General features: G+C 39.3%; 1 non-coding gene across 1 annotated transcript; it reads left to right on the forward strand.

Annotated features, from left to right (window-relative positions):
* The first annotated feature begins 37202 nt into the window (after nt 1-37202).
* LOC112745158 (small nucleolar RNA R71) lies at nt 37203-37309 on the forward strand. Its single transcript, XR_003173100.1, has one exon. It is a non-coding gene; the product is annotated as a small nucleolar RNA R71 (small nucleolar RNA).
* The last annotated feature ends 34780 nt before the right edge of the window (nt 37310-72089 follow it).

A 72089-nucleotide genomic window follows, 5' to 3' on the forward strand; every position in this document is an offset into this window, starting at 1 on the left:
CAAATAAAAGCCTTGACTGGGAGAAGATTAATTGGAAGTTCTATCCTTGTTGGATTTTTCCAAGTGTAATATTAAAAGGTTGTTGTTCTACTTAGTCATCCCTTACTGAATAAAGAAAAGTCAAGTAACTAACTGACCAACTATATCTCAAGTCCTAATCCTCTCCCAAAGAAGGATTAGAGTCAGATACTAGAGAGTCAGCCAACAACTTCCAATTAAAATTAACACTTGAGTATTACAACTCAACGGTCTCCTTTTAATCAACTCCCAAGTCAAGTTGGGAGTTTACTCCAGTGACATGAATATTACTTGCACAGAATTAAAAAGGGAATAAAAGGAAGACATGATAAACAATAACTAAAAATTAATTAAAAGTAAAAATAGTTCTTTGCATTAATAAATCCCAAAATGCAACATATGTATCTGAACAGGGTTAATAAGTAATCAAAAGTGTAAAGGAATAAGAAAGCAAACTAGAATAATAGAAACTTCAACGGAGGTAATGACTCTTCTCAATATCCCAAGCAAAAGCATAAAAGTAGAAATCTATGAATGTAAAGGAAACCTAGAGGAAATGTGACGATCGTGATTTTCTGCCAGTAAAGAATGTCATAAAAACAGTCTCGTTGTAGATATAGTCTCTAAACCGACAAAAATCCCTTTCATACAAACATTTTGGGTGTCACAAGTAATAAACCCCTTAAAAATTGTTAACCGAGTATTCAAACCTCGGGTCGTCTTCTCAAGGAACTGCGAGGAAGTATGTTCTTATTATCGGTTATAAAGGTTGTAATCGGGGTTTAGAAGGTGAGAAGCAAGTAATTTAAATGACGAGTGAATTAAATGGCAATTAAAAATAAATAATAACTGTAAAACAACTTTTGGCAAGATAAGGGAAATTAGAAGTCCAACTTAGTTATCCCTCTCAACAATAACGAAAGTTGTATCTTAATTCCACTTAGTTAACCTATGAAGCAAAGGTAAGTCAAGGGACTAATTAGTTTGACCTTCGAATACTATTTATTTCCTAGGAAAAAGTTGGGATTATTGAAGTTCAGATCAATTAGCAAGATAACGATTATCAATTATGCTAAGTTCGATAATGTTGAGTCACTGATTTCTTAACCAAGACCAAAAGGGGAAAAAGTAAATTGCTGGAATAATAAAAGTGTCCTTAGATGGGAAGCAATGGCAACTTAAATCAAAGAGAAGAATCATAAACTGAAAAATACCTTAAATATCATTAATTCAAATAGAAATCTGTAACATGGAATAATTCATAATTTAAATTATAATAATCAATTCAAATATTGGAATCAAATAAATAAAAGTAAAATTGAAATAAAAGAACATTAAAACCTGGATCCAGAGTTACTCCCAAAACAAGAAGAAGTCCTAATTCCTAAGAGAGAGAGAGAGAATCTCTCTCTAAACTAAATCTAAATCATGAAAACTAGAAATTGGCGAGCTCCCTCTGAATGGATGCATTCTTCCACTTTATAACCTCTAATCTATGCTTTCTGTACTTGGATCTGGGCCAAAAAGGGCTTTAAAAGTTGCTGGGGGCGTATTCTGTAAATTCTGATACGTGGCCTCTGTCACGCGTCCGCGTGGGTCACGCAGTCGCGTCATCTGGAGCTTTTCCTTTCCACGCGGTCGCGTCAGTCACGCGTCCACGTCGTGGGTGTTCTACTCAAGGCGCGCAGTTGTGTCAGTCATGCGGCCGCGTCGCTGCTTCTTTGCTTCTGGCACGCGATCGCGTTGTCCATGCGATCGCGTGGATACCAGTTTCCTTAAAGCTCCGTTTTGCCTTCACCTTCCATTTTTGTATGTTTCCTTTTTTCATCCTTTAAGTTATTCAGCCTTAGGAAACCTGAAGCTACTCAACACACTAATCATGGCATCGAATGGAAATAAAGGTAATTAAAATAATTAATTTTTTTAAAGCTTAGGAAACATGTTTTTCACAATATGACATAATAAGGAAGGGAAAGTAAAACGATGCAATTAATGTGAATAAGTAGGTGAAGAGTTGAATAAATCACTCTAATTAAGCACAAAAGAACTCATGAAATATGGGTTTATCAAAATGTAATTTCTCTCTCCGATTCAAAACTAAAACTAAAACTATGCGTATGAGAATGTGTGTCGAGTCTCTGCTTGTCCCCTGGCTCTAGTCTGTGTTTCTGGGCCAAAAATTGGGTCCAAATTCAGCCCAAAATCGCCCCAGCGCTTTTTGCGATTTCTGCAGGTAGCGCATGTCACGCGTACGCGTCAGTCACGCGTACGCGTCCGGCATGCGCACGCATCGCCGTGCAAAACTACGATTCACGCGCACGCGTCCGCCATGCGTGCACGTCGATGTCGCTGGTTATCTCCTTTATTTCTTATGCTTCTCCCCTTTATGCAAGCTTCCTTTCCATCCTCTAAGCCATTCCTGCCCTATAAAGCCTGAAAGCACTTAACACACAGATCACGGCATCGGATGGTAGAAAGGAGAATTAAAATACTCAATTTAAAGGTCTAGGAAGCAAGTTTTCAATCATAGAACAAAATCTGGGAAGAAATAGTAAAATCATGAAAATCATATGAATAAGTGTGCAAAGACTTGATAAAAACCACTCAATTGAGTTCAAGATAAACCATAAAATAGTGGTTTATCAGTACTGCTGGGGGATCCCTCAACTAAACTTTTCTATTAAATTTTGCACGACTTAGCCTAAACTTATGACCCCTTTCTAAGAAACGGCGATGCCCCAAAAAACACCATTTTCCACCATGCTTTAATCTATATGAATCAGTGTTGAAGTTACATGTAGGACAAGCATATTTACTGTGTACGTTCCACACAGATAAGTTACCAAGGCCTGAAAAATCACTAATTGTCCACATTAATGCTGCTCGCAATGTAAACATTTCATTCTTGAACCTATCAAATGTTTGTACACCATCATGCCACAACTCTTTTAACTCTTTAATAAGAAGTTGTATGTATACTGATGACAAGTCATCTTATGCTAGTTTCACAAGCATTCTTCATTTGTTTCATTAGGTTTTATGCACTTTCTTGCACAATAAGTAAGTAATTGGAGTCGAATTTCATGTTTATTTTGATTCAATCAAACATCATTTATTTTATACAAAATCATGAGATTGATGCAAGAATTAGGTGATTATTATGAATGATGTAAATTCTTATGATTTTGGTGAGTCTTTGATGGCGTGTTTGATTGATAACAGGAGAAAAGATGATGAAAAGAAGAGAGGTCCAGGTAAACGCCTATTTCATTTGATGAACGCTATGATCACCAGTGACGCGCACGCGTACAAGGCGCTTACGCGCAGGATGACACTTTTGGAGACCCACGCGTACGCATGCACGGCGCGCATGCGTGAAAGGAGGATCAGCGTTCACTAGAAATGAACGCTACGTTCACTTTCAATGAACACCTGCGATACTCTCAGAATTGGAATTTGAATTTGGTCATCGATGCGCACGCGTTCTTGACGCGCACGCGTCGATGTGACAAAAGTGGTAATTGGCGCAAATGCGTACATGATGCTGGGGCGTAGAAGTGGTGATTTACCATCCACGCGCACGCGCAAAGGACCCGTACGCGTGAGGAGCGTTCTTGGCGCGAACGTAGCGTTCAGTTAATGAACACTGCCAAGGGACGCGCACGCGTGAAGGTGGCGCGCAGGCATGGCTGAGGCTAAAGACAATGATGACGCACACGCATATGCGACACGTACGCGTTGATGTGCAAAATTACAAGAGGCACAGGGGCGCGAAGCACACGTACACGTGGGTGAATGAACGCTGCGCTCAATTTGAAAACGCTCCGTTCTCCTGGAAGCTGCAACCAAGTACCATTCTAATCCACTTCATAAAAGGCCAAAAAGCCCACTCCAAGTACGGGATGACAGAATTGGAAAGTGTATAAATAGAGAAGAATTTGATTTCATGGGGGGCTCTCTTGGATTTTTATTCCTTTTTAGAATTTTAGAATTGGAGATTGGATCTAAGCTTTCTTTTTCTTTTTTTGTCTTCCTTCCTCTGCAATTTTTCTTTCCTGTTTTTCCTCTCTGCAATTTTTCTTTTTTTTAGTTGAGAGTCCTAGATCTGAGCTGAATTTGCTTTCTATTTTTCTTCTTCTGCAATTTTTCCTTTATGTTTTAGAATTTCAGATTTGATTTGAGTTTTCTTTCTGTTTATCTTTCTTCTGCAATCTTTCATTTCTGTTTTGGTACTAGAATCCTGATTGATCAATTTTTCTGAATTTTTTCATCTTATGAGTTTTCTAATTTACTGCAATCTACATTTTCTAGTTCTGATTCCCAGTACCCAAACCCTTTTATCATTCATGCAATTTAAGTTTCCTAGCAATTTAGATTCTACAATTTAAATTTATTGCACTTTAAGTTTCAGTTATTTACCTTTCTTGCAATTTAAGTTTCAGCTCTTTTAATTTCTTGCACTTTTAGTTTTTACAATTTACTCCTTCGGCACTTTAAGATTCTGCCAATTTTCATTCCGCACTCTAGTTTACTTGCAATTTTACTTCCTGTTAATCAAATTTCACTCAATTCATCAAATATTCACTTAACTAAATTCATCACCATACTAAAGTTGCTTAATCCATCAATCCTTGTGGGATCGACCTCACTTCTGTGAGTTTTACTACTTAAGGCGACCCGGTACACTTGCCGCTGAGTTTGTGTGGAATCATTTTTTCCTCATCATGTTTTTGGCGCCGTTGCTAGGGATTGATATAGATTGACAATGATTAAGTAGGTGATAATCTAGATTAAGCATTTTTCTTTGTTTTTGTTTAGCATACTAACTGTTTGAGATTTTGTTTAAACTAACCTTAACCTCATTCTAGCAGTAGAGTGCTTTATTTTTAGTTTCTGGTTTTATTTGTGTTGTATGCCAGGAGGAAGAAGAGGTGAGTCCACCTCCTTTGATTCTGAGCCAGAGAGAACATTTTTGAGATTGAGAAGAGAAACAAGAGGGAAGGGAGTTATTGGAGAAGAAGAATCAGAAAAGGAAGACCAAGAGATGGAGGAAAATCCCCCTAATCCACCAGAGGAAGTGGCCAACAACAATGGGCCACCTCAAAGGAGAGTTCTAGCTTCTCACACCTTCCCCAATCTAAGAAACTGTGGGAGCAGTATACTCACTCCCAATGTTCATGCAAATAACTTTGAGTTGAAGCCTTAACTTATTATTCTGGTGCAGAAAATTTATTCCTATGGAGGAGGTCCGCTTGAAGATCCAAGCCAACACTTATCCATCTTCCTGAGGATTTGTGAAACTATCAAAACAAATGGTGTGCATCCAGACATCTATAAGCTACTGCTGTTTTCATTCTCTTTGAGGGATAAGACTTCTCAATGGCTAGAGACATTTCCAAAGAAAGCATCAACAATTGGGAAGATCTAGTGAGCAAATTCCTAGCTAAATTCTACCCACCTCAGAGGATCATTAGATTGAAGACAGAAGTGCAAACATTCACTTAAATGGATGGAGAGTCACTTTATGATGCTTGGGAGAGATACAAGGCCACTAGCTTTAGTGACATTAAAATCAAGTAGCAATTTTTGATTGTCAATCAACAAAAGATTTTGACAATTCAAGTGTCTCCAATTGCCCAACCCCCAAGCCAAGATTGAAAATCTACTCCATAACTATAGTTGACAATTCCTCAAACACTTGGTAAGCAATATTGGAAGACATTGTAAAATTGAGAAGAAAATTCAAATCAAGGTTATCTACTACAAACAATTAACCACAATCAAGCAATTAACAATAATTAACATGAAATTTCTCAATGCATTAATGGAAACCAAAGTAACCAAGATCCAAATCCAAGATTTACAATACTAGGGTAACAAGAGCACTAAATGAGAGTAGAAAAATGAGATCTACAAATTAAAGCAACATAAAATTGAATTCAAAACTGATCTAAACAAAGGATCCAAGTGAATTTGAAATTGAGAAAGCTAGAACCTAGAAAGAAGTGAGAGTTTCTCTCTCTAGAAACATGAACTCAAAAACTAGCTAAAAAAGTGTCTAATGTGTGAATCCCCCTTTCCTATTTGGTTCCTTGGGTCTTTTCCCTCTAGAATTTAGCTCAAATTGGGCCTGGAGCTCCTTAGAAATCGCCAGCCATGATTTCACTAATGAAGTCACGTGCCGAGCGTCACGCGTGCGCGTGGGTCACGCGTACGCGTCGATGAGACATGCGTACGCGTCAGGCATGCATATGCGTCAATGAGGTTTTTGCTCAGCCATGCGAATGCGTCCATTTTAGCGTGCCAATCCCAGAACCACGCTCCCACGCATGCGCGTCGGCCACGCGTGCGCGTCGGCCACGCGTGCGCGTCGATGCCAATGCTCCAAAGCTCTATTTCTCATGTTCCTTCCATTTGTGCATGCTTCCTTTTTCTCTTCTAGTCCATTCTTGCCCTATAAACTTTAAAATCACTCAACAAAACTATAGAAGAAGATTAAAATATAGCATATTTAAGGCCTAAAAGGCATGTTTTCAATCATTAAGCAAAATTAGGAAGGAGACACAAAACTATGCATTTTATATAGATAAGTGTGATAGAATGTGGATAAAACCCCCTAAATTCTACCCAAGATATATCCTAAAATTGGAGACTTATGTGTTGATGTTGATCAAGCCTATTTGACTTCCTTCAAACATAGAAGTAGACTTGATGGGTTGGTTCCACGTAATTTTCAATATATGGTTTGTAGACAAGGATGGTGATCTCAATTTCCATGCCTTAGCAAGAGTTCTTTTCCTTTCCTTTATTAGTTAGTTGTCATTTACTTTCTTGTTATTTACTTTTCTTATCAATTGCTAAATCAAACCCCCTTGTTTCTTCATAGCCAATAATAGAGCACTTCATTGCAATTCCTTGTGAGACGACCTGAGGTTTAAATACTCTTGGTTTATTTTTATTGGGGTTTGTCCTTGTGACAAACAAATTAAAACCTTGATGGAGAGTTATTTGTTGGTTTGGAACTATGCTTATAATGAAGTTCTTTTTTATTGTGAAATTTTAGACCAATGATAATTCTGACATCAGCCCTCCTCCAAAGTGTCCTCCATAATCGGAGCCATGGCAATGCCATAGGATTCTCTATGTGATAAATCCTGATTTTGTGGTTTATCTTGTGCTTAATTTGGGTGATTTTATCAAATTTTCTCACATTTATTCAATGAAATAGCATGGTTTTGTAATTCTTCCTTAAATTATGCTTAGGTGTGAAAACATGCTTTTTAGGCCTTAAAATAGCTAAATTTAACTCACTTTAATTCCATTCGATGCCTTGATAGGTTTGTTAAGTGATTTCAGGTTCATAAGGCAAGTATTGGATGGAAGAAGTGAGGAGAAAAGCATGCAAAGTGGGAGAACTCACGAAGAAATGAAGGAACTGTAAAGCTGCCAAGCCTGACCTCTTCGCACTCAATCGACCTTAACTTGAGCTACAGAGGTCCGAATGAGGCGGTTTTAGTTGCGTTGGAAAGATAACATCCGGGGCTTCAAAATGATATAAAATTTGCTATAGTTTCCTGACGTATAGGGGTGCGTACGCGCACTGTACGCGTGCACGTCGATAGAGCACGTGGTTCACTAAAGTGAAATCGTTGCCAGCGATTTGTAGCTCATTTTGGGCCCAATCCAACTCATTTCTACTGCTATTTCATGCAGAATTCAAGCTTGGGCAAGGGGGGAGCACTTGTTTGTAGTAAAGCATCATGTAGGTTAGTTTCTAAAGAGAGAAGCTCCCTCTTCTCTCTAGAATTAGGGTTCTTAGGTTAATCTCTCTTAGATCTAGGTTTAATTACATATTTTAATCTTGTTTCTTTTATGATTTCTTACTTTTACACTTTCATTCTCTTAGTTTTCATGTTAATTTCCCCTTTTTGCTCTCTTTTATCTTCATGGATGCTCATGTTGGATTTGGGTTCTTCTTTTAATGAGATTTGATAGTTGATGTTTCTTTATTAATGATTTGAGTTGTTGATTTACTTTTCTTGCCATTGGTAGTTGGTAGATTTATAATTCATGCACATTTACCATGCTTTCCTTTATTACCCACCAAGTGTTTGACAAAATGCTTGATTGGGCTTTAGAGTAGATTTTGAGCATTCTTGGCTTGGGAAGAGTAATTGGGCAATCTTGAGTCATTAATACCCAACCTATGTTGGTGATCTAGAGTTGTTAGTTAATATCACTTTCAATGACTCTAATCTCTTGCTAATTCAATTAGTCAGTTGATTAGGATTTTTGACTTGAGATTAACTAGTCTTGTTTGACTTTCTCTAATGGAAGATAAATTACACCTTCTTCCAACATTGGGGATGACGAAATAAGATAAATTCTTGTTAAGTATTGTTATGATTAATAACTAGGATAGAAAGCCTATGATCTCAAACCTTACCATGAATGTCTCTCTTTATTGATTGCTTTCTTTAATTGCATGATTTACTCTTGTTGTCATTTATTTTATTACCCTTTTTATCAACCAAACCCCCTTGTTCTTCATAGCTAATAATTGACCACTTCATTGCAATTCCTTGTGAGATGACCCGGAGTTCAAATACTCCGGTTAATTTTTATTTGGGGTTTGTTACTTGTGACAACTCAAATTTTTTATGTGGGAATTGTTTGTTGGTTTGGAGCCATGGTTACAACGAAGTTCTTATTTCTATAAGAGAAATTATAGACCATCAAGCAAATCTCATCTATCACTATGCCTCTTCTTTAAACACACAGCGGCAAATTATCCCATTCAAACATCTCTTAAAGAGATATGGTTCATCCCACAAGTAGTATCTGGCATCATGAATGAGCTTTCGGGCCTGCTGCCTACTATATTCCTTGGGGATAAATCTTATAGCCTTGTAGTTCGCAATGTCTGCAAACCAAGGTGTCGTCCAGATGGCAAAGAGTTGCTCATCCGGGAACGTTTCAGACACCTCAGTAGAGGGAGGGGATGTCCCTTCTTTTGGTTCAATCCGAGACAAGTGGTCAGCCACTTGATTTTCTGACCCTTTTCTGTCTCTGATTTCTATATCAAACTCTTGCAAGAGTAATACCCATCTTATCAGCCTGGGTTTAGAATCTTGCTTGGTGATTAGATATTTTAAAGCAGCATGGTCAGTGTAGATAATGACCTTAGATCCTATTAGATAGGACCTAAACTTGTCAATGGCATAGACCACAGCAATTAATTCCTTCTTTGTGGTAGTATAGTTCTTCTGCGTGTCATTTAGAACACGGCTGGCATAATAAATGACATGCAGAAGCTTGTCATGCCTTGACACGAAAATTGTTGTCGGTCTAGAATTTCTCTTGTAGAAATTAGAACTTTGTTGTAAGCATAGCTCCAAACCAACAAAGAACTCTCACATCAAATTAAATTTTTGGTTTTGTCACAAGTACAAACCCCAAAAAGAATTAACCGAAGTATTTAAACTCCGGGTCGTCTCACAAGAAATTGCAATGAAATGCTCAATTATTGGCTATAAAAATGCAATGGGGGTTTGATCTTATATTTTTGCAAGAAAAATAAATGACAAGAAGGTAAAAGGGGCAAGAATTTAAACGACAAGAAGAATAAATCAAGCAAGTAACTAAAGAAAGAAAGTAATAAAGAGAGATATTCATGGCAAGGAATTGAGAATATAGGCTTTCTATCTTAGTCATTAATGATAACAATAATTAACAAGAATTTATCTTATTTCGTCATCCCCAATGTTGGAAGAAGGTGTGAGTTATCTTCCATTAGAGAAAATCAAACAAGACTAGTTAATCTCAAGTCGAAAATCCTAATCAACTCACTAATTGAATTAGCAAGAGATTAGAGTCATTGAAAATGATATTAGCTAACAACTCTAGATCACCAATTTAAATTGGGTATTAATGACTCAAGATTGCCCAATTACTTTTTCCAAGCCAAGAATGCTCAAAATCTACTCTAAAGCCCAACCAAGCATTTTGTCAAACACTTGGTGTGTAATAAAGGAAAGCATAATAAATGTGAAAGAATAATAAATCTACCAACTACCAATTGCAAGAAAAATAAATCAACAACTCAAATCATCAATAAAAGAAACATCAACATCAAATTGCATAAAAAAATATCTAAATCCGACATGAGCATCCATGAACATAAAAGAGAGCATAAAAGGAAAATTAACACTACAAACCATGAGAATCAAAGAGTAGAAGCAAGAATTCACAAAGGAGATGAGATGAAATCATGAAATTGGACCTAGATCAAAGATGAAAATATTCTAAGAACCCTAATTCTAGAGAGAAGAGGGAGATTCTTGATAAAACCCAATTTTGTGGTTTATATTGTGTAGAATTTAGGGGATTTTGTCAATATTTCTCACACTTATTCACAAGAAATGCATGGTTTTGTGTTCACTTCCTAATATTGCTCCATGATGAAAAACATGCTTATTTTGCCTTAAAATTGCCATATTTTAATCCTCTTATATTTCCATTCGATGCCGTGATGTATTTGTTGAGTGATTTCAGGAATTATAGGGTAGGAATGGCCTAGAAGAGAGGAAGAAAGCATGTACAAAAGGGAGGAACATGAAGAATTGAAATTTTGGAAAAAGCAGCATCGGCGCGCCCGCGCACTCTACATGCATGCGTGGATGAGGTTGGCTGGATGCGGCGCGCAAGGAAGGACGTATTCGCGCGGATCAGAAGATTCTTATCAACGCGCACGTGCACTTGGCGTGCACGCGTGGATCTCAAAAGCAATCGACGCACACGCACGCATGGCGCGCACGCGTGGGAAGCTGCACGTGACCTCATTAAAGGAAATCGTGCCTGGCAATTTCTGAGGCTCATGAGGCCCAATTTCAAGCTATTTCTGCATGGAAAAGACCCAAGGATGCTAGGGGGAAAGGGGGGATCATTCATTTTACACTAAGACACAATTTTAGCTAGTTTTTGGTTCTTTGTTCTTCTAGAGAGAGAAACCCTTGTTCCTCTCTAGATCTAGTTTTAATTTGATCTTCCCTTGTTAAATTGTGAATTGGATCTTGTTAATTACTAGTTTTAATTGTTCAATTTGAATTCCTTAGTATAATTTTGCTTATATTTTGTGATAGTTTTATGAATTCTTGTTAATTGTCATTTTATACCCATTTCATGAATGTTGTTAATCTTGACTTGTTGATGTTACATTGATGATTTCTATGTTTAATTGTGTTGTTTGGATGATTGAATGTTGATAATTGTTAGTGGGTACTTGTTGATTTCAATTTAATTGCTATTTTGAACATGTCTTTTGTTAATGCTTACCATGTGTTCGATGAATTGTTTACTTTGATTATGAAGTAGTTCTCTTCACTCTTGGCCTAGGCCACGGGAATTGGGTAAACTTGAGTCATTGGGTCTAATGGATTTGATGATTTGGGAGCCCTTAGTGGTCAATTCGATAACCATTGACGCTAACTTTCTATTAAGTTAATTAATAGTGAGGTTAGAACTTATGGGTTGATGTTGACCAAACCATTTGACGTACTTCAAGTATAGAAGTAGACTTAATGAGTTTGGTTCCTCATAATTGTCAAGATATAGTTATTAGACAAGGATGGTGACCCCAATTCCCATGCCTAGCCAAGAGTTGCTTTTGTGATTCATATTTGAAAACCAAAATTCTCAATTATTTGTCTTAGTTATAGTTACTTGTTTGGTTTAGAATAGAATTATGCGGAATGTTACTTGTTCATTGGAATTGCTCATGTTTTGCTTAGTCAATTGAATTAGTTTCTTGTAATTTAAGATTACTTGCTTGTTAAGATTCCCATTTATTTTTCTTGCTCATAACTCACAACCCCGGATTTCTAACCAATGTTGAAGCACATGTTTGCCCATTCTTTGTGAGACGACCCGAGGTTTGAATACTTCAGTTATTTCTATTGGGGTTGAACTTGTGACAACCAAATCCCTCTTCTAAATTTGATACCCGAGGATTGTTGTTGGTAGAGCTATACTTGCAACGTAATTTTATTGAAGAAAATCTTTACCAATACACCCTTGGAGCTTCCATGAAATTTTTGGCGCCGTTGCCGGGGAATGGTTGCAACATATGCCTTGATATTGGTTATGTGAATATGTGAATATTGTAGATAGTTTAATTGCTTTCAATACTTAGCTATAGTTTAGATTTCTTTTACATTTCTGCTATGACTCTCAAGTTTGATGACTCGGTCTCAACCAAATTCAAGCTTAGCCGATTTTGATCCCAAGATTGAAAGAACTTTGTTACATACTCGGCAAGCTAGACAGCGGTTGGATTATACGGCTAGTACTTCGGCCTCTCTTGAGGAACATACCGAATCACTGGGCGGTACCAAGAGTGACTTGGAGTCCACTACTTCCTATTCTTTTGTTGGCACTAATAATACATCTTTACATCCTACAGGTGAGTCACACATGGCGGAGCGACGCCGGATCACTTTGCATGAGCAAGGAGCTCCGGACATCATACTTCAACCATTGCAAGCAAGGTATCTGATAAACCCATATTTTATGATGTATTTTGTGCTCAATTTAAGTGATTTATTCAATCCTTCACCCACTTATTCATGTAAATTGCATGGTTTTACTTTTCCTTCCTTATTATGTGATGTATGTGAAAAGCATGTTTCTTATGCTTTAAAAACATTAATTTTAATTACCCTTTATTACCATTCGATGCCGTGATTTGTGCGTTAAGTATTTTCAGATCTCCTAAGGTAGGAATGGCTTAGAGGACAAAAAGAAAACATACAAAAATGGAAGGAAAGCACAAAAAGCGAGTTTTGAAGAAAAGGACAGCGACGCGAATGCATGGACAATGCGGCCACGTGCCCAGTTCAAAAATGCAACGACGCGTACGCGTGACTAACGCGGACGCGTGCCTTGAGCAGAACGCAAATGACGCGTACACGTGACCGAAGCGAACATGTGACAAGGAAAACTCCCAGATAACGTGACCGCGTGACCCAAGCGGACGCGTGACAGACGCCATGTCCAGAAACTGCAGAAAACGCCCCCAGCGATTTCTGAAACCCTTTTTGGCCCAGATCCAAGTCCAGAAAACACAGAATAGAGGTTATAAAGTGGGGGGAATGCATCCATTCATAAGATGGTCTTCCATTATTCACTTTTGATAATTTAGATGTAGTTTTTAGAGAGAGAGGTTCTCTCCTCTCTCTTAGGTTTTATGATTAGGATTCCTCTTAAAGGATTTAGGATTTCAACTTCCTCTCAGGTTCAATATTCCTTTTACTTTATATTTCTCTTCTGCTTTCAGATACTTTAATGCTTTCGTTTGTTGATTACTTATGTTGCCAAATTGGCTTATGAATCCTTCATGTTAGGATTTTCTACTTAATATAATTTGAGGTATTTCAGAATTATGATTGCTTTCCTTTATTTATATAAATAATTTAGATTTTTCCCTTTTGGCTTTGGTTGATTAATTGGTAACTCTTGAGTTATCAAACTCATCGTGATTGATAATTGTTATTTTTGCTAATTTAATTGAATTCTACTAACTCTAGTATTTCCTTAAGAGTTGGCTAGGACTTGAGGATCTAACTAATTAGTCCACTTGACTTTCCCTTGCTTTAGTAAAGGTTAACTAAGTGGGATTAAAACTCAATTCTCATCACCATTGATAAGGATAACTAGGATATGAATTCCAAATTTTCATACCTTGCCAAGAGTTTTATTAGATATTAATTTATTAACTCCTGTAGTTTATTTTCCTTGTTCGAACCTTTTAAAACCCAAAATTCTACCTTTTCCATAGCTAATAATAAGTCATACCTCCCTGCAATTCCTTGAGAAGACGTCCCGAGGTTTAAATACTCGGTTATCAATTTTATTTGGGTTTGTTACTTGTGACAACCAAAATGTTTGTACGAAAAGGAATTCTTGTCGGTCTATAAGCTATGCTTACAACGCGCTTATATTTTTGAAAATTCTTCACCAACTGATGCACGGAAAACTTGTCTCTCAACAAATCTCCCTTCGGAAAGTGTATCGAATTTGTCGTCAAGTAAAAACTCACAATAGAGTGAGGTCGAATCCCACAGGGATTGATTGATCAAGCAACTTTAATTAGAAAAATGTTCTAGTTGAGCGAATCCATAATTTGGGTTGAGAGTTGCAGAAAATAAAATGGCAAAAATGTAAATAACAGAAAAGTAAATGCTAGAATTAAAGGACTGGAAGTAAATGACTGAAAATAAATTGCAGAATTGTAAATGGGAATGGGGGATTTGCTCATAAAAGTAAATGGCAGAAATTAAAGAGAATGGGTAAGATCAGAGATGGGGAGTTCATTGGGCTTAGGAGATGTTGCAATTCTCCAGATCAAGTTCATTTTCATCTCTTCCTCAATCAATGCACTCATTGATCTCCTTGGCAATCTTAAGTGATTGAATTACAATTTCTTGCAATTCAATCTCTCAAATCTTGATCAATAGCCAATTCCTTGGTCAATTGCTCATGAGAAGAGATGAAGTATGGTCATTGATTACACCACATGTATTTCCCAAATCAAGTATTGAGAGGGTTATAGTCACATACCCATCCAAACCCAATTTGGTCCAGCATGAGAAAGCATTTCTAGCTTGATCTCTTCGAGAACGTTAGTGACACTCAACATTGTCACTAACGTTCCAGTGTGCCCCTTCTTGCTTCACGTTAAAGCCCACGTTAACTAGGTTAACGTGGTTTCTAACATGGCCCTTGCCATCCTTTGAGAACGTTAGAGACATCTAACATTGTAACTAACGTTCCAATGTGCCCCTAGGTCTCACGTTAGAGTCCACGTTAACTAGGTTAACGTGGCTTCTAACGTGGCCATCTTTAGCCATCCCAACGTTAGTGACAATGTTGAGTGTCACTAACGTTGGCTCATTCTTCATTCCTCATCGTTAGCTTCCACATTAACCAAGTTAACGTGGAAGTTAACGTGACTCTTGGGGGTTGTGTGGTTGCTAAAACGTTAGTGACAATGTTGAGTGTCACTAACGTTGTCGACAACTCTTCGTCCTTTACGTTAGTTCCCACGTTAACCAAGTTAACGTGGGAGTTAACGTGGTACTTTGCACCATAGGCCAACGTTAGTGACAATGTTGAGTGTCACTAACGTTGGCTTCTCTTCCCCCCTTAACGTTAGAGGCCACGTTAACTAGGTTAACGTGGCTTCTAACGTGGCCACTTATGTGTAATTGCCAACGTTAGTAACAATGTTAAGTGTCACTAACGTTGGCTCAACTTCTCTTCTCCACGTTAGAGTTCACGTTAACTTAGTTAACGTGACTCTCTAACGTGGGCATTGATGGATTTTTGAGAGTGTTATTGGCAATCACTTTTCTCATTATCTTTCCAAGTTACCTTCCATTTTCTTGCTTCCTTTTGGTCCAGAAATCTAGCAATAAAGTGCATCAAAGCTCTAGTCCAAGTCATGAGTAATGCAACATAATATTTGTCACTAAACTTATGCAAAATCCTCATGAAATTATGTAAAATGCACAATGTATGCTTGAATCATGGCATAAGTGAATATCTATCCAAAACTAGCTTATTTCCTAAAGAAATGCATGAAACTAACCTAAAAACAGTAAAGAAAAGGTCAGTGAAACTGGCCAAGATGCCCTGGCATCACAACACCAAACTTAAAGCTTGCTTGTCCCTAAACAAGTACTGGAACAAGAGAATGATGAATGGAATATCCAGAGGAGTGAGTCATTCTTGTGGAAGTCATGTTACTGATTTTATGGTGGTTTCATGCATAGCAACTTAGGTTCATTCCATTACTGGCTTTCAGACCTTTATCATGTCCCTAAACACTTACTTTGTTTATATCCCATGAAACTTTTATTCATTGATCCTTTTATTGTTATTTCAAGGGTTATTTGTGCTATTTAGGCTAAGTGCTCTGTAAGGGGGCAACTCTTTAAGATAAGCTTTCAGCCAACACTCCTGAACCAGTTGGTTCAAGGTGCTAGGTGTTGAGACACCCCTAAGGACTTACTTGCTCAAGTCTCTCCCCCATACATACACACTACAGGCATTTAGTTTATTATTTTCTTTTCTTGAGACCTTGGTGTCCAGCACCTCTTTGGGTTACTAAGTGTTCTGTAATGAAGGTTACTCTTGATAGTGGACTTTCAGCTGATAATCCCGAGTTAGTTAACCCAAGTTACCAAGTGATAAGGCACCCCTAAGAGCTTATTCATCCAAGTAGATCCCTCACACAGGAGCACCACAGACACTTGCCTCAAGATTAAAACCATTGATGCCTAGCCTTATTGCTTACTCTTTTTCTTTTGTTTTTCACTTCCATTGTTCTTTCCCTTTTCTCTTCTTAGGATCTTGTTATTAACTTAGTCTCATGAGTGTATTCAAAGCAAAGTATTCAGGCCAGATAATTGTCATCCTAGCCTTGTGGTTGAACCAACTTAGCTAACTTATGACTACCCCAAAGATTCATGAATGCACTTCCACAATATGAACTCTACTCTGGTCTTTTAAAAACATAATCATTCTCTTCTTCAATTTGATTTAAAATGGACAAGCTTACAAGTAAATAAGGGAATGATGCAGTGACATTTAAACCAGGAATCATGGACCTATTCAGAAAGAAAACTTAAAAGACAGAATTTTAAAAAGGGTTCAACTACGAGTAACTACAAATCAAAAGTGCATTCGGACTTCCAACTTTCAACAATTCTAAGTACAATGGAATTAGGTAACAATACAACCTTCGGGTGATGATCTCTGGTCCCCCTCTCTCTTTGCTGCCTCGCTTCTTTGGGTGAAGGTGCACCATTCGTTATAAGATTCCTGCAAGGTTACTGGAAGTTGCTTGTTCCCAAAGCACTTGAGACATAGTTAGCTTACATGTATGCTTGTGCCTCTCGAACTCAATTCGGTGTGTGAACACCAAACTTAGTTCTTTGCCCAGTACAAAACATTGCATATATGCAGAGACCCTCATATCTTGTTATCAACAAAGCAATGATCACCTATAGTCTAACTACATCTAAGTGGTTTCTCTTGATTGGATGGAGCTAGCAATGTTCTTTTGGAGTGGAGTGTAATTCTAACCAATGTCCTTTGGTGGAACACCAAGCTCCGAATTACACCATCACTCTTGGATTGTTCTGGTGTGGAACACCAAACTTAGCTCCTTACAATACAGGGGAAACGACTTGTGATGTTTATTGAAATAAAGATGAAAGTGAAACTACCTGAGGTTGGGTTGCCTCCCAACAGAGCGCTCTTTTATCGTCGCTAGCTCGACGAGTCCTTAGTTACTTGAGATGGTACTTTACTCTGGGGCTTTTCCCCATGTTGCCCATATAATGCTTGAGTCTTTGTCCATTCACTGTAAAAGTCCTCTCTGAACCTTCATCCGTGATTTCGATGTGGCCATATGGTGATACCTTCGTAACCATGAAAGGTCCGGACCACCTTGACTTGAGTTTTCCTGGAAACAGCCTTAGAATTGTAAAGGAGTACTCGCTGCCCCTTTTCGAAACTCCTTGGCGCAAGATGCATGTCATGTTTTCTCTTTGCCTTCTCTTTATACATCTTAGTGTTTTCATATGCTTGTGACCTGAATTCCTCCATCTCTTCAGCACTAACTACACGTTTTTCTTTTGCCTCCCTCCTTAGTCTAAGGAAGGTTCTCTCAGGTTCAGAATCAAAGGAAGTTGAAGCCTCGCTTCTTCTTCCTGTCATACAACCAACAAGTACAAGCAAAGAAAATAGGTGCAGACAGTATTTGTGTCAGAATTGCTATTAGTTGTGGGTGATGCAATATATCAAACAGTTAGTGGGTTAGCAAATAGAATTGAAAATAACAAAGAAAAACAAAAGAGTAGAGGGGAAAGGGAAGAAGTTTAACTAAAACAAAAAGTAAATCACTCAAACAGAAAATGAAATTCACAAAATAAAAATGCTCAATCTAGTGATCTTCCAATTTAATCATTGTTGATGCACAATCAATCCCCGGCAACGGCGCCATAAACTTGATGCACGGAAAATTTGTCTCTCAACAAATCTCCCTTCGGCAAGTGTACCGAATTTTTCGTCAAGTAAAAACTCACAATAGAGTGAGGTCGAATCCCACAGGGATTGATTGATCAAGTAACTTTAATTAGAAAAATATTCTAGTTGAGCGAATCCAGAATTTGGGTTGAGAGTTGCAGAAAATAAAATGGCGGGAATGTAAATAACAGAAAAGTAAATGCTAGAATTAAAGGACTGGAAGTAAATGACTGAAAATAAATTGCAGAATTGTAAATGGGAATGGGGGATTTGCTCATAAAAGTAAATGGCAGAAATTAAAGAGAATGGGTAAGATCAGAGATGGAGAGTTCATTGGGCTTAGGAGATGTTGCAATTCTCCGGATCAAGTTCATTTTCATCTCTTCCTCAATCAATGCACTCATTGATCTCCTTGGCAATCTTAAGTGATTGAATTACAATTTCTTGCAATTCAATCTCTCAAATCTTGATCAATAGCCAATTCCTTGGTCAATTGCTCATGAGAAGAGATGAAGTATGGTCACTGATTATACCACATGCATTTCCCAAATCAAGTATTGAGAGGGTTATAGTCACATACCCATCCAAACCCAATTTGGTCCAGCATGAGAAAGCATTTCTAGCTTGATCTCTTCATTCCTCTTTCAAGGTTCAAAAGAGATCCAAGTTTGAATAGCTTCTCTTCCAAGATAACTACTCAATTGGATGAAGATCGAAAGCTTTCAAGTAAAATCAAGAGGAAAGATAGAAGAAGAATAATGAAAATTAGTATTGATCCATCAAATTACAACAAAGCTCCCTAACCCAATGAAAGGGGTTTAGTTGTTCATAGCTCTTGAAAATGAAAACAAAGATGGAGAATACATCATAAAACTAGAAATTGCAAAGAAAGTAAAATACAGAGAGTAGTTCCCCTTTTCCCAGCTTCCAGAACTCCTTTTACAATTTAAAGCTACTCCTATATATACTACTCTTCTCAGCTTCTAGTTTGCTCTTCAAGTCTTGGGCCTTTGGATCTTGAGCTTAAAGGAGTTCTTTTCTTCATTTGGGCTTGGCTTTACTTGCAGAGAGAAGTGTTAAGTGGGCAGAGACTTTAGCTTAGGGCGTAGGGGGTCTTAATCATTTAGTGAAAGTATAAGTTCGGGAACGTTAGTGACACTTAACATTTTCACTAACGTTCCAATGTACCCCTTTGCCTCACGTTAGAGCCCACGTTAACTAGGTTAACATGGCTTCTAACGTGGCCTTGCCAACCTTCGAGAACGTTAGTGACACTCAACATTGTCATTAACGTTCCAGTGTGCCCCTTCTTGCTTCACGTTAAAGCCCACGTTAACTAGGTTAACGTGGTTTCTAACGTGGCCCTTGCCATCCTTCGAGAACGTTAGTGACATCTAACATTGTCACTAACGTTCTAATGTGCCCTTAGGTCTCACGTTAGAGTCCACGTTAACTAGGTTAACGTGGCTTCTAACGTGGCCATCTTTAGCCATCCCAACGTTAGTGACAATGTTGAGTGTCACTAACGTTGGCTCATTCTTCATTCCTCATCGTTAGCTTCCACATTAACCAAGTTAACGTGGAAGTTAACGTGACTCTTGGGGGTTGTGTGGTTACTTCAACGTTAGTGACAATGTTGAGTGTCACTAACGTTGTCGACAACTCTTCATCCTTTACGTTAGTTCCCACGTTAACCAAGTTAACGTGGGAGTTAACGTGGTACTTTGCACCATAGGCCAACGTTAGTGACAATGTTGAGTGTCACTAACGTTGGCTTCTCTTCCCCCCTTAACGTTAGAGGCCACGTTAACTAGGTTAACGTGGCTTCTAACGTGGCTACTTATGAGTAATTGCCAACGTTAGTGACAATGTTAAGTGTCACTAACGTTGGCTCAACTTCTCTTCTCCACGTTAGAGTTCACGTTAACTTAGTTAACGTGACTCTCTAACGTGGGCATTGATGGCTTTTTGAGAGTGTTATTGGCAATCACTTTTCTCATTATCTTTGCAAGTTACCTCCCATTTTCTTGCTTCCTTTTGGTCCTGAAATCAAGCAATAAAGTGCATCAAAGCTCTAGTCCAAGTCATGAGTAATGCAACATAATATTTGTCACTAAACTTATGCAAAATCCTCATGAAATTATGTAAAATGCACAATGTATGCTTGAATCAAGGCATAAGTGAATATCTACCCAAAACTAGGTTATTTCCTAAAGAAATGCATGAAACTAACCTAAAAACAGTAAAGAAAAGGTCAGTGAAACTGGCCAAGATGCCCTGGAATCACCAACAGGAACTCCCGTTCATCAAAATGGCGCTGTTTCCAAGGAATTGCAAACGTGTGCCTTATTATTAGTTATTGTAAATATTTTTCTTCTGCTATTTATTTGTTTCTGTTTTCATTTTTTTTATTCTTATTAGCTACCATGAGTTCTCACCCCTCTCGCTTTGAGTTTGGTTCTAATATTGTTGAAGGAAATGAAAGCTATAGCAGGAATATGCATCAAGGTCAGAGCAATCAAGGATGGATGGAGTCACGAGGACTTGATCAACCCTTTAGGCAACAACACCCTCCACAGTATCGCAGACGACGACCATTCTACAATGCATACCAAGCTAATAGATATGGTGGACCCCCTTGTAGTTACCAACAAGTTCCACCCTGTGCTTATGAACCACCCTCTCAACATAGCTTTGAACCACCTCACTCATAAGTTCCTTTTTACCATTCACCACCATATGACCCTTATCTACCACAATTCCAATCCAATTACTCCCAAGAACCACCACATTCTTATGTGAGCCATGTGCCCGCGTCACTTCTCGCTGGTCATCTCCTCAATTTCTTGTGTTCCTTCCATTTTTGCAAGCCTCCTCTCCAATTTCCAAGTCATTCATGCCCTAAAAAGCCTGAAACACTTAACACACAGATCACGGCATCGAATGGAATAAAGGAGAATTAAAATACATAATTAAAAGTCTCTAGGAAGCAAGTTTTCAACCATGGAGTAATTTTGGAAAGGAATTGTAAATAAATGCTAATCATATGAATAAGTGGGTAAAGATTTGATAAAACCACACAATTAAACACAATATAAACCATAAAATAATGGTTTATCAACCTCCCCACACTTAAACATTAGCATGTCCTCATGCTTAGTTGAAGGAGATAAAATAAATGAGTAGGAACATATAAAACTCATGCAATACAATGCAACCTATACATATGAATGCGACTATATGATTCTTGTCCACTTGGTTAAAAGTAAGTAAGCTCTTCAAGATAATCACAAATCAAATTCTACTAATTCAACTCTTATACAGTAAGAATAGATAAAAATGCAAGAAGGTAGCTCATGAAAGTAGGAAACATAGAATTTAAGCATTGAACCCTCACTGATGATGTATGTACATTCTTGTCTCTCAAGTGTATAGGGTACTCACTCTATCCTTCTCTAATCATGCTTTCTAATTTTTGTTCTTCACCTAATCAATCAACAACATTTAATGTACCCATGTAAACATCATGAGGTCTTTTCAAGGTTGTAATGGGGCTAAGGTAAAGGTAAGGGTACATATATGACTAAGTAAGCTTATAAATTGAATCTTTAATTAACCTAAGATTTCACCTAACACATATATATTCTATATAACTTTAAATTTCATACCTAGCTACCCAAAAATCTCTTTCACATTCCATTCTCATGTATCAACTTTATTTTAATTTTATCATATCTGCATTGATCTTTGAAATTTAACTTAGCATTGGGGTAATTTTGTCCCCTTATTTATTTATTGAATGTTTTTCTGGATTTTTTTTTAAAATAAAAATAGACATAGCTTATCAATGCACATAGATTTTTAATTTTCTTTTATAGTTTCACATGAGTAGGTACCCAAATTTCCATTATATTATCATGACACATTCCCTTATTACCTTTTGTTCCCACAATCTTCCCATACTCAATTAACACACAATTCTATCTCAAGCTAACCAAAGATTCAATTGGGATATATAATTATTTTTCCGCTTAAGGTTAGTAATGTGGTAAAATACAGAACAAATGGGATTTAAAGGCTCAAAGTGGCTAACAAAGGTAACTTAAGGGGTAGGCTTAATTGGGATAAGTGAGTGGTGCACAAAAATTACTTCACACTATGTAATTCCGCACAACTAACCAACAAGTGCACTGGGTCGTCCAAGTAATACCTTATGTGAGTAAGGGTCGATCCCATGGAGATTGTTGGCTTGAAGCAAGCTATGGTTATTTTGTTATTCTTAGTCAGGATATCAATTATAATTATCAGTTTGAATTATGAAAGAATAAAAGAGTATGAAATAAATACTTATTATGCAGTAATGGAGAATATGTTGGGGTTTTGGAGATGCTTTGTCCTCTGAATTTCAGCTTTTCTCTTGTATTCCTCTTCCCTCATACATGCAAAAGTGCAAAGTTCCTTCCATGGAAAGCTGTGTGTTGGTGGATCACCATTGTCAATGGCTACCATCCGTCCTCTCAGTGAAAAGGGTCCACGTGCGCTCTTATGGTTAAATAAAATATTTATGGTTAAATAATGTAACCATGTAACTAAGCTCAAATCTTACGGGTTGTGTGTTCTTAACTTTTTAAACTATGTTTCAAATACAACTTCAAGCAAATTTAACATAAAAGTTTTGATTAAAATTAGTGAAATTTTATTCTAAAAAAAAAAACAGGGTCTTAGAAGAAACTTATTATCTTTTCAATCAAGTAGAACATGAATGCAAGTGACCTATTATTATGCAATTTATCCTATTCTACAAAAGAAACACTAACTAAATATCCTATTTTATTGGTGTTAAGGAAGAGAAATTACCTCCGGAAGTCAGGTACTGACCGACCTTCCCACACTTAAGGTTTTGTACCGTCTTCGGTGCCATCTGTCAGGAATAAAGGGAGGCTGGTAGCAGTGTCTCCATAATCGGGACCGTTATGGCTCCCTGTGCTGGTAAAGAAAGTGGAGTCTGTGGTGTCTGGGTCTTTGTATTTTCCCATAAGTAGCTCCTTGAGGTATGTGAATCGGCGCTTGTTACGGCGCTCTCGTAGCTTTGCTTTGTGTTCCTGCCGATCCAACCTTTCAAGTATCTGATGGAGCATTTGGTTTGTTGTGGGTGCTTGTGGTGTTGAAGGAGGAATGTCTTCAGCCAGTTCAGTAGGTTGACTTGTAGTGGCTGCTGGAGGCCTGATATATTTCCCGTTAGGGACGTATTGATCATCCCGTCGAAGCATGGCTTTGGTGTCCCCAGCTCTGTAGGAGACTCCGGCTGCTGAGACGAGATCTGAAACCAAGGCGGGAAAAGGTAAGTTGTCCGTAATTTGGACGTGTCCCATGGCAGTCCGGATGTGTCTTGGTAGGTTTAGAGGCTGGTCTGTAAGGATGCACCATAGTAAAATAGCCATGTCTGCAGTGAAGGAGGACTCGTGGGTGCTCGGAAAGACATAATGGGACATGATCTGTGCCCATACGTGAGCCTCCAAAGTAAGTGCGGAAGCCGATATTTCCTTAGGTCGGGAACGATGGTATCCATAAATCCATCTCCTGCCAGGTAGTGCGATAACTCTGAGAATAGCGTCCCAGTAAAATTGGTACGTCTGGCGCTTGAGTGCGGCCTCTTGAAATGCGTCCAGTCCTTCTGGAGTAGGGGGAAGATCTAGAGCTCGTTGAATGGCCTCTTCTGTAATGGGGACTTGCTTCTAACAGACATAGACAGACTGCAGGGTTGGCAGGTGGAAATTAGAGTAGAACTCGACTACCCAGGAAAGATTAACCTACCATGGCTGTCTCTGTAGGAATCCCCATTGTCGTCGCTCAATTCGCGGCTCAACAAATTCAGCAATATGGGTCGGAAGGATAAGAAGGTATTTGTTGTTGTAACTCCTTTCTGCCAGGATGGGGAACATCTGCTCACAGTAGCGGTTGGTAAATCGCGCAGTGTTCTTTGCTGGGAAGGCTTTCTCTTTTTCATCAACCTTTATAATCCTTTTAATTCTTTTTGTTGAGGGCTTAACTGCAGTTGAAGATGGCTCTGCCACCAATGCTCTTTTTGGTCCTCTTCTTGCTGGTGGTTTGGGAGTAGCTTTTTCTTTTCCTTTCTTGGTGGCCATCCATGGTGGGTTGTCTCCCACCCAGCACTTTGCTTTAACGTCCTTAAGTTGGACGCTCCACTAGCTCAGTCTTCTGCTGTTGGTGGATTCTCCAAGAGGAAGATCTCTAGCTCCTTGTTTTTCGTTGCCTTCTCACCATGATATAGCTTTAAGCGATGTCCATTAACTTTGATGAATTCAGAGCTTAAAGGATGACTCAGGTGGAAAACTCCGTATGGTTCGGCCTTCTCTACTCTATATGAACCTTCCCATCTTGATCTCAACTTGCCTGGCATGAACCTGAGTCTAGAGTTGTAAAGGAGGACTAAGTCCCCAGGTTGGAACTCTCTCCTCTTGATGTGCTTATCATGCGCAGCCTTCATCTTTTCCTTGTACAGCCTTGAGTTCTCATAAGCTTCTAGGCGAAGGCTTTCTAATTCTTGCATTTGCAACTTCCTTTCAGCTCTGGCTTTCTCAAATCCCATGTTGCACTCCTTTACTGCCCAAAAGGCTTTGTGCTCTACCTCAACTGGGAGGTGACAGGCTTTTCCATAAACTAAGCGAAAGGGAGTCATCCCAATGGGTGTCTTGTATGCTGTTCTGTATACCAGAGTGCATCTTGTAGCCTGGTGCTCCAGTCTCTTCTATGGGGTTTGACTATCTTCTGCAATATACGCTTTATCTCTCTGTTAGACACCTCAGCTTGCCCATTAGTCTGAGGATGGTAAGCTGTTGCCACTTTATGAATTATCCCATGCTTCTTCAGTTATTCGGTTAGTCTCCTGTTACAAAAATGGGTGCCTTGATCGCTCACGATTGCTCGTGGTGATCCAAAGTGACAAATAATATGGTTTTTAACAAAGGAAACAACAGTGTTAGCGTCATCAGTGCGGGTAGGAATTGCTTCCACCCATTTAGAAATGTAATCTACAGCTAACAATATATAAAAATAACTATTAGAATTTGGAAATGGACCCATGAAGTCAATGCCCCAAACATAAAAAATTTCACAGAAAAGCATAATCTGTTGAAGCATCTCATCCCTCTTGGATATATTACCAAACCTTTGGCATGGGGAACAAGATTTACAAAATTTAGCAGCGTCTTTAAAAAGAGTAGGCCACCAGAATCCACAGTCTAAAATTTTTCTAGCTGTTCTTTGAGGGCCAAAATGTCCTCCACTCTCAAATGAGTGGCAGGCCTCTAAAATGGACTGGAATTCTGATTGAGGTACACACCGTCTAATTACCTGGTCAGCGCCACATCTCCATAAATATGGGTCATCCCATATATAATATTTGGACTCGCTTTTCAGCTTGTCTCTTTGATGCTTAGTAAAGTCTGGAGGAAAGGTACGACTAACTAGATAATTAGCTATAGGCGCATACCAAGGGACTACTTCAGATGCTGCTTGTAAGTTGTCGAATGGGAAATTATGATTTATAGGAGTGGAGGTATCCTTAATATGCTCAAGGCGACTCAAGTGGTCTGCCACTAGATTCTGGTTACCACTCCTATCCTTAATTTCTAAATCAAATTCTTGTAGTAGCAGTATCCAACGTATAAGCCTTGGTATGAATTCCTTTTTAGCTAGTAAATACTTTAGAGCTGCGTGGTCTGAGTACACTACAACTTTAGCACAAAATAGCTCACGCGTTCACGTCCTCGATGCGAACGCGTCACTTGCAAAACACTCATCCCACGCGAAAGCGTGAGCGATGCGTCCACGTCGCGTGGATATTATGGCCCCCTAAATGGAGACAAAGAGTTGCACTGAAACGACGCTGGAAGTGTGCGTCTAGCACAATTTTCAGCGACACGGTCGTGTGCCTCATGCGTCCGTGTCACCCATCTTTTACCCAACCCACGCGATTGCGTCAATCACGCGACCGCGTCGAACCCATTTCACCCTAGTCACGCGATCGCGTGCTCCACGCGTTCACGTGGATTCAAAAATACTAACCCCCTTACCCACGCGAAACCCTACCCGTCGCGCCTCCCATACCCCCCCCTTTCTTCTTCTCTTCTCTGCAACTCCCTCCCTCCTCTGTAACCACCACCGCACCAGCTGCCTACCACCGCCGACCACCGCACCCCACCACCGAAACCCACCCTCTCTCCTTATCTTCTTTCTTTTCTTCATCCACCACTCTCTTCCACCCATCTCATCCACCGCCGCCCTCCTCTGTGACCACCACCACTGCAGCCACCACCCTTAACCACCCGGAACCGCCGCCAACACCCTCGCCCCCCTCCTCCGCCACTGTCCCCCCACCGCGACCAACCTCAGACCGCCGTCTCCTACTACCACAGCCCTCACAACCCAAATCCCAACCTCCACCCCGCCCCTGCTCCACCACCGCGCCGCCGTGCTCCCTCCCAGCGCCGCCGCCGCGTCACCACCACCATCTCTCTGCCCTTACCTCTGTTCATACACATACCAGGTTCCGCCGAACACCGATTTCTCTATCTTCCGTAGTTAGTTGCATATTTTTCAAATTCTGTTCAATTTAGGATAGTTAGAGATGCATGTTTGTAGTGGATTCTAGGTGGTTAGGTAGCTAGGATGTGGTTAGTGGATTTAAGCCTGATAATTGTGCCGTTCTTGCTACTTGTTGTATCTATTTCACAATTCTGATTTTGCTGTGATGATCATATTGTTCATTTATTGTTCTTCCATGTTTCTTGCTACTGTTACACTGATCTTTCATGTTCATGTTATTTGTGTCTATTTGCAGCTTTATTTAAATTTATATGAACTGATTTTTCCTGCTGTTTATCACCCGGGAACATCCAATTTTAGCCGGAATGCTGCCCAATTTTCTGCAAATTGTTTCATTTTCATTCATGTATTGGTTTTGGCAATTTTGCATTTTGCATTACTTAGCTATAACCAAACCAATTCATGAATGCACGGACTCACATTCTTATTCCTTTCGATTCCCTGGTTAATAACTTGCATTATTGATGATTTCATTTTAATTTTAGCTACTCCGATATCTATATGAATTATCATCAATAACCTGATATCCTTGCTTGACTATGAGTTGATTATTCTTTAAACTTGTGAAATTTATTGTTAACTAGGAAACCATTATCATGCCCCTTACTTTAACTTCCTTTTTAACTCACTGCTTTCACTTTCTAACTTCTTTTTCACCTATTACCCACTTTTAACTTTCTAACTTCTCTTTTTGCTTTTTAACTAACTACTTTAACTTTCTAACTCAAGGCATGATTATTGTTTTTCCTAATTAACATGTATTCTACTTATAATATATTTTGGATTGTAATTTTTTATCTCAGATTTTTAACTCAAATACAGTCCATAATGCACATATATTTAACTCATTTCATGCTTCTCTTGCTCTTTTGCCACTATGTGTGGTTATATTGCTATTATTCTATTTGCCTACTTGTTTTTTTGCTTTTGTTCTTCAATTATCTCCTAGAATTACTACTTTTCAGGATGTCTGACCCTCAGCGCAAAGTAAAGGGAAAAGCAACCACTGGCAAGAGGAAAAGAGGCGAATCCTCTATGTCCATCCTCGACATTTTGCATGACGACTCCTGGCGGGAAAAGCACTTTACCCCGCAGGAGAAGGCTGACCAACTCCTCACTGCCACAGATCCAGTTAAATTTGCAAACAGATACTGTGAGCTAAAGTATCCAGTGTTTGCCACTTCCAGGAACCTGTACCTGGAAAGAACTCTAAAAATTCCAGAAGAACTACAGTAGTACACCTCCGAACAGATAAAAAAGAGAGGCTGGTTCTTCTTGGAATGAAACTTGACAGAGGTCAATGCTTCCTGGGTCAGAGAATTTTACTGCAACTATTTCAAGACTTCCCTGGATGCAGTGCACCTCAGAGGGAAACAGATTTTGGTCACTGAGGAAGCTATTGAAGACAGCCTCCACCTTCAACCTAAGTCAGATTAGCCTGACGGTTACCAAAAGGCTGAAGAGGATATGAGATTTATGCGATTTGACTGGGATGTTGTCAAGCAGAGAATAGCCCTTGATCCTACTATCCCATGGGTCATGGGAAAGAATACAGCAATGCCTAAGGGAATCAAGCTGATTTACCTGAATGATGAGGCTCAGCTCTGGCACTAGATTCTGAGCAACTATGTGATGCCGAGCACTCATGAGACAGAGCTACCCGCTGCTACGATCACCCTCATCTGGTGTGTGATGGAGAGTAAGGACCTGTATCTTCCACGTTTCATCAGCCATTACATGGCCAGGGTCCATATCAGAGGCACCCTTCCTTTCCCTTATCTGATCACCCAGCTAGGTGATGCACGGAGACTTATCTCTTAATAAATCTCCCTCGGTAAGTATACCGAATTGTCGTCAAGTAAAAACTCACAGTAGAGTGAGGTCAAATCCCAGAGGGATTGATTGGTCAAGCAACTTTAATTGGAAGAATTTTCTAGTTGAGCTAAGCAGAAAGTGAGTTGAGAATTGCAGGAAATTAAATGGCGGGAAAGTAAATAGCAGAAAATAAATGACGGGAAGTAAATTGCAGAATCTTAAATGGGGAAGGAAAGTTTAGCATGAAAGTAAATGGCATAAAGTAAAGAGAATCGGTAAGATCAAAAATGGAAAATTCATTGGGCTTAGGAGATGTTGCATTATCCGGATCAAGTTCATTTTCATCTCTTCCTCAATCAATGCATTCATTGATCTCCTTGGCAATCTTAAGTGATTGAATTCCAATTCCTTGGTAATTCAATCTCTTAAATAAGATCAATAGCCAATTACTTGGTCTAATTGCTCATGAGAAGAGATGAAGTGTGGTCACTGATTATACCACATGTATTTCCAAATCAAAGTATTGGGAGAATTATATGTCACCATATCCGCCTAAACCCCAATTTGGTCCAACATGAGAAAATATTTCTAGCATGATCTCTTCATCCCTTTTCCAAGGTTCAGAAGAGATCCAAGTTTGAATAGCTTCTTTTTCAAGATAACAACTCAATTGGATGAAGTTTGAAAGCTTTCTAGTAAAATCAAGAGAAAAGATAGAAGAAGAATAATGAAAACTATTATTGATCCATCAAATTACAACAGAGCTTCCTAACCCAATGAAAGGGGTTTAGTTGTTCATAGCTCTGGGAAATGAAAGCAAAGATGGAGAGTACATTCTGAAAGTTAAACTAGAAGTGCAGAGAAAGTAAAATACAGAGAGTAATTCTAATAATGCCAAAAGCTCCTTTTCTAGTTCAAAGCTCTTCCTATTTATACTACTCTTCTGATCTTCTAGTTGATTCTTCAAGTCTTGGATATGGGCCTTTGGATCTTAAGTTGAAGCAGTTATCTTCTTCAGTGGGCTCAGCTTTACTTGCAGAGAAAGTGTGAAGTAGGCAGGGACTTTAGCTTAGGGCGTTAGTGGTGTTAACGTTAAGTGAAAATGTGGGGTTGAGAACGTTAGTGACAATCACCTTTTTCACTAACGTTCCTAACCCAAAGTGGTCCACGTTAACTTCAACGTTAGTGGCACTAATGTGACCACTAACGTTGACCCTTGGCCCTTCGCAAACGTTACTGGGGTTTACCTTTTTCAATAACGTTAAGAGTACCCCTTTCTCCCTACGTTAGAGTTCACGTTAGAATAGTTAACTTGGCCTTTAACGTAGGCTTGCCAAATCTTCGAGAGCGTTAGTGACACTTACCTTTGTCACTAACGCTTCAGAACGCCCCTACTTCCCTTGTTAGAGTTCACGTTAACTAGGTTAACGTGACTTCTAACGTGGTATTGATAGCCATCTCCAACGTTAGTGACAAAGGTGAGTGTCACTAACGTTGGCTCATCATCCCTCTTCTCCACGTTAGCTTCCACGTTAATGTAATTAACGTGGCAACTAATGTGGCTCATAGTGGCTCAATCCAACGTTAGTGACAAAGGTGAGTGTCACTAACATTAGTGATTCTTGCTTCCTCCACGTTAGAGTCCACGTTAACTAGGTTAACGTGGTTTTAACGTAGCCAATATGTGTTTAGTCCAACATTAGTGACAAAGGTGAGTGTCACTAATGTTGGCATCATCTTCTTCTTCCATGTTAGAGATCACGTTAACTAAGTTAACGTGGCTCTTAACGTGGCCAATTGCCCCTTTTGGAACGTTAGTGGCACTTAATTTTACCACTAATGTTGGAGTTCTACTTCTCTTCCACGTTAGCTTCCACGTTAACATAGTTAACGTGGCAACTAACGTGGGCTATGATGGCTCACGAAGGCGTTATTGGCAATCACTTTTCTCATTAACGTTGCAAGCTAGCCTTCATTCCACGTTAGTGGTCACGTTAACTAGACTAACGTGGCTGCTAACGTGGTTCTTCCTTGCTTCCTTTATCCTGAAATCAAGCAATAAAGTGCATCGAAGCTCTGATCCAAGTTTTGAGACATGCATCATTCAATTTGTCCTTTAATTCATGCATAATTCTCATGAAATCATATAAAATTCACAATGTTTGCTTGAATCAAGATGTAAGTGATTATTTATCCAAAACTTGCTTATTTCCTAAGAAAATGCATGAAACTACCTTAAAACCATAAAGAAAAGGTCAGTGAAACTGGCCAAAATGCCCTGGCATCACAACACCAAACTTAAAGCTTGCTTGTCCCTAAGCAAGTACTGGAACAAGAGAATGATGAATGAAATGACAAGAGGAATGAATCATTATTGTGGAAGTCATGTTCTTGGTTTTATGGGTTTCATGCATAGCAACTTAGGTTCATTCCTTTACTGCCTTTCAGACCTTTATCATGCCTTGGAATACTCTCTTGATTGCACCGTTTGAGACTTTTATTTATTGATCCCTTTGTCTTTCCAAGGTTTATTTCTTCCTTAGGCTAAGTGTTCTGTGAGGGGGCGACTCTTTAAGATAAGCTTTCAGCCAACACTCCCGAACCAGTTGGTTCAAGGTGCTAGGTGTTGAAACACCCCTAAGGACTTACTCCCTCAAGTCTCTCTCCCCCATACATGTACACCACAGGCACATGGTTTGTTATTTTCTTTCCTTGAGGTCTTGGTGTCCAGCACCTCTTTGGGTTACTAAATATTCTGTAGCAAGGTTGCTCTTGATAGTGGATTTTCAGTTGATAATCCCGGGTTAGTTAACCCAAGTTACCAAGTGATGAAGCACTCCTAAGAACTTATTCATCCAAGCAGATCCTTGGTACAAGAGCACCACAGACACATCCCTCAAGATTCAAGCCCTTGGTGCCTAGCCTTATTCTTTATTAACTTTTCTTTCTTTTTCAACTCTTATTGTTCTTTTCCTTTTTCTTATTAGGATCTTATTATTTAGCTAGTCTCATGGGGTGTGTTTCAAGCATATGATTCAAGACAGATAGTTGCCTTCCCACCTTGTTGGTGAACTAACTTAGCAAAGTGATTACTACACCACAAATTTAAGGACCTACTCCACAACTTGAACATCACTCTGGTCTTTCATAACATCTCTTTTTTTATTTAGCTTAAAGGGACAAGCATACAATAAGCAAGATGAAAATAAAGGCAGGCAATTTGACTAGCAAGAATAGACCTAAGTATGGAGAATACTAAAGACAGAATTGAAATTCCTAAACTACCATGGAAGCATGTTCTATTTCATACATGATTTTCCTTATTTAAAAGACTTGAAAAAGAAAGATGGAACAATGAGGGAACTCCACCACCTTTTACTCATAGGGTTATTCGCGCTCTCCTTCTTGTTTGTCCTCTTTGTGTCCACTTGTGCTTCCTTGCATGATGGTGCACTATTTTTCCAAAAGATTGATTGAATCCCTGCAAAGTTATTGGAAGTTGCTTGTCCCCAAAGCACTTGAGAGATAGTTAGTATGCATGTATGCTTGTGCATTTCGGAACTTAACTTGGTGTGTGTGAACACCAAACTTAGTTCCTTGCCTAATACAGCAGGTTGAATGCATGCAGAAAATCTCATGTGTTGTTATCAGCAAGACAACTAGAAACTAACTACTGTTAAGTGGTTCCCCTGATTGGTTAGATCTAGCAATTCGCCCTTGAAGGAGTGTAGTGTGATTCTAACTGAAATCTTTGGTGGAACACCAAACTTAGAATTACACACTCACTCTTGTATTGTTTTGGTGTGTAACACCAAACTTAGCTCCTCACAATACGGGGGAAACTACTTGTGATTTTTATTAAAATGCAAATGAAAAGAGAACTACCTTAGGTTGGGTTGCCTCCCAACGAAGCACTCTTTTAGCGTCGCTAGCTCGACGATTCCTCCATCACTTGAGCTGATACTTCACTTTGGGGTTTTTCCCCATGTTGCCCATGTAGTGTTTGAGCCTCTGTTCGTTAACAGTGAACTTCCTCTTTGAACTTTCCTCCATGATTTCTATATGCCCATACGGCGAGACCTTTGTGACAAGAAAGGGTCCTGACCACCTTGATTTGAGTTTCCCAGGGAAGAGTCTTAATTTGGAATTGTAGAGGAGCACTTGCTGTCCTTCTTCGAAGCTTCTGGGTGTTAAATGGAGGTCATGCCTTCTCTTTGCCTTTTCTTTATAAATCTTGCCATTTTCATAGGCTTGAGATCTAAACTCCTCCATTTTTTGCAGCTGCAAGACCCTCTTTTCACCAGCAGCAGTGCTATCAAAATTTAGTAGCTTGAGAGCCCAGAGAGCTTTGTGTTCTAGCTCCAATGATAGATGACAAGCCTTTCCATATACCAGTTGGTATGGGGACATCCCGATTGGTGTTTTGAATGCCGTTCTGTATGCCCAAAGAGCATCATCCAGCTTCTTCGACCAATCCTTCCTTGATGCTCCCACAGTCTTTTCCAGAATCCTTTTTAGCTCTCTGTTAGATATCTCAGTTTGCCCACTTCTTTTGGGGTGGTAAGGCATGGAAATCTTGTGTTTCACCCCGTATCGTAGGAGGAGAGCTTCTAGTGGTCTGTTACAAAAATGGCTCCCTCCATCACTGATGAGTGCTCGTGGGACTCCAAACCGGCTAAAGATATTCTTTCTGAGGAAGTTCATGACCACCTTGTTATCATTTGTTGGGGTTGCAATAGCCTCTACCCACTTAGAAACGTAATCCACTGCTACCAAGATGTACATGTTTGAATATGAGGTTGGCAAAGGTCCCATGAAATCGATTCCCCACACGTCAAACAGTTCCAGTTCTAAGATGAAATTTTGTGGCATATCATTTCTTTTGGGTAAGTTTCCAGCTCTTTGACATTCATTGCAATTCTTTACCAGTTCTTTGGCATCCTTGAAAAGGGTGGGCCAAAAGAATCCGCTTTGTAATACCTTGGCTGCAGTTCTGTCCCCTCCAAAATGGCCTCCATAGCATGAGCTGTGGCAGTTCCACAAGACCTCTCGTCCCTCTTCTTTTGAGACACATCTTCTCAGAATTCCATCTGAACACTTCTTGAAGAGATATGGTTCATCCCAGACAAAATACTTTGCGTCATTGATGAGCTTTCTTTTCTGGTGTTTGTTGATGTCTGGATGTAAAGCCCCAGTTGCCTTAAAATTGGCAATATCTACAAACCAGGGTGCTCTGTGAATCGTCATCAACTGCTCATCTAGGAAGAACTCATTTACATTTGTATCATGTGTTCCTCCTTTATCTTGAGGGATTCTGGATAGGTGATCTGCTACCTTGTTCTCCACTCCTTTCTTGTCTTTGATTTCAATATTGAACTCCTACAACAATAAGATCCATCTTATTAGTCTTGGTTTTGATTCTTGCTTGGCAAACAAATACTTAAGTGCTGTGTGATCTGTGAAGACAATCACTTTGGCACCAATGATCTAAACTTATCAAATGCAAAAACTATTGCCAGCAACTCCTTTTCAGTAGTGGAATAGTTTCTTTGGGTATCATTGAAGAATTTGCTGGCATAGTATATCACATAGACCAAGTTATCTTTCCTCTGTCCTAACACTGCCCCAATTGTGAAATCAGATGGATCGCACATCAGTTCAAATGGTAGGTTCCAGTCAGGTGGGGAAATGATAGGGGCAGAGGACAGCCTTTTTTTCAAGTTTTCAAATGCCAGCATACACTTTTCATCAAAGATAAATGGTGTATCAGATACAAGGAGATTGCTTAAGGACTTGGCTATCTTTGAAAAATCTTTAATAAACCTTTTGTAAAAGCCAGCATGCCCTAGAAAACTCCTAATTGCCTTGACATCACTTGGTGGAGGTAATTTTTTAATGAGTTTCACCTTGGCTCTGTCCACTTCAATGCCTTGGTCAGAAACCTTATGACCAAGAACTATTCCTCCTGTCACCATAAAGTGACATTTTTCCCAGTTCAAGACCAAATTAGTTTCTTAACAACTTTTTAATACCAGGGCCAGGTGATTTAGGCAACTAGGGAAGGAATCTCCGAATACCGAGAAATCATCCAAAAAAACTTCAATGAATTTCTCTATCATATCTGAGAAGATAGAAAGCATGCAGCATTGGAAAGTCGCAGGTGCATTACATAGCCCAAATGGCATGCGCCTGTAGGCGAACACTCCATATGGGCATGTGAATGAGGTTTTCTCTTGGTCTCTCGGATCAACCACTATTTGATTGTATCCTGAATAACCATCGAGAAAACAGTAATATGCGTGTCCTGCAAGTCTTTCCAGCATCTGATCCATGAATGGAAGGGGGAAATGATCTTTTCTTGTAGCTTCATTCAGTTTTCTGTAGTCTATGCACATCCGCCATCCTGTGACGGTCCTGGTGGGGATCAGTTCATTCTTCTCATTGGGGACTACAGTGATTCCTCCCATTTTTGGCACAACATGCACGGGGCTGACCCAGGGGCTGTCTGAGATCGGGTAGATTACCCCTCCCTGCCATAGCTTCATAACTTCTTTCTGTACCACTTCCTTCATGACTGGATTCAGCCTCCTTTGGGGTTGAATGGATGGTTTGGCATCATTTTCCAACAGTATCTTATGCATGCATATGGCCGAACTGATTCCTTTCAGGTCAGCGAGGGTCCATCCAATGGCATCCTTATGCTTTCGCAACACTTGGAGTAGTTCCTCTTCTTGCTTGTGGCTGAGGGCTGAGTTAATGATCACTGGGTAACTTTCATTCTCCCCTAAGTATGCATATTTGAGGGTGGGTAGCAGTGTTTTAAGTTCAAGTTTAGGTGCTTCCTTTCCTTCACTCTTCCCTTATAATGTGCCTTGAATGTGAACCTCTGCTGCTGTAACCTCTTCGCTTGAAGCTGACTCTTCTTCTGTCAACCCCTCAAATTCTTCCTCTTCGAGAGTATCCTGTGCTATATCTTCTAGTGAATCCAACCTCATACACTCTCCCATTGGTTCTTATGGGTAACTCATGGCTTTGAACACATTGAATATCATCTTCTCATTGTGTAACCTCAGTGTCAGTTCACCTTTCTGGACATCAATGATAGCTCCAGTAGTGGCTAGGAATGGTCTGCCCAGAATAATAGAAGCTTTGGCTCCTTTCTTCATATCCAACACCACAAAGTCTGCTGGGAAGATAAAGTCTCCTACCTTCACTAGCAAGTCTTCTACTATGCCGTGAGGAAACTTGAATGATCGATCTGCCAGTTGTAGGGCCAGTTTTGTTGGCTTGGCCTCCTCAATCTTCATTTTTTTCATCATGGCTACTGACATCAAATTTATGCTGTCTCCTAAATCACACAGAGCCTTCTCCACCGTGATCTCTCCTATAATACAGGGGATCTGGAAGCTCCCAGGATCCTTCAATTTCTGTGTAGCTTGTGCTGAATGATGGCACTACATTCCTCGGTTAGTATAACTATTTCGTTGTTCTTCCAACTTCTCTTTTTGGTCATCAATTCCTTCAAGAACTTGGCATAGAGCGGCATTTGCTCTATTGCTTCAACAAAGGGTATGTTAATCTGTAGTTTCTTGAAAATTTCTAGAAACCTTGAGAATTGGCTGTCATCCCCCTTTTTCCTCAATTGCTGAGGATATGGGACTCTTGGAACATATGGCTTCAGCTCTTCTCCCTTTTTACGCGAATTAGAGATGGGAACTTGAACTTCCTCTTGTTCCTCCTTCCTTTCAGTTGGGTCCTCCTCTTGTGGTTTCTTGGAGGTCTCCTTCAACTCCTTACCACTTCTGAGGGTGATAGCTTGACACTCCTCCCTTGGGTTTGGCTCAATATTGCTACCAAAGTTATGAACAGGAGTTTGCTGGAGTAGGTAACCAACTTGTGTCTCAAGTTTCTTGATGGCAGCCTCTTGATTCTGCATGTTGGATCGCACCTCTTCTTGGAACATCTTACTGTCTTGAATCTCCTTACATATGCTCTCGAGTAGGATCTCAATCTTTGAGAGTCTATCCTTGGATGGTGATGGTGAGTTGAGATTGGAGAGATGAGAATGGCTAGTTTGGTTTTGATATGGATGTTGAGAAGTGTTGTTGGGTGGGTGTTGGTATGACCTCTGTGTTGAGTGTTAGTGAGTTGCATTGTTGTTGGGGTTATAGCGTCTCTGATCTTGGCCTTGGTCTTGTTGATTTCCCCACCCAAAGTTTGGGTGGTTCCTCCAACCAGGATTATACGTTTTGGAGTATGGGTCATGATTCTGCCTAGGTGAATTCCCAATGTAGTTGGCTTGTTCCTGATCACCCTCTGCTTTTTCATTCACTCCTTCTTGGGTTGCTGCTGAAGTGGTGATTGCTGCTACTTGATTCCTCTTCATCTTCTTGGTGAGGTCAGCTAATTGCTCGGTAATCATCTTGTTTTGAGCTAGCAGTGCATCCACATTGTTCAGCTCCATCACTCCTCTAGTATTGCCTCTTTCAGAAGCATAGAAGTAGTCATTCTCTGCTACAATCTCAATGACATCTATGGCTTCTTCAATGGTCTTCTTCTTGTTCAGAGATCCCCTGGATGAGTGGTCTACTGCCTTCTTTGATTCATACGAAAGGCCTTCATAGAAAATGTGGAACTGCACCCATTCATTGAACATATCTGGCGGGCATCTTCTTGTCAAGTCTTTAAACCTCTCCCATGCTTCATATAGAGTCTCACCATCCTGCTGCCTGAATGTTTGTACCTCAGCTCTCAACCTGTTGATCTGTTGAGGAGGATAGAATCTTGCCAAGAACTTGTTCACCACGTCTTCCCAGGTTGCTAAACTCTCCTTTGGAAAGGATTCCAGCCATTTAGATGCCTTGTCCTTGAGTGAGAAGGGAAACAGAAGTAGTCTATAGGTGTCAGGATGAACACCATTAGACTTCACAGTATCACATATCCTCAGGAAGGTGGTTAGATGTTGATTGGGGTCTTCTTGGACACTTCCTTCGTATGAACAATTGTTCTGAACAAGGGTGATGAGCTGTGGCTTTAGTTCAAAGTTGTTGGCATGTATGGTTGGCCTTTGGATGCTACTTCCACAGTTTCCTGGGTTTGGGTTAATGTAAGAACCCAGAACTCTTCTCTCTTGTCCAGCCTGATGCGCTGGACCTTCTCTGCCATGGTTGTGAGCCTCTTCTTCATGATGGTTCTCTATATTCTCCTCCATGTCTGGTTCAAAGTACTCTTCCTCTTCCTCAGCACCAACTACTCTCTTTCCTCTTGCTTCCCTCATTAATCTAAGGAAAGTCCTCTCAGGTTCAGAATCAAAGGAAGTTGAAGTCCTGCTTCTTCTACCTGTCATACAACCAATAAAGCAAAAGCAAGAGAGATAGATGTAGACAGTAATTTCTACAGAAATGCTGTTAGTGTGAGTGATGCAATATATCAAACAGTTAGTGGGTTAGTGACTAAATTGTAAACAACTAAGAAAATGGGTAGGGAAAAGGGAAGAAAATAGCTAAACAGAAAGTAAATTACTCAAATGAATTTAAATCAAACAAAATAAAAACAAATGCTCAATCTAGTTATCCAACAATTTAATCATTGTTGATACAAAATCAATCCCCGGCAACGGCGCCATAAACTTGATGCACGGAGACTTACCTCTTAACAAATCTCCCTTGGCAAGTATACCGAATTGTCATCAAGTAAAAACTCACAGTAGAGTGAGGTCGAATCCCACAGGGATTGATTGGTCAAGCAACTTTAATTGGAATAATGTTCTAGTTGAGCTAAGCAGAAAGTGAGTTGAGAATTGCAGGAAATTAAATGGCGAAAAAGTAAATAGCAGAAAATAAATGACGGGAAGTAAATTGCAGAATCTTAGATGGGGAAGGGAAGTTTAGCATGAAAGTAAATGGCATAAAGTAAAGAGAATGGGTAAGATCAGAAATGGGAAATTCATTGGGCTTAGGAGATGTTGCATTCTCCGGATCAAGTTCATTTTCATCTCTTTCTCAATCAATGCATTCATTGATCTCCTTGGCAATCTTAAGTGATTGAATTCCAATTCCTTGGTAATTCAATCTCTCAAATAAGATCAATAGCCAATTCCTTGGTCTAATTGCTCATGAGAAGAGATGAAGTGTGGTCACTGATTATACCACATGTATTTCCAAATCAAAGTATTAGGAGAATTATATGTCACCATATCCGCCCAAACCCCAATTTGGTCCAACATGAGAAAACATTTCTAGCATGATCTCTTCATCCCTTTTCCATGGTTCAGAAGAGATCCAAGTTTGAATAGCTTCTTTTCCAAGATAACTACTCAATTGGATGAAGATTGAAAGCTTTCTAGTAAAATCAAGAGAAAAGATAGAAGAAGAATAATGAAAACTATTATTGACCCATCAAATTACAACAGAGCTCCCTAACCCAATGAAAGGGGTTTAGTTGTTCATAGCTCTGGGAAATGAAAGCAAAGATGGAGAGTACATTCTGAAAGTTAAACTAGAAGTGCAAAGAAAGTAAAATATAGAGAGTAATTCTAATAATGCCAAAAGCTCCTTTTCTAGTTCAAAGCTCTCCCTATTTATACTACTCTTCTGATCTTCTAGTTGATTCTTCAAGTCTTGGATATGGGCCTTTGGATCTTGAGTTGAAGCAGTTATCTTCTTCAGTGGGCTCAGCTTTACTTGCAGAGAAAGTGTGAAGTAGGCAGGGACTTTAGCTTAGGGCGTTAGTGGTGTTAACGTTACGTGAAAATGTGGGGTTGAGAACGTTCGTGACAATCACCTTTTTTACTAACGTTCCTAACCGAAACTGGTCCACGTTAACTTCAACGTTAGTGGCACTAACGTGACCACTAACGTTGACCCTTGGCCCTTCGCAAACATTACTGGGGTTAAGCCTTTTCAATAACGTTAAGAGTACCCCTTTCTCCCTACGTTAGAGTTCACGTTAGAATAGTTAACGTGGTCTTTAACGTAGGCTTGCCAAATCTTCGAGAGCGTTAGTGACACTTACCTTTGTCACTAACGCTTCAGAACGCCCCTACTTCCCTCGTTAGAGTTCACGTTAACTAGGTTAACGTGACTTCTAACATGGTATTGATAGCCATCTCCAACGTTAGTGACAAAGGTGAGTGTCACTAACGTTGGCTCATCATCCCTCTTCTCCATGTTAGCTTCCACGTTAATGTAATTAACGTGGCAACTAACGTGGCTCATAGTGGCTCAATCCAACGTTAGTGACAAAGGTGAGTGTCACTAACGTTGGTGATTCTTGCTCCCTCCACGTTAGAGTCCACGTTAACTAGGTGAACGTGGCTTTTAACATAGCCAATATGGGCTTAGTCCAACGTTAGTGACAAAGGTGAGTGTCACTAATGTTGGCATCATCTTTTTCTTCCACGTTAGAGCTCACGTTAACTAAGTTAACGTGGCCAATTGCCCCTTTTGGAACGTTAGTGGCACTTACTTTTACCACTAACGTTGGAGTTCTACTTCTCTTCCACGTTAGCTTCCACGTTAACATAGTTAACGTGGTAACTAACGTGGGCTATGATGGCTCACGAAGGCATTATTGGCAATCACTTTTCTCATTAACGTTGCAAGCTAGCCTTCATTCCACGTTAGTGGTCACGTTAGCTAGACTAACATGGCTACTAACGTGGTTCTTCCTTGCTTTCTTTATCCTGAAATCAAGCAATAAAGTGCATCAAAGCTCTGATCCAAGTTATGAGACATGCATCATTCAATTTGTCCTTTAATTCATGCATAATTCTCATGAAATCATGTAAAATTCACAATGTTTGCTTGAATCAAGATTTAAGTGATTGTTTACCCAAAACTTGCTTATTTCCTAAGAAAATGCATGAAACTACCTTAAAACCATAAAGAAAAGGTCAGTAAAACTGGCCAAAATGCCCTGGCATCACTAGGTTGCCATGCTGACGTGCCTTGGGAGCTGGCCGATGCGAAGCCAACTGCTGCAGATTGCAAGAAGATCATCCTGCACAGCAGGAAGTTTCAGGCTTTAGGCTACAGACCACCATTCCTCACCGCTTCTGTTGAGGCAGCCACATCTTCAGCTGCCCCATCTGCCTCCACTGCTGCACCAGCCTCATCCACTGCACATCCACCTGCTCCTGAGCCCATTTATCATCTGGTGCATCGATTCTTTGTCCGCCTGGATCATATGGAGCGTCGCAACAAGCGGCGCTATGAGCACCTTAAGTTGATGATCCGATCCGGCAGCAACATCCCCTCCGAGCCTGACACCCCTTCTGATACATCTGAGGCGGAGGCGAGCGACCATGAGGCGGAGACACATGCCCAGGCTGAACAGGCAGGACCAGAGCAGGCTGCGCCACAGCATGAGGAGCCACACCAGATGCAGGTCGCAGACCCGGAGATCCCTCTATAGTCAGCGCCTCCACTGCAGCAGGCAGATCCTCCTACACTTATCCAGCCTACAGATCTTCAGACCACCACCGAGACACCAACAGCCCATCCTTCCGTTGATGACACTTCTTAACACCCTGCTTGAGTGAGCATCGAGGACGATGCTATATTTTAAGTGTGGGGAGGTCGCCATCCCTGGCGTATCTTTTTGGTGAACCACTACAGACTCTTCTATCTTATTTTGTTTATTTTCTATATTTTTATTTTTATTTTAATTTTTCAGTACTTGCACATTGTTCTTTTGCTGTATTTTTACTTTATTTTCGTATTTTTCCCTTTAGTTTATATCTTAGACATTTAGTTTAGTTTGCAATTCTAAACTTATTAGTTATAAAATATGTGGATTAATTAGTATAGATTACCCTTTTAGTATATAATAGTTTGGTTTAATTGAAAATAAAAGGAGTAAACTAGAAACTTTAGTAAATTAAAACAATCCACACACCTTGTATATATAGCATTACATGTTAGTTAGTTAACAACATTTCTTCAAGGAGGAACACTAAAATTTTAAGGGCCACCCTAAGATTTACATTGAGAATAATGGGAACTCTTGATTTCTACTTGCATGACATGTATAACTGATATATGATTTTTGAGCTAGAGAACACACAGCCTGTGAGTTTTGAGCTTAATTGTATGGTTACATTCAAACTATAAATTTCATTCCTGTGTGTTTTGCCCTTCTTTTTCATTCTGGTGTACTTTACTTTGTTTTAATCTATATGTCCAGTATAGAATATAGATACATACCAAGAGATGATTGAGGCCATCATTTGAATTTTTCCTCACTTATCCCAATTTAGCCTACCTTTTACATCACCCTTGTTAGCCCCCTTGAGCTTTTTAATCCCCTCTTGTTCTATAACCACATTACTAGCCTTAAGCAGAAAAACAAAATAAAAATTCCAAATTGAATCCTTGGTTAGCTTAAGATAGATATTGTGTACAATTTAAGTGTGAAAAATTTTATGGGAACATGGGATGATAGAAACAAAGTAGGGATTTAAAATGAATAAGTTATTTCAGAAATTTGGGAAGCATGCTCATGTGAAGTCAAAATAATTAAATTACCATGTGTAAAAAAAAATATTTTCAGTATTTAAATAAGGGGATACAAAAATTCCCCAAATACAAAATAAAAAGAGTCAACACACATGGGTCAAAAATTTCAAAATTAAATTTAATGCATGAGCTTGTAATACAAAGAGTGGGAAAATTTGGGTAAATAGGAAAAGGAACTTTAAATTATATAAGGTATGTATGTTAGGTGAAATCTTAGACTAACCAAGGATTCACTTTGTTAGCTCACTTAGCCTTATACATACACCCTTACCTTTACCTTGGCCCCATTACAACCTTGAAAAAGACCTCATGATATTTGTATGGCTATATTCAATATTTGTTGATTGGTTAGATGAAGAACAAAGTTTTAGAAAGCAAGGATAGAAAAAGAATAAAGTGATTAACCCAATATCCATTGAGTGACTAGAGAGTAAACACTAAAATCCAGTGAGGGTTCAATAGCTCATCACCATATATCTCTGCTTAATTGTTAATTGTCTTGCAAGTTTGTGAATTACTTTTACCCATCTCAATTGTAAAAGTGCTTTAACATTATCTAGGGTTTGGCTATGCATATATGATTCCTTGAGGATATGAATTAATTTAATTACATGTAAGCTTTATATACAAGTGGATAATAATTAGAATTGCATGATTCATTTAGGTAGTTTGCATTTAGAATAGAATGCATTGTATGAGACTCCACCATTCTAACTTTACCCTTTCTCTTGGATTTAGCATGAGGACATGCTATTGTTTAAGTGTGGGGAGGTTGATAAACCCATATTTTATGATGTATTTTGTGCTCAATTTAAGTGATTTATTCAATCCTTCACCCACTTATTCATGTAAATTGCATAGTTTTACTTTCCCTTCCTTATTATGTGATGTATGTGAAAAACATGTTTCCTATGCTTTAAAAACATTAATTTTAATTACCCTTTATTACCATTCGACGCCGTGATTTGTGCGTTAAGTATTTTCAGATCTTCTAAGGCAGGAATGGCTTAGAGGACAAAAAAGAAACATACAAAAATAGAAGGAAAGCACAAAAAGGGAGTTTTGAAGAAAAGGGCAGCGACGCGAAGGCGTGACTGACGCGGACGTGTGCCTTGAGAAGAACGCAAATGACGCGTACGCGTGACCGAAGCGAACGCGTGACAAGGAAAACACCCAGATGACGCGACCGCGTGAGCCACGCGGACGCGTGACAGATACCACGTGCAGAAACTGCAGAAATCGCCCCCAGCGATTTCTGAAACCCTTTTTGGCCCAGATCCAAGTCCAGAAAACACATATTAGAGGTTATAAAGTGGTGGAATGCATCCATTCATAAGAAGGTCTTCCATTATTCACTTTTGATAATTTAGATGTAGTTTTTAGAGAGAGAGGTTCTCTCCTCTCTCTTAGGTTTTAGGATTAGGATTCCTCTTAAAGGATTTAGGATTTCAACCTCCTCTCAGGTTCAATATTCCTTTTATTTAATATTTCTCTTCTACTTTCAGATACTTTAATGCTTTCATTTGTTAATTAATTATGTTGCCAAATTGGCTTATGAATCCTTCATGTTAGGATTTTCTACTTAATATAATTTGAGGTATTTCAGAATTATGATTGCTTTCCTTTATTTATATAAATAATTTAGATTTTTTCCTTTTGGCTTTGGTTGATTAATTGGTAACTCTTGAGTTATCAAACTCATCGTGATTGATAATTGTTATTTTTGCTAATTGAATTGAATTCCACTAACTCTAGTCTTTCCTTAGGAGTTGGCTAGGACTTGAGGATCTAACTAATTAGTCCAGTTGACTTTCCCTTGCTTTAGTAAAGGTTATTAAAACTCAATTCTCATCACCATCGATAAGGATAACTAGGATAGGACTTCCAAATTTTCATACCTTGCCAAGAGTTTTATTAGATATTAATTTATTAATTCATGTAGATTATTTTCCTTGTTCAAACCTTTTGAAACCTAAAAATACTGTCTTTCATAGCCAATAATAAATCATACTTCCCTGTAATTCCTTGAGAAGACGACCCGACGTTTGAATACTTTGGTTTATAAATTTTATTAGGTTTGTTACTTGTGACAACAAAATGTTTGTACGAAAAGGAATTCTTGTCGGTCTAGAAGCTATACTTACAATGCGCTTATATTTGTGAAAATTCTTCACCGACATGAACTCCTGTTCGTCAATATCCTAACCTTGATCCAAACTTTGAATTAAAGAGTAGCTTGATACATCTGCTCCCTAAATATCATGGGTTGCCGGGTCAAGACCCCATCCGACATCTAAGAGATTTTCAAGTTGCTTGTTCTACGGCTCGAAGCCATGGAGCCGATGAGGTGGCTATCATGGTTTTTGCCTTCCCTTTCTCTCTTGAAGGGCAAGCAAAGACATGGTTTTATTCGCTACCAGATGAGATTGTGACTAATTGGGATTTCTTGAGGAGAGAGTTTCTAGATAAGTTCTTCCCACCGGAGAAGACCGACTACATCCGAAAAGAGATTTCGGGCATAATGCAAAGAGACCAAGAGAGTCTGTATGAGTATTGGTCTCGGTTCAAGAGGCTATTGGAATCTTGTCCGCATCATTGAATGACCACTCACTTGCTCATTAGCTACTTTATCGGATGTCTTTGTGTGGAAGATAGAAGATTGCTTACCGCTTCTAGCGGTGGTTCCCTTTTGAAAAACAAGACGGAGGGAGAAGCTTGGGATTTGATAAAAGATGTTGCCAAAGCTACACAATACACAAGGGTGAGAAGTAATCCTCTCAAGGGTGTGGTAGAACCATCCCCTTCCGAATCAAGTCTAACCAAAGCACTTGGAGATATGACTACCATCCTTACCCAAATACAAAAGGATCAAAAGGAATACTACTCCATCCGAGCCATCCAAGCCCCACCTCCGGTTGCTCAACTTGAAGGCCCTTCTAGGATTTGTGGTTTGTGCTCTAGCACCACACATTACACCGATCAATGCCATCAAATTCAAGAGGAGCATGCTCTTGTAGTAGCCAATGTGAATTACAACAACCGTCCACCTTATCCTTCTCAAGTCCAAAACAATTACCATCAAGGTGGTAATCAAAATCAAGGGTGGAGGGATAATGCACAAAGAAGCAATCAAAACCAAAGATGTTATAACTCTTCTTCTCACCACAACAACAACCAATTTCCATCCCAATACCATCATAACAACACCAACTACCAAGCCAACCAAGGCCACTCCAACCAAAACCAAAACAACTACACCAAGTACCAAGCACCACATCATAGACAACAAAACCAAAACCAAACTCCTCCATCTTCCAACAATCAAGTTAATGAGCTTAGAGCCGCCATGGAGAAACGAGATGAGAGCAACAAGGCTCAATTCGATGCCTTGGGCGTTCAATTGGCTAACCTCACCAACATGCTTTCAAAGATGACCATGTCAAACCCACCATCAACTCCCAACAACAACACCAACCAACCCTCAAGCTCTTCTAACCTTCCATCCCAGCCCCAACCAAACCCAAAGGACGGTCTCAACGCCATCACTCTACGGTCGGAGACTACATTGGAGGAGATAACTCCAAGGGTCATGGGAGATATTTATTAGGAAGAAGTGGTTGTTGAAGCTCCACATAAAGAAGAGGTGGTAGACAAAAGGCATGAGGAAGAAAGAGTAAACCTCAAGGAACCTAAGAGGAAAGCTATAGTGGATGAGTCCATTCCTATTCCATTCCCTTCCATGGTGAAGAAGGCGAAGAAAACACCGGAATTTGATTTGAACATGCTTCAAGTGTTCAAGAAGGTTGAGGTAACCATACCACTTCTTGATGCTATTCAACAAATTCCAAAGTATGCAAAATTTTTGAAAGACTTGTGTACACACAAGGATAGGATAGGAGAATTGGAGACATTATCCTTGGGTAGTTCAATTTCTTCCTTGATGGAACCTATTCTAAATAAATGTGGTGATCCTGGACCTTGCTTAGTGTCTTGGTGTATTGATGGACGCACTTTTCATGATTGTATGTGTGACTTGGGAGCTTGTGTAAGCATCATGCCACTTTCTATCTATGTGCGGTTGAATTTAGCTCCATTAAAGAAGTCGGGGGCAAGATTTGCCTTAGCCGATAAAAGTGTGATCACAGTGATGGGAATATCGGAAGATGTACTCGTGGCAATTAAGGATATGGTTTTTCCGGTTGACTTTTACATCCTTGAAATGCCTCCAGCAGAAAATAGAAGCTCATCCTCTGTTCTACTTGGTAGACCCTTCCTCAAGACCTCTAAATTCAAGTTAGATGCCTTCACCGGCATATATTCCTTTGAGGTTGGAGACAAGACTATCAAGTTCGATTTAGAGGAAGCCATGAAACATCCTCCTGAAGAACATTCCATGCTCCGATGTGATGTAATTGATGAAGTGGTAGCAGAAGTGCAAGAAGAACATCACAACAAGTTCTGCTACCCTATTGTTGAGGAGACGAATGACCAAGAGGATGAACATGAGAAAGTTGTCAACAGTCAACTGAAGCCCCTTTCACCTCATCTAAAGTATGCCTTCTTAGAGAACGGCCGAGGGCTTTTAGTTATTATATATCTAGTGGGTTTTCGAGTGAAGAAGAAGAAAAGCTCCTAGATATTCTAAGAAAGTACAAGAAAGTGATTGGATGGAGCCTAGCAGATATTGTGGGAATTGACCCCCGCAAGTGCATGCATAGGATATTTCTCCAAGATAGAGCTAGGCCAGTTAGGCAACCACAAAGGAGGCTCAACCCAAACATCCTCGATGTAGTGAAGAAAGAGGTCACCAGATTACTAGATGCGGGTATCATATACCCAATATCAGACAGTGAGTGGGTGAGCCTAGTCCAGGTTGTTCCCAAGAAGTCGGGCATCACAACGGTCAAGAAGGACGACAGTGAAATGGTCACTAAAAGAGTACAAAATGTGTGGCGAGTGTGTATTGATTACAGAAGACTGAACGCCGCTACACGGAAGGACCACTACCCCTTGCCCTTCATCGATCAGATGTTAGACCGTTTGGCGGGTAAATCTAACTACTACTTTCTTGATGGATTTACTGGTTACTTCCAGATTCACATTGCTCCTGAAGATCAGGAGAAGACCACATTTACTTGTTCGTTTGGCACCTTTGCCTATAAGAGGATGCCATTTGGAGTATGCAATGCACCTGCTACTTTTCAGCGGTGCATGACGAGTATCTTCTCCGATCTGATGGAAAATTGTCTGGAAGTCTTTATGGATGACTTCAGCGTTTATGGTATTTCATTTGATTGTTGTTTAGAGAACTTGGCCAAGGTCTTAGCTAGATGTGTTGACACTAACCTTGTCTTAAATTTTGAAAAATGTCACTTTATGGTACAACAAGGTATAGTGTTAGGACATGTAGTATCCCATGAAGGCATTTCTGTAGACCCGGCCAAGGTTGATGTTATCACCACTCTACCTCACCCCTCATCTGTGAGGGAGGTCCGCTCATTTTTGGGACATGCAGGATTCTATAGGCACTTTATCAAAGATTTCAGCAAGATTGCTTTGCCATTGTCGCGCCTACTTCAAAAAGATGTGGATTTTGAGTTTGACAGTGAATGTGTAAAAGCTTTTGAAGAGCTAAGGAGAGTTCTTACCATGGCACTAATTGCGCGAGGCCCCAACTGGACGTTGCCATTTGAGATAATGTGCGATGCATCAAACCATGTTGTAGGTGCCGCGCTTGTACAGCGTGATGGTAAACTCCCTTATGTCATTGCTTACTCTTCTAAGACACTAGATGCAGCACAATCCAACTATACCACTACTGAAAAGGAACTCTTAGCTATTGTTCATGCTTTAGATAAATTCAAATCTTATTTGCTAGTGTCAAAGATAGTGGTATACACGGATTATGCAGCTTTAAAGTACTTATTGACAAAGAATGAGTCAAAGCCTAGACTCATACATTGGATCTTGCTTTTGCAAGAATTTGACATTGAGATTAGGGACCGGAATGGATCTCAAAACCTGGTTGCAGATCATTTAAGCCGCATTGAAAATTTAAAATTTGATCCATTTCCGATCAATGACTCATTCCCATTGGATAGTTTGCATGCTGTGTGGGATAGCTTTCCTTGTTTTTCCCCAATGGCGAACTACTTGGTTACGAAAATCTTCCCTCCTAACTTTTCGAAAAACCAAAGAGACAAGTTGAGAAGTGATTCCAAGTACTATATTTGGGATGATCCTCACTTGTGGAAGAGAGGCGTAGACCAAGTAATTCGAAGATGTATACCAGAATCTGAAATCCAACCAATTCTTGAAGCTTGCCATTCGTCCGAATGTGGTGGCCACTTTGGCCCACAGAGGACCGCTAAAAAATTGTTGGATTGTGGATTCTGGTGGCCAACCTTATTCAAGGATGCTAACCGGTTATGTGTGTCTTGCCATCAGTGTCAGAGGTCAGGAAACACGTCCCAAAGGGATGAAATGCCTCAGTAACCTATGTTGTTATGTGAGATATTTGATGTATGGGGCATTGACTTTATGGGACCGTTTCCCAACTCTAGTGGGTATCTGTATATTCTGTTAGCGGTTGTCTACGTGTCAAAGTGGGTAGAGGCCATACCTACCCGCCTTGACGACGCCAATGCCATTGTTTCTTTTATTAGGAATCACATTGTGTGCCGTTATGGGTCGCCACGAGCAATCGTGAGCGACCAAGGATCCCACTTTTGTAACAGAAAAGTAGAAGCATTGCTCAAGCGCTATGGAGTGTCGCATAAGGTTGCTACTGCTTATCATCCACAAACAAATGGACAAGCAGAAGTGTCCAACCGGGAAATTAAGAGGATTTTGGAGAAAGTGGTCAATCCACAAAGAAATGATTGGAGCCTCCGGTTAGGAGATGCACTATGGGCATATAAAATGGCCTATAAGACTCAGATAGGGATGAGCCCCTTTCGGATCGTCTATGGTAAGGCATGCCACCTTCCGGTGGAGATTGAGCATCGAGACTATTGGGCGGTAAAGCAGTGCAACATGGATTTAGCCAAGGTGGGTGAAGCTATGAAGTTACAACTAGAAGAGCTTGAGTGTTTGAGGAACGAGTCATATGAGAATGCCCGAATCTATAAGGAGAAGAATAAAGCATTTCATGACCATCACATCCAGAAAAAGGACTTTCAAGAAGGTGATGAAGTCCTCCTCTATAACTCAAGGCTCCGATTTATGCCTGGCAAGCTCCGCTCTAGATGGGAAGGACCTTTCAAGGTGAAGGAGATAAAGCCCTATGGAGTGGTGGAGTTATTTGATCCCAAGAGTGAAGCAACTTTCAAAGTAAATGGACATAGAATGAAGAAGTATCATGGTTACAAGCCCCCAAAAGAGCTAGAGGTGTACCTATTAGCGGATGCACCAAGGAGAGAGGAAGCTTAAAAAAAGGACCGTCCAACTTAAGGACGTTAAAGAAAAGTGCTTGGTGGGAGTCACCCCACCATGGTAAGATCTTCCTTATTTATACCATCTTATTTGTAACCTTAAATTCTTGTGAATTTTGTGATTTCTTGATGATTGATTGATTGCATAGGAATGCTAGATTTGCTGATTTTGTTGGATAGATAGGATGTTCATATAGATAGGATGTGAAAAAAGATAAAAAAAAAAAGAAAAAAAGAAAAAAATCTTTGAAAATGGGCACCGACGCGCCAGCGCACAGTGCGCGCGCACCGGTGGTGCAATTCCACCTCTTGGGCCAAATACCCGAGAGTTATGCCCACTTCATGCCCAACTCGCGTCAGGCACTCACGCGTTCGCGTACTTGCCGCCTGCGTGCACCATTGCAATTTAACCATCGACGCGTGAGCGCACAGTGCGTTGTGCGCGTCCGCGCCAGTCGCGAAATCTCTCAAGCACGCGTCCGCGCAAGGTGTGTGTCCGCGCGCCGACCTCACTCACCAACTCTGGTATAAAAACCAGAGACTTATGCCAACTTTGTACCACTTCTGTGCCAGGGGCATAACTCCCCTCGCGCGCGCGCTCCACTGACGCGCACGCGTCCTCTACTAACACCCTCACCGATGCGCCAGCGCACTGTGCGCAGGCGCGCTGGATGCGCGAATCAGCTTTATAACTTCGCGCCTTGTTCTGTTTTCCCCTTCTCAACCCTTTTTCTTTCTTAGTTCCTTTTCCTTCTTCCTCCATCATTCCCCTCCTCTTCTTCTTCTTTCACAATCCACCACCACTATCTCCGGCCAGTCACCGACAATAACCACCTTTTTCTGTGGCACCACACTTCTCCTATTTTCTTTCTCATCTTCACAAAAGAAGATTCAATCTTGTTCCTTTATACTTCTCAAGGTTTCACTTCTTACATTTCTTTGCTTCCATTTTCTTTGCATTACTTCTTCTAGTTAGATGCTTCTTGTTGCTTTACTTAGTTTCTCTTACTTGCATGATGATGTTCCTTGCTTTTTGTTTCCTCACTTTTCCTTTTTCCTTATTTTTTCATGGATGTTGAATTTGAGTTTAATTTGCTTTAATAGATCTTTTGTCATTCTTTTTCTTATCTTTGCCATTGTGTGATGTTTTTGTGATGATTGATGTTCCATTTTGGGTTTTGAATTGGTTGAGTATCTCATAATTGCTCATTGCTTGATTATTGCACGCCAAGTGTTCGAGGAAATGCACATATACCATTTTGGTTCATTTTAATTGTATACTTTCAAATTGGTGCCCCCTCCTCATTCACTTGCCTTCTCTTAAATGCATTGAGTCTACTTTCCTTGCTTAAAGTTTATACTTGCCAATTAGATATTAATTGAACATGACTTACTGATTTGTGAAAATTGTTGTGTCGCTATAGAATTTCCTCAATTGAATGAACTCTCGTTGCAAGTATAGTTCTACACCAACAAGCAATCCTCCCAATCAAAAATTTGGTTTTGTCACAAGTAACAAACCCCTAAATTTATAAACTGAAGTATTGAACCTCGGGTCGTTCTCCCTAGGAATTGCAATAAAGTGTCTTGTTATTGGTTATGAGGTATGTTTTGGGGTTTTTGAGATGATGGACAAGAAATATAAATAGCAAAGGAAATGAACTAACAAAAAGGTCTTGGCAAGGTTAGATGGTCAAGGATCTCTATCCTAATCACTAACCACAACATGAGAATTGGCAAGGATCAACCCCATTAAGTCATCCTATAACTAATAAATGAAAGTCAAATGAGCTATGTCAATCCAAGTCCATAAGTCCTAGTTCTACACCTAATCAATTGGTGAGATCTAGCATTAATGGCTCCCAATCGTCAATCACTTGGACATTAGTGACTCAAGAGTTCCTAAGTTACCTTCCCAAGCTAAGAGCACAAAATTCTACTCTAAAGCCCAACCCAAGCATTTTGTCAAACACTTGGTGGGTGTATAAAGAAAGCATAGTAAAATTGCAAGAAATATAAGTCTACACTACTCAATTGCAAGGAATTAAACAACAATAAAGCAAATCAATGATAAAAGAACATGAATCATAAATTGCATTAAAAGAAAATAGAAGAAGGAAGAGTGCATCAACAACAAAGCAAGCAATTACAAGAATGAAATACAAAATTAGAGAGAAGAAGAGTAGGGGAACAATAAATTGTAAAAGAAAAGTAAATCAAAGCATGAATTAAACCTAGATCTAAGAAATTCTAATCCTAATTCTAGAGAGAAGAGGGAGCTTCTCTCTCTAGAAACTAAGCTACATGATGCTAACACTTCAAAAAATTGCTCCTCCTTTGCCCAAGCTTAAATTCTACATGAAATAGCATTAGAAATGAGTTGGGTTGGGCCTAGAATGCTTCAGAAATCGCTGGGGGCGATTTCACTTTAGTGGGCCACAGACAGCATCGGCACACACGCGTACATGGCGCGTGCGCGCCCCTGAGCGCGAAGTAACATATGACAAATTTTATATCATTTCGAAGCTCCGGAGGTTAGCTTTCCAAGGCAACTAGAACCGCCTCATTTGGACCTCTGTAGCTCATGTTATGGTCGATTGGGTGCGAAGAGGTCGGACTTGACAGCTTTACGGTTCCTTCATTTCTTCCTGAGTTCTCCCACTTTGCATGCTTTTCTCCTCACTTCTTCCATCCAATACTTGCCCTATGATCCTGAAATCACTCAACAAATATATCAAGGCATCGAATGGAATTAAAGTGAATTGAATTTATCTTTTTTAAGGCCTAAAAAGAATGTTTTCACATTTAAGCACAAATCAAGGGAGAATTGCAGAACCATGCTATTTCATTGAATAAATGTGGGAAAAAGGTGATGAAATCCCCCAAATTAAGCACAAGATGAACCACAAAATTGGGGGTTATCAAATCTCCCCACACTTAAACTAAGCATGTCCTCATGCTAAAATCAAGAAAGAAGCAAAGGGACATCAACATTTATTCAATGCAAACTAACTACATGCAACCTATCTATATGCAATCTATCTACATGAATGCATCCACTTAGTCAAAATAAATCAATTTCCAACAATACATTTACAAACACAAGGGCTAAGGCAATAGCAATCACTCAACCCACAATTGATTGAATTATTAAAAAGATTTTACAAACTTGCAAGAACAGAGATGATCATGGGTAGAAACATGTAATTGAGCAATCGAACCCTCACCGGATGTGTATCCGCTCTAGTCGCTCAAGTGTATGGGGTTGATTCACTCAGTTCTCCCCTAATCATGCTTTCCAAGATTTGTTTTTCATCTAACAATCAACAATTATTTCATGCATGCATACAAGTATCATGAGGACTTCCCATAGGTTGTAATGGGGTTAGGGTCAAGGTAGGATGCATATGGTCAAGTGGGCTTGAGATTTGAATCTTTGATTAACTTAAACTTCCCACCTAACCTATGACAACCTATACAATTCTAAACAAACCTAACTACCCATTCTTCACTTTTTCACACACTCATGCATTCTCTTTTTGATCACCACCCATATGCATTGACTTTTATTGAACATTGCTTTGGGGCATTTTGTCCCCTTTTTATTGCAATTCTTTGTCTTTCTTTTTCTATTTATATTATTTATTTTCATTCATTTTTTTCTTTTTTTTTATTATTATTTTTTTCATTAAATTTTTTTTTCTTTTCGAACTAAAATATATATACAAGAACATCAATGCATATGGTTTACACATGATTAATACATGAGTATGTACCCAATTCCCATGATTTTTCAACAAAAACGTAAACACACTTTTATCTCTACCCAATGTTCCCAACTCTCCCAAAATCAAATGATGAACACTTTCACTAGCCTAAGCTAATCAAAGATCCAAACAAGGGACATTTATTGTTTTTCACTAAGGCTTGTAATGTGCTAAAATTAAGAACAAATGGGTTAAGCATAGGCTCAAAATTGGCTAACAATAGAAGATAGAAGGTAGGCTATTTGGGTAAGTGAGCTATTTGAACAATGGCCTCAATCATGTAAATGCATGTATACACAAAATAATGGACATATAGAATTAAACAAATCAAAGATTACAATCATAGGAAGAGAATAATGCACACAAGAATGAAAGTAAGTGGTTATAGGATGTAACCACACAATTAGGCTCAAATCTCACATGCTTGTGTTCTTAGCTCAAAACATGATCCACCAAGTATATAATTCAAGCAAATTCTAAAAAAAATTTTTTTTCAATCAATAGGGGTGCCCTATAGATAAAATTCTTGGAAAATATCATGATTTTGACTAAGCTTATTATATACATATGCAAAATAATAAAATACAACTAAGAATCCTAAAATGAAATGCAAAAGTGTTGGGATTAGAAACTTGTCACCCAAAAATGCCGAGTGGTCGGACGACCTCCCCACACTTAAAAGTTTGCACCGTCCTCGGTGCATCCAAAGATGAACAAGGGGGTACGGCGACTTTCTTAGTTGCTACCTTCAGTTGGTAGGTCAACCGATGCTGCGTGTTCTTTCTTCCGCTTCCATTTTTGCTTATGGTGCATCGATCATGAAAAATAAAATAAACACCATAAGATGGGAAAGCACAAAAGCAAGGAAGCGTGAATTGTTGGAATGAGGTAAGAACCACTAGAATGGAGTGAGTGAATTAGTGTGACATTGATAAAAAATAAGTATGTGGGTTCTAAAATTACGCGCGGTTTAGAATACACACACACTAGTACAAAAAGTTATGTCACAATTACACAAAAGAAAACATGCACTTCACTCATTCTAGTGTGCTTGAGATACTTTAAAAGACCTGTAGGCTAAAACAACCCAACAAGTAGTGAAAAAGCATAAAAGCATTCAAGCAAAAATCAAGCAATTGTGAAATTGGATAATGCATGGACATTGATTGATGTGTAAGTAAATTTGATGAACAAAATGGTCTAGAGAGCTCACACATCAAACAATGACACATATTGAAGTTGTTGCAACACCTAAGTGACATAAAGGTGACATGGATGCTATGGAACTTAGGAAAAAGGATGTAGAAGTGGGAATCAATCACATAGCAAGCATGGCCCACAAAGCTTTACAAAGCTCAAAAATATGTCACTAGGTAAGCTTTCGATCCAATCTCACAATTCCACAATCTCAATGCATGAAATAAGTGACGTGAATAAGGGTAAACCATAAACAAGCATCACCTAAAAAAAATCAATGATAATATACAATTGCCTAACAATAGATGATGAATGCATGGTGGCCAAAACATGCAATTCAAAAGAGTTAAGAAGCATGAAGGCAATGTAACATGTATTTGGTATTCAAAAGTATTAAACATAAAAAGTTCCAAACCAAGTAACCAAATATAACCTCAACAAAGAATCCAACAATGACAATTAACATCAATGATGTTAAACTAACATCCTATCAATAAGCAGCAGCAGTAAACAGTAAACAAGGTTAGTAATCCAACACTTATAATGGAAATAAAATTAAACAAACTAACTAACTAAAAGAAATGGTGTTATATGATTCTTGGTAGTGTTGGATGATGTTTGAAGGGTGGAAAGAAAAGAAGAGAAAAGAGAAGAAGGAAAGAAATGGAAAGAAGAGAAGAAAAGAAGGTGAGTGAAACAGGGCAATCCACGCGTGCGCGTCATGTGCGCGTAAGCGTGGATTGATGAAAATGGAAGCGACGCATACGCGTGTAGTGCGCGCACATGTGCATGGCAAGGCAGAGAGTCAACGCGGACGCGCAAGGTACGCGCTCGCGTGCCTTGGGGCACAAAGTTGGCACACTTCAGGCACAACTCTTGGGTGAATGTATGGGAGTTGGGAAAAATTCAATCCACGCATACGCGTACATGGCGCGTCCGCGTGGATGGCCAAAATTGCTTGATTCACGTGTACGCGTGGAGTGCGCATGCGCGTGGGTGGTGCTCTGTTTTTCAAAATTTTCTATGTTTTTGCACCAAACCAAGCATTCCAAACCTCCAAACAACTACCAAAACATCATAAAACCTTATTTAACCTACTAGAATCCCAAATAAACTCAACTAAGCAATTCAAAACATGAAATTAAACAAGTTCTACCAATATATACAAAAGAGAAAAAAAAGAAAGAGTTTACCATGGTAGGTTGTCTCCCACCTAGCACTTTTGTTTATTGTCCTTAAGTTGGACTTATGGGGAGCTCTTCATCAAGGTGGCTTGTGCTTGAATCCATCCTTGAACATCCACCAATGCTTGGACTTCCATTGTGCTTCATCATTCAAAGTTAATAACTCCAAGCTTTGATGGAGTTCTTCCAAACCATAGGCTCCCAAAGTTGATCTTCCTTGTGCGATCCGGGATCCCACACTTTGTTTTCACACCCGTCCTTGAGTTGATCATGGTGGTTTTCTCCGGGTGGCAAGAGAGATGAATTCTCATGGAAGTACCAAACTATCCTCCTAGACCCATCCAATTGAGCACTAGTCCAACCTTTACTCCTTGAAGCTTCAACCATAATGAGCCTAGACTTACAACGCCAACCACGAAACATTTTTCTTTTACGCTTCATCCCACAAATCATCCTAAGTTGACCATCCGTTTCAAGCAAACCATATTCAAGTGGGATAATAAAGCTAATAGAAATGAGTTTCACCCACTCAAATGAAGGTGTAGATGGCAACCTAGGCAAAGGTGATTCCAAGGGTCTTGACAAGGCATATTCAATTCCCATCCTCCTTTTTCTAAGGATCTCCACCTCTTCACAAGTTTTCTAAAATATGATTCTTTGTTCAACAATATTATCTAAGCTTTTTCCCTTACTCAAGTCATAATTGGGAGGGTGAGAAAAATTTACCTCCACAACGCTTTCAAACCCAACGGGAGAAGGTTCTTCATGCTCAAAGGATTCTTCACCACTAAGACTTGATGCTTGATTTTCATCGCCAAGGGGACTCAATTCTTGCTCTATCCCATCAGATTCTTCATAAGGGATATGCCTTGGAGGTTGTGCACATTCCTCCTTAGTATCAAATTCAATCATCTTGGAGGGGTTTTCTTCAATCCTAGACTCCCAAGGTGGTTCCGCATCTCCTAAGTCCTCAACAACTTCTTCCTCTTGTTCAATAATCTCTACCTCCTCCTCTTGTTGCATTTCTTGCTTTAACTCCTCTTCTTCACCTTGGAGCTTCAAGTTCACTCCCTCACTAAGCTCCTTCGTTGGTTCTCCACATTTCACAAGGGAAGTGCCTTGATCGCATAGGCTTAGGCGGGATGAGACTATGTTGCCAATGGCTTCTACCATGATAGCCATTTTTGCTCTTAACTCCTCAAATTTATTTTTATCCTCCTTGTGTTGCCTTAAGATATGAGATTCAAGATCCCTTAATTCTAGCATAAAGGTTTCATCGGGGGGTGATGGTGGAAGAGAGGGTTCATTGTTTGAGGGAAAGGTATTATAGTCGGAAGGTGGTTCTTTTTGGTAATAATATGGAGGGGGAGGCTCTTGAAAATGTTGATGTTGGAGTAGTGGTGGCTCTATGTGTGGTTCATATGGCTCATATGATTGTTGGTAGGATGGATATAGATTAGGGTCATATGAAGATGGTTGGTGAAAGGTGGCTTGTGAGTATGGTTGATGGCTAGGTTGAGGATATGGCTCATAGGTGTATGGTGGTGGTTCTTGGAAGTCACAAGGGGATTCACCATAACCATTGGATTGGTATGCATCATAGAATGGCTCTTCTTCATAGTGCATTGGTGGAGGTTATTGCCAAGAGGATTGATCATATGCATATGGCTCCTCCCACCTTTGATTATCCCATTCTTGATACACATCTTCATTAAGGTTCCCATTTCCTACAACATAGTTGTAATCACACTAATAGCCAAAGTGAGAATTCATAGTGAAAAGTGAAAATAAGAAACAAAAGCTAACAAGAAATAATAAAACAAAGTCCTAAAACTAGCAAAGACTAACAAGCAATCCAAAAATCAAGCTATTCACAATATTCACATATATACAATAACCAATAACATAACACCATTGCAATCCCTGGCAACGGCGCCATTTTAATTTGTGAATATTGTTGTGTCGGTATAGAATTTCCTCAATTGAATGAACTCTCGTTGCAAGTATGGTTCTACACCAACAAACAATCCTCCCAATAAAAAATTTGGTTTTGTCACAAGTAACAAACCCCTAATTTATAAACCGAAGTATTGAACCTCGGGTCGTTCTCCCTAGGAATTGTAATAAAGTGTCTTGTTATTGGTTATGAGGTATGTTTTGGGGTTTTTGAGATGATGGACAAGAAATATAAATGGCAAAGGAAATAAACTAACAAAAAGGTCTTGGCAAGTTTAGGTGGTCAAGGATCTCTATCCTAATCACTAACCACAACATGAGAATTGGCAAGGATCAACCCCATTAAGTCATCCTATAACTAATAAAGGAAAGTCAAATGAGCTATGTCAATCCAAGTCCATAAGTCCTAGTTCTACACCTAATCAATTGGTGAGATCTAGCATTAATGGCTCCCAAATTAAGCACAAGATAAACCACAAAAATTGGGGTTTATCACTTACTCTTTATTATGGATGCTTGAGATTACTCTTCTCATGTCATTGCATTCTTTACTTCCTCTTGCATCCCATGCCAAGTGTTATGACCTTTGCTTTTACAATCACCTTGGGCACTACAATTCACTTGCATGCTCTTGTCAAATTGATTCTTGGGTTTAATGTTTTCCTTCCTTCCCTTCCTTTTTAGGATGGCCACCAAGAAAGGCAAGGAGATAGCTTCGAGGAAATCGGCCGCAAAAAGGGCACCCCAAAGGTCAAACTCTAAGGAGCACTCTTCATTAGGAGCCAAACCCCTATCTAAGAAAGGGAAGACACCCGCTCCTATTTATGAGGATGAAAAGGGAAAACCGGCAAAAGATTCTTCAAGGTTCCCCAACCGCTTCTGCGAACTTATGTTCCCCTCCATAGCTGTACGGAACTATCATCCTGAGCATCTACTCGCTCCGCCGGACAAGGTTGCTCCTTATATTCTACCCCGCATTGAACATCAAGGATGGGAGTTTCTTTTGAGAAACCAAGGGAAATCAACCACTCTTAGGTGGAAGAATTCTACACTAACTACCATCTTCCCTCTCTTCAATCGGTATACATGCGTCGGAAGCAAGTCTCAGTTTCAGAAGAGGCTATTTAGCAAATTCTTAATGTCCTACCGATGCCAAGTGACATGGATGGCTACTGAGAAGTCATACGTCAGCGAGAGAAGTTTGGATTTGATTGGGACTCGATCCTTCGAGTCATTGCTAAGCCAGAGACATTTTGGACCCAAGGTCGACTCCGGATGAGGCCTAAGTCCATTGACGCTCATTCACTCACTGTAGAAGCGAGAGCTTGGGCCCAGATCCTATCTCACTGTGTGCTACCTAGCACCCACAAGTCGTCCTTCACAGCGGATCTCGCCTTGCTTGCTTGGTGTGTTCTCATGGAGAGGCCAGTGAACATTCCGTTTCTTGTCAAGCAAGCGATGAGTCAAGTCTACGCCCGGGGTAATTTGCCATTTCTAGCATTGGTGTCTGACTTAGTTGTTGCTGCGGGTGTTTCTTGGGAAGCCAAGGACAAAAAATTTATAGTTCCGACTAAGGGCGATGTGGTCCCAAGCGGAAAATACCTACACCTTCCCATGAACAAACCAAGCCTCGACATGGCCCCGCCACTTCTTTTTCCTTCTAGCTCATCATCACCACCACTGAGATCCACACATCAAAGGATAGAAGATCTACACCGGAAGCTTGATAGATATGAGCGGCGCAACCACCGCCGATACACATACATCAAGAAGCTTCTGGGTTGTGTTACCCCTAGCATGAAGGAACCCAAAATATTCACATCTACCTCAAACCCAAGTGATGGGAGCTCTGATGAAGGGGATAGTGAAGGTTCTGGTCCCGACCGTCCCTTGCGCATTATTCGTAACACGGAGGACCGTGCTAATTTCCAAGTGTGGGGAGGTCGTTCGACCGATCTCTATGGGTAACAATCTCTTCCCTTCAATACCCATGGATTTATTTTTGCTTAGTAGTTAGTATATTGCATGTGTAGTTAGTTTTGCTTGTAAATACCCTTTGCATGATAGTTAGTTTCTATAGAGTTACATGGTCAAAACAATAACTTCTTTTCCAAGAAACTGTATTTTGGGGTACCCTACCAAATTTTGATACCAAATTTTGAAAATTTTTGCAGTAAACTTGCTTTAAGAATGTATTTTGGAACATAGTGATTGAGCTAAGAACACAAGCATGAATGTTTTGAGCCTATTGCATGGTTACATCTTCTAACCCTTATTTCCATTCTTGTGTGCATATCTCTCTCTCCACGATTGTGATCCTTGCTTTGTCTGATTCTATATGTCCATTACTTTGTGTATGAATGCATTAACATGATTGAGGCCATCTTTTCAATAGTCACTTTTCCCAAATGGCCTTAACCCTCTTATCTACCATTGCTAACCAATTTTGAGCCCATGATAAACCCTTTTTGTTCTTAGATAGAGCACAACAACAACCCTAAGTGAAAAACCATGAATGTCCCTAAATTTGGATCCTTGATTATCTTAGGTAAGTTAGAATGTGTATCATTCAAATAGGAGGGTATACTTGGGAAATTCGGGTAGATATATAGGTGTGTAGTTGTAGTGTAATTGAGGGGTCCTTATGAACAAAAGTTTCAATGCATACAGTTTAATCATTCAATACATGAGTATGTTCCCAAATCCTAGAATTTGGATCCTTGATTATCTTAGGTAAGTTAGAATGTGTATCATTCAAATAGGAGGGTATACTTGGGAAATTCGGGTAGATATATAGGTGTGTAGTTGTAGTGTAATTGAAAATTCTAGGATTTGGGAACATACTCATGTATTGAATGATTAAACTGTATGCATTGAAACTTTTGTTCATAAGGACCCCAAGAAAAGGGGATAATAATTTTGCTTAATATATATATATATATATATATGTATAATAAGCAACAAAGGGGACAAAGAAACCCCAAGACAAAGTGAAGAAGAAAACAATGCATATGGGTGTGAATTGAAAAGAATGCATGAGTATGCAAAAAAAAAAAAAGTAAAAAGCAAGGGTAGCTAGGTAATCTATTTTAGTTGTATAGGTTGTTCTATGTGTCTAGTGGATCCTAGGTTAATCAAGGACTCGAATTTTAAGCTCACTTGGCCATATACATCCTTACCTTCACTCTAGCCCCGTTACAACCCACGAATAAGACCTCATGATACTTGTAAGTATGCATTAAGTAATTGTTGATTGTTAGATGAAAGACAAATCTTGGAAAGCATGATTAGGAGAAGATTGAATGACGAACCCTATACACTTGAGTGAATAGAGCGGATACACTTCCGGTGAGGGTTCGATGCTCAATTCTTTGTTCCCGGCTTTGACAAACATTTGTTTAGCAAGTCATATGCACTCCTTAGTGATGTTCAATTTGGTAGGATTCATGAATTACATACTATTTTCACCCTATATGCTCACATGTATTCTTGGAGGATAGATTTACTCTTGACCAAGTAGGTAGATGATTTTACATTAGTTGCATGCATTCACTTAGGTAGTTTGCATTTCATAAACACTTTTCTCACCATGATCTTTGGTCTTTTTATTTTAAGCATGAGGACATACTTGGTTTAAGTGTGGGAAGATTTGATAAACCCCAATTTTGTGGTTTATATTGTGTAGAATTTGGGGGGTTTTGTCAATATTTCTCACACTTATTCACAAGAAATGCATGTTTTTTTGTTCATTTCCTAATATTGCTCCATGATGAAAAACATGCTTATTTTGCCTTAAAATTGCCATATTTTAATCCTCTTATATTGCTATTCGATGCCGTGATGTATTTTTTGAGTGATTTCTGGAATTATATGGTAGGAATGGCCTAGAAGAGAGGAAGAAAGTATGTACAAAAGGGAGGAACATGAAGAATTGAAATTTTGGAAAAAGTAGCATCGGCGTGCCCGCACACTCCACGCGCACGCGTGGATAAGGTTGGCTGGAAGCGGCGCGCAAGGATGGATGTATTCGCGCAGATCAGAAGATTCCTATCGACACGCACGCATGGCGCGCACGCGTGGAAAGCTGCATGTGACCTCATTAAAGGAAATCGTGCCTGGCGATTTCTGAGGCTCATGAGGCCCAATTTCAAGTTGTTTCTGCATGGAAAAGACCCAAGGATGCTAGGGGAAAGGGGGGATCATTCATTTTACACCAAGACACAATTTTAGCTAGTTTTTGGTTCTTTGTTCTTCTAGAGAGAGAAACCCTTGTTCCTCTCTAGATCTAGCTTTAATTTGATCTTCCCTTGTTGAATTGTGAATTGGATCTTGTTAATTACTAGTTTTAATTGTTCAATTTGAATTCCTTAGTACAATTTTGCTTATATCTTGTGATAGTTTTATGAATTCTTGTCAATTGTAATTTTATACCCATTTCATGAATGTTGTGAATCTTGACTTGTTGATGTTACATTGATGATTTCTATGTTTAGTTGTGTTGTTTGGATGATTGATTGTTGATAATTGTTAGTGGGTACTTGTTGATTTCAATTTAATTGCTATTTTGAACATGTCTTTTATTAATGCTTACCATGTGTTCGATGAATTGTTTACTTTGATTATGGAGTAGTTCTCTTCACTCTTGGCCTAGGCCAAGGGAATTGGGTAAACTTGAGTCATTAGGTCTAATGGATTTGATGATTTGGGAGCCCTTAGTGGTCAATTCAATAACCATTGATGCTAAATTTCTATTAAGTTAATTAATAGTGAGGTTAGAACTTATGGGTTGATGTTGACCAAACTATTTGACATACTTCAAGTATAGAAGTAGACTTGATGAGTTTGGTTCCTCATAATTGTCAAGATATGGTTATTAGACAACGATGATGACCCCAATTCCCATGCCTAGCCAAGAGTTGCTTTTGTGATTTATATTTGAAAACCAAAATTCTCAATTATTTGTCTTAGTTATAGTTACTTATTTGGTTTAGAATAGAATTATGCAGAATGTTACTTGTTTATTGGAATTGCTCATGTTTTGCTTAGTCAATTGAATTAGTTTCTTGCAATTTAAGATTACTTGCTTGTTAAGATTCCCATTTATTTTTGTTGCTCATAACTCACAACCTCAGATTTCTAACCAATGTTGAAGCACATGTTTTCCCATTCTTTGTGAGATGACCCGAGGTTTGAATACTTCGGTTATTTCTATTAGGGTTGAACTTGTGACAACCAAATCCCTCTTCTAAATTTGATACCCGAGGATTGTTGATGGTAGAGCTATACTTGCAACGCAATTTTATTGAAGAAAATCTTTACCAATACACCCTTGGAGCTTCCATCACTTCTCTCTCTAGAAACTAAGCTACATGATGCTAAGTTACAAACAATTACTCCCAAAGAGTTGCCCGAAATGGACCCACGCTGCTCCATTGTGGCGCACGCGTACAGTGCGCGTGGGCGCCCCTATACGTTAGGCAACTATGGCAAATTTTATATCATTTTGAAGTCCTATAATTTTGAAGCCCTAGATGTTAGCTTTCCAACGCAACTAGAACCGCCTCATTTGGACCTCTGTAGCTCAAGTTATAATCAATTGAGTGCGAAGAGGTCAGGGTTGACAGCTTCACGGTTCCTTCATTTTTTCATGAGTTCTCCCACTTTGCATGCTTTTTTCTTCATTCCTTCAATCCAATCTTTGCCTTCTAAACCTGAAATCACTTAACAAACATATCAAGGCATCGAATAGATTTAAAGTGAGTTAAATTTAGCTATTTTAAGGCCTAAAAAGCATGTTTTCAGACTTAAGCACAAATTCAGGGAGAATTGCAAAACCATGCTATTTCGTTGAATAAATGTGAGAAAAGTTGATAAAATCCCCCAAATTAAGCACAATACAAACCACAAAATTGGGGTTTATCAAATCTCCCCACACTTAAACCAAGCATTTCCTCATACTAAGAATAAAGAAGGACAAGAAAAAGGTATGAACATTTATTCAATGCAAATAAACTATATGCACCTATCTATATGAATGTAACTAAATGCAAAATGATTCTACCTACTTGGTCGAAAGTAAATCAATCTCCAAGAGCATGTATGAACAAGTAGGGCCAAGATCATATGATGATTCATGAATCCTACCAATTCAAATATCAAAATGCAGTTCAGATAGACTTGCAAGAAGAAAGCTCATGAAAGCCGGGAACAAGGAATTGAGCATCGAACCCTCACCGGAAGTGTATCCGCTCTAGTCGCTCAAGTGTATAGGGTCGATTCACTCAATTCTCTTCTAGTCATGCTTTCTAGGATTTATTTTTCATCTAACAATCAACAATTATTCAATGCATGCATACATTCATCATGAGGACTTATTCATAGGTTGTAATAGGGCTAGGGTAAAGGTAGGGATGCATATGGTCAAGTGAGCTTGAAATTTGAATCTTTGATTAACCTAAACTCTCACCTAACATATATAACAACCTATACAAATCTAATACAATGCCTAGCTACCCATGATTCCCACTTTTTTCACAAACTCAAGCATTCTCTTTAATTCACATTCCATATGTATTGTTATGGTTACTCTACTTTGGGGGCATTTTTGTCCCCTTTTTATTGCATTTTTTTCTATATATATTTTTTTCTTTCCTTTTATTTTATTATTATTTATTTTATTTTATTTTATTTTATTATTTTTTTTTACATTTTTTTCCACATTTTTTTTCAAAAGTATATACAAACGTATCAATGCATATGGTTTTACATATTTAGTGCATAAGCATGTACCCAATTCCCAAAAATCTTCAACAAAAAAGACAAAATACACTTTTACCTCAAACAATGTCCCAAGTTTCCCATACCCAAATGATACACACCCTCACTAGCCTAAGCTAATCAAAGATCCAAATTAAGGGACATTTATTGTTTTTCACTTAGGGGTAGTGATGTGCTAAAATTAAGAACAAAAGGGATTAAATAGGCTCAAAATTGGCTAACAATGGTTGATGAAAGGTAGGCTATTTGGGTAAGTGAGTTAAATAAAATGATGGCCTCAATCATATAAATGCATGTATATATGGAATAATGGACATAAAGAATCAAACAAATCAAAGATTACAATCATAGAAAGAGAATAATGCACACAAGAATGAAAATAAGTGGTTGTATGATGTAACCACACAATTAGGCTCAAAACTCACATGCTTGTGTTCTTAGCTCAAAAATCATGTTCCAAAATAAATTCTTCAAGCAAGTTCAACAAAAAAAATTTTTCAAATTGGTAGGGTGCCCTAGAATAATTTTTCTTGGAAAAGAAATCATCACCCTAACCAAGTAGTCCTAACATAAAAAGAAATGGTGAAATATGTACAAATTCTAACTAACATGCAACCTATCATGCAATGCAACAACTAACTAGCAAAGGAAATCAAGAGTTGGTGTTAAAAGAAAGAAATTGTTACCCATGGAGATCGGTCGGACTACCTCCCCACACTTAAAAATTTGCACCGTCCTCGGTGCATGTAAAGAAGAGTAAAGTGCACGGTTTGCTACAATTGATGAGTTTCTTCAAAGGGTTGTGCGGATGAACTTGTTTGTTGCCCCATTTAGAAGCTTTTCCTTTTCCTCTTTTAGTGGCCAACCTAAAAGGAAAGAAAAAGAAAGAAAATTAAGCCTACAAGAAAGATATCAAAGCAAGTAGAACATAGGCGGGGGCTAATGCCAAATAAGAGTAAGGTTATCACTACATGGTAGCTACAATATATAAGTGAGAAGGCAATATAAGCTAAGGCATATCAACTAATACTTGATGCAAGAATAAAGTCAAAGCATAAAGAGCATGTTGAGCATCAAGTTCAAACAAGAAAGAGTGGGTCATGAAAGACATGTAAGCTCATATCAATGCACAAAGAATATATGAGTCATACAAGATTAAGCATTGATTTAAAAGTTTCATCACTCAACAATATCAAACAAGTCAAGGAGCACCAAGATTAACCAAGAAATTCTCAACAATTGAGTAGGAAGATGCAACACCATTATTCAAATAAGAAACTCAAAAAAGAAAGTAAAAACAAGCTATAAAAACAAAATGAAAATGCAAAGAATAAAAGTATGTGAATGCAATGGACAAAAGAAAATGGAAGATAAGGAAAAAAAACTCTTTTTTTTTGCGACGCGGACGCGTCATGTACGCGTGCGCGTGGGCGGGCAGGCTGGACAAACGATGCGTACGTGCATAGCATACATACGCGTGGATGTGAAGATGGCAACCGACGCGTACACGTCATGCACGCTTGCGCGTGGGTCACAGGCATAGAATAGGCACGACTTAGGCACAACTCTCTGGTTTTTGTACCAGGAATGTGAGATGCACCACCGACGCGTGCGCGCACAGCACGCTCGCGCGCGGATGCCCTTTTTTCTTTTCTTTTTTTTTTCAAAAACAGGGCACTCTTCTAATCTATAAGCGTTCTAAAATAATCACAAATCAAATTTAACAACAAATCTTTTTGGTTTTTGAAAAATTTTCAAATACACTAAAAACAAAACTTACACTTCAAGCAACCTACTTTAACAAAAAGCTAAATTGATCAAAACACACTACTACAACCTATCAATCGAAATAAAATGTATAAGAGTATAGAAAAGAAGAAAACTACCTATAATGGCAACTCAAATCACTTATTAACCAAATCTAAAAGAGAGTGGAAAGAGTTTACCATGGTGGGGTGTCTCCCACCTAGCACTTTTAGTTTAAGTCCTTAAGTTGGACATTTGGTGGGGGTCCTTGCTAGGGTGGTTTATGCTTGAATTCATCCTTGAATCCCCACCATTGTTTACATCTCCAATGTCCACCGGGATCCCAAATTAGGCGCACAAGGCCTTCAAGTAAGCTTAGGTAGATGACAAGGCCCCAAGAGTTTTGATTGTTGAAATGAATACCGGGGTCCCAAACCTTGTTCTTGCACCCATCTTCCCATTGACTACCATAGTTGAATTTGGGTGACAAGGTTTGTGAATTCTCAATTGAGCATCCAAACATTCCCCTAGACCCATGCAATTTGGTTTTACACCAACCATTGCCATTTTGAGCATGCAACCATCATGAACTTAGAGTGATATTTCCAACCACTACACAACTCTGTCTTACTTTTAACTCCACAAAGAGCTCTAAGTTGACCATCATTTTCAATCAAACCATATTCAAGTGGGAAAGTAAAGATTAGGGATTAGAAATTTACCCACTTGAATGTTGTGTTGGATGATGGTGACTTAGGAAGGGGGACCTCCCCACACTTAGCCAATGTGAAATCCATTCCCTTATGCTCTTCCTTTGCATCTTCCACCTCTTTGCAAGCTTCCTCAACTTCAATTCCTTACTCACCAACTTCTTCCATAAACCCTTCATTGCTTAAACCATGTGTTGGAGGTTGTGCACGATCCTCCCTGTCATCAATTTCATAACACAATGAGGGAGTAAAAGACACATTGGTTGGTGTGGACGCATCTTCGATGATAGAGCTTGCTTCTTGCCCAACCTCTTCCTCTTGGTAGCTTCCTTCCAATTCAATCTCTTCTTCATTTCATACCAAGGGTATGGAAGGTGAGGTATCTTTTTCCTTACCCTCTATGTCAAGCCCAATGGGAAAGGATTCAATTGTACATAAGAATTCCTCAATGATTGAATCCATCTCTTGATCAACCTCTTCAAGATCTTCAACCATGGTATGTGTTGGAGGTTGTACACCCTCCTCAACATCAATGTCAAGCTTCTTCGAAGAGGGCTCTATAACTATACGCTCCCATGGGCTTCCAACATCTCCTAGGTCTTCAACCACTTCTTCCGGCTCAATTGTCTTAACTTCCTCCCCTTGTGACAATTCTTGCTTTAACTCCTCTTCTCCACCTTGAAGCTCTAAACTCACTCCCTCACTATGCTCCTTGATTGCTTCTTCACATTCAACAATGGGAGTGCCTTGATCACATAGGCTTAAGCGGGATGAGACCATATTGCTAACGGCTTTCTGATGCACGAATTGTGAATCACACTTTTCACAACTCGTACCACTAACCAGCAAGTGCACTGGGTCGTCCAAGTAATACCTTACGTGAGTAAGGGTCGATCCCACGGAGATTGTTGGTTTGAAGCAAGCTATGGTTATCTTGCAACTCTTAGTTAGGATATTAATTTGTGGTTATCAATTGACTTGCAAATGAACAAGAGAGCATGAATTAAAGCTTACTTGTTATGTAGTAATGGAGAATATATTGGAGTTTTGGAGATGCTTTGTCTTTTGAATCTCTGCTTTCTCTCTGTCTTCTTCTTCACGCACGCACGTCCCTCCTATGGCAAGCTGTGTGTTGGTGGATCACCGTTGTCAATGGCTACCATCCTTCCTCTCAGTGAAAAAAGTCCAGGTGCGCTGTCACCGCACGGCTAATCATCTGTAGGTTCTCGATCATACCGGAAAAGGATTTACTATCCTTTTGCATCTGTCACTACGCCCAGCACTCGCGAGTTTGAAGCTCGTCACAGTTATCCAATCCCAGAATCCTACTCGGAATACCACAGACAAGGTTTAGACTTTCCGGATTCTCAAGGAATGCTGCCAATGGATTCTAGCTTATACCACGAAGATTCTGATTAAGGAATCCAAGAGATGTTCATTCAATCGAAGGTAGAACGGAGGTGGTTGTCAGGCACGCATTCATAGGTTGAGGATGATGATGAGTGTCACGGATCATCACATCCATCATATTGAAGTACGAATAAACATCTTAGATAGAAATAGGCGTGTTTGAATAGAAAACAGAAATAGTTGCATTAATTCATCGAAACACAGTAGAGCTCCTCACACCCAACAATGGAGTTTAGAGACTCATGCCGTTAAAGAGTACAAAGTTCAGATATAAAAAATGTCATGCGATCCAAAATAAATCTCTAAAAGTTGTTTAAATACTAAGCTAGTAACCTAGGTTTACAGAAAATGAGTAAACTATGATAGATAGTGGAGAAATCCACTTCTGGGGCCCACTTGGTGTGTGCTGGGGCTGAGACTAAAGCTTCTCACGTGCCTGGGCTGTTTTGGGCGTTCAACGCCAGGCTGTAACCTATTTCTGGCGTTGAACTCCAACTTGTAACCTGTTTCTGGCGCTGGACGCCAGACTGCAACATGGAACTGGTGTTGAACGCCAGTTTACGTCATCTATCCTTGAGCAAAGTATAGACTATTATATATTGCTGGAAAGGCCTGGATGTCTACTTTCCAACGCAATTCGAAGCGCGCCAATTGGACTTTTGTAGCTTCAGAAAATCCATTCCGAGTGCAGAGAGGTCAGAATCCAACAACTTCAGCAATCCTTTTTCAGCCCGAATCAGATTTTTGCTCAGCTCCCTCAATTTTAGCCAGAAAATACCTAAAATTATAGAAAAGCACACAAACTCATAGTAAAATCCAGAAATATGAATTTTTCCTAGAAACTAATGAAAATATACTAAAAACTTAACTAAAACATCCTAAAAACTACATGAAATTAACTCCAAAAAGCGTATAAAATATCCACTCATCACAACACCAAACTTAAACTGTTGCTTGTCCCCAAGCAACTAGACAAATAAAATAGAATAAAAATAAGTCACGAAGCAAGAATATCTCAGAGTTTTTTTGAGTGAAGCTCAGATCCTAATTAAATGAGCGGGACTAGTAGCTTTTTGCTTCCAAACAGTTTTGGAATCTCACTTCATCCATTGAAGCTCTGAATGATTGGCATCTATAGGAACTTAGAATTCCGATAGTGTTATTGATTCTCCTAGTTCAGTATGTTGATTCTTGAACACAGCTACTTTATGAGTCTTGGCCGTGGCCCTAAGCACTTTGTTTTCCAGTATTACCACCGGATACATAAATGCCACAGACACATAATTGGGTGAACCGTTTTAGATTGTGACTCAGCTTTGCTAAAGTCCCCAATTAGAGGTGTCCATGGTTCTTAAGCACACTCTTCTTTTTGCTTTGGACCTTGACTTTAACCGCTCAGTCTCAAGTTTTCACTTGACACCTTCACGCCACAAGCACATGGTTAGGGACAGCTTGGTTTAGCCGCTTAGGCCAGGATTTGATTCCTTTAAGCCCTCCTATCCACTGATGCTCAAAGCCTTGGATCCTTTTTATTACCCTTGCCTTTTGGTTTTAAGGGTTATTGGCTTTTTCTGCTTGCTTTTTTTTTTACAAGCTTTGTATTATCTGCTTTTTCTTGCTTCAAGAATAATTTTTATGATTTTTTAGATTATCAATAACATGTCTCATGTTCATTATTCTTTCAGGAGCCAACATATTTAACATTCAAGAACATCAAATTCCAAAGACATATGCTCTGTTTAGGCATTCATTCAGAAGGCAGAAAGCATTGCCACCACATGTAATTAATTAGAATTTCTTGTATTAAAAACTCGAAAAATATTGCCTCCTTATCCTAAAGAAAATCTTCTATTTTATTCATGTTTAATGATGATGAGAAAAAAATAAATTATAGCTTAATTGGAGATAAAATAACTACTAATTACTACTATAACTACTAAGGTAAAACTCAAATAAGAACAGTCATCACAGAGTTAAGGTTAAGATTAGAGCTCAACAACCTTGAGTTTGGGATGTGGATGTTCCTCTAGTCTGTGGAGTGCTTGGTCCTTCAAGAGATAACTTCTGACGCTTCAGTTCCTTTAAGTCACGCCCTTGCTCTTCTTGTTCCCTGAGCAGTTTACAGAGCATACTGTTTTGATTTTGCTGTTCTTCCTTTATTTGGTCCATAGATTCTTGCAACTTGGTGACAGATGCTTCAAGCTGTTCCCAATATTCAAATTGAGGGACTTCCGGGAGGAATTCTTGCGCCCTCTTCTTGATGGGGTCATCCTGTATTTGTTGTTTTTCTATTGTGGTTTTAGTGATTGGTTGCTCCACTGAGATGTACTCCATTATTCCCATCTTCACTCCAGCATCTTTGCAGAGCATAGAGATTAGGCTTGGATAAGCCAACCTGGCATCTTTGGAGTTCTTGTTTGCAAGTATGTAAAACTCAGATGGAATCAGTTGATGAACTTCCACTTCTTTTCCCAACATAATGCAATGAATCATCACTGCTCTTTTGACGGTGACTTCAGAACGGTTGCTAGTGGGCAATATAGAATGCCCAATGAAGTCAAGCCATCCTCTGACGACTGGTTTGAGATCTTCTCTCTTGAGTTGTTTTGGGACACTCTTGCTACTGGTGGTCCACCTGGCTCCAGGGATGCATATATCCTCTAGAATCTTATCCAGACCCTTGTTTGTTCTCATCATTCTCCTATTGAAGGAGTCTGGGTCATCTTTCAGCTGAGGTAGCTTAAAGATCTCCCTGATTTTGTCAAGGTGGATGTGAACAATCTTTCCTTTGACCATAGTCCGATAGTCATAGAGGGCAGTTCCAGATATTCTCTGCCTGACTGTTTGCCACAGATTAGCATAGAATTCCTAAACCATATTCCTTCCCACTTTCATTTCAGGATTAGCTAGGACTTCCCAGTTCCTGTTTCGAATCTGCTCTTGGATCTCCGGATATTCATCTTCTTTCAGATCAAACTTGACTTCCGGGATCACTGATCTTAGACCCATTATTTTGTAGTAATGGTCTGAATGTTCTTTGGTTAAAAACCTCCCTTGATTCCAAAGTGATTTTGGAATACTCTCTTTCTTACCTCTTGGAGTGGGTTGTTTTCCTTTAGGAGCCATGATCTTAGTGGGTATGGTTTAGTGATCACGGATAAAAACACCAAACTTAGAGGTTTGCTTGTCCTCAAGCAAAAGAAAAGAATGGAGATGGGTAGAAGGAGAGCTTGTGTCGAATGGTGGATGAGAGGAGGGAGGCCGAATGTGGTTTTAAAAGGGAGGGGGTGGGATTTTCGAAAATATTAAAAAGATAAGATAGAAGATATGATATTGTTTTTAAAAAGTATGATATGAAAAGATGTGAATTAAGATTGAAAAGATAAGAAAGATATTTGAAAAAGATAGATTTGGATTTTGAAAAAGATAATGTGGAGATTTGAAAAAGATATTGATGAGTTGAAAAGATTTTAGAAGGAAAAGAGATAGATTTGTTTTGGAAAATTTGAAAAAGAGTTGGATTGGATTGAAAAAGAATTTGTGTTTATGGAGTAAGATACATTTGTTATTTTTAAAGTAGGGTTTTTAGAAATTAGGGTTCTTAGAAATCAGGGTTTGTAACATGTTTATGCAAGAATTCATGAATTGAAACATGAAAATTAAAATTGAAATGAAAAATATGAAGAAAAAAACGAATTTACCTCCTCCCCACCATCCTGGCGTTAAACGCCCAAACACTGCATGTTTTGGGCGTTTAACGCCCAATTGCTGCTTCTCCTGGGCGTTCAACGCCCAGCTATTACTTCTTTCTGGCGTTGAACGCCGGAACTCCTTTGTCACT

This window comes from Arachis hypogaea, chromosome 14, assembly GCF_003086295.3.
Source record: "Arachis hypogaea cultivar Tifrunner chromosome 14, arahy.Tifrunner.gnm2.J5K5, whole genome shotgun sequence".
Classification (NCBI taxonomy): Eukaryota; Viridiplantae; Streptophyta; class Magnoliopsida; order Fabales; family Fabaceae; genus Arachis; species Arachis hypogaea.